The sequence below is a fragment of the Ictidomys tridecemlineatus genome, chromosome 3, assembly GCF_052094955.1.
Source record: "Ictidomys tridecemlineatus isolate mIctTri1 chromosome 3, mIctTri1.hap1, whole genome shotgun sequence".
NCBI classification, from domain to species: domain Eukaryota; kingdom Metazoa; phylum Chordata; class Mammalia; order Rodentia; family Sciuridae; genus Ictidomys; species Ictidomys tridecemlineatus.
This window is the reverse complement of record NC_135479.1, coordinates 30,159,888-30,223,676: the sequence shown is the minus strand read 5'-3', so window position 1 is coordinate 30,223,676 and position 63,789 is coordinate 30,159,888. Positions and strand designations below refer to the sequence as shown.

General features: G+C 42.2%; 2 protein-coding genes across 6 annotated transcripts in view; one reads left to right on the top strand and one right to left on the bottom strand.

The window, feature by feature from the left end:
• Window positions 1–6,013: 6,013 nt before the first annotated feature.
• Pctp (phosphatidylcholine transfer protein) lies at window positions 6,014–32,133 on the bottom strand. 3 transcript variants are annotated; one of them, XM_040269000.2, is made up of 6 exons: window positions 31,926–32,133; window positions 15,082–15,199; window positions 12,418–12,497; window positions 10,790–10,886; window positions 8,305–8,372; window positions 7,040–7,243 (listed from the first exon to the last, which is right to left on the bottom strand). In XM_040269000.2, exons 1-6 carry the CDS (start codon window positions 32,061–32,063, stop codon window positions 7,178–7,180), a joined length of 567 nt encoding a protein of 188 aa, XP_040124934.2. In that variant the 5' UTR covers window positions 32,064–32,133; the 3' UTR covers window positions 7,040–7,177. The 3 variants fall into 3 exon arrangements, with proteins under 3 accessions (XP_077898405.1, XP_040124934.2, XP_005321656.2); XM_005321599.5 differs by lacking the exon at window positions 10,790–10,886 and adding an exon at window positions 9,413–9,584; XM_078042279.1 differs by lacking the exons at window positions 8,305–8,372; window positions 10,790–10,886 and adding an exon at window positions 9,413–9,584 and having other exon boundaries at window positions 6,014–7,243.
• Window positions 32,134–60,906: 28,773 nt separating this feature from the next.
• Tmem100 (transmembrane protein 100) overlaps window positions 60,907–63,789 on the top strand; it is a 6,671-nt gene continuing 3,788 nt past the window's right edge. The window contains exons 1-2 of one of the 3 annotated variants that reach the window (XM_040268996.2): window positions 60,907–61,113; window positions 61,780–61,859. The gene's annotated coding sequence lies outside the window, so the exon portion shown is untranslated. Of the gene's footprint in view, window positions 61,114–61,779; window positions 61,860–63,527 lie in introns of those variants that run through there. The other 2 variants (XM_005321600.5, XM_040268997.2) reach the window with 2 other exon arrangements.

Below are 63,789 nucleotides of genomic sequence, written 5' to 3'. Positions count from 1 at the left end.
CAGGTCATTCAATGAGGAATAACTCTTCATCTTTTCCCTGGTTCCTCTGACTGTAAGACTTCTCCAAGGAGATGCCATTTCAACAGTGGTTGGTTTGTAGATTTCAAGCTCACGTGGATCAGAGAGCAGGCCCTTCCAGGCACGGAGGATGATGGGTACAGTGACTGATGCAGGATTGAGCTCAGCACATTGATGGAACAGTGGGGTTGGGATGTGAAGTCGGGGGTAGAGGGAGCACACAGGCCAGCATGCACAGGACTTCCTAACTCAGGGGAGGTATTTCTTGGGTTAAATGTTTCAGTTATGGAGGAATTTAGGAGAGGTAGTGAGTGATATGATATGAAGGTATTTTTAGAAATAACAGGGGTGCAACAAAGGAGATGAGTTCAAACCCTTTCCAAGTAGTCCAGAGGCCAGCAGGGAGAGGTGGGACCAAAATGGTGACAACAGAGATGGAAAGAAGTGGTTCTATCAGGAACAAGTTTTGGAGGTCACATTTGTGTCATCTGATAATGGATTAGACTTGAGGTTGCTTGGCCAGTTTACCTTGGGAAAGTTACTTAACATGGGTAAGACTTCAACATATGCCTATGGAGAAAAGGACATCACAAGAAGAGGTACCCTCTGAACAAAGGGACAAAGGTAGGTTGTCATTTAATGTTGACAATCAGCTCAATAATAAATGGAGGCATCCGGACCCAGAGAAGAGCAAGAGGAAAGAGAAGATCTTGTGACCTTCAAGTTCGCAGTCTATCACTTACCGGGCTGTTACTTTAAGCACATTATTTAGCTTCTCTGAGCCTCATATTCCTCATTAGTAAGTTGGAAATTGTTCATTCCTATTTTCCCAAAGGCAAAACTGTAAGAGAAGCATCCAATCTAGTGTCCAGCATACAGTAAGAGCTTCATAATGTTAAATTCTTTTTCTTATCTGAGAACGTGAGGTTTTCAACAAGTGTAATGTTTAATGTTATGGGTCAACTTGACCTAGCTGAGATGTACCTAGAAATGTGGTCAAATAGACTTCTAGGTGGATCTATGAGGATATTGGGAAATAAGATTAATGTTCAAATTGCAAGCCTGAGGTAGAGCTTACCCCCTTTCATTTGAAAAGCCCTCACCCAATCAGATGGGGATCTCAATAGAACAGAAAGACTGATGCCCAGAGAGCAGCGGGGGATCTCCCCTTGCCTTTATGCTTTAAGCAGACACCTGGGTCTTTGCTGACTTTCACCCTCCAGTCTGCAGCCTGCTACCCGGGAACCAGGACTGCACTGTGGTTCCGCTGGCTTGCCAGCTGCAGCTCCTGGGACTTCGTATCTAGCCTGTTAGTTTTGTCTGTCTGGAGGTCTTGGGCCAATGTAGCAAATCTACCAAAGATAATGTCTGGAAGTCAGAGCCATTCTAATCTGAAGGTACTGGATCCCCTTTATTTAATACCACCACACATTAGGGTTCTCTAAAACTAGTGAATATTTAATGAAAACAAAAATAGATTGATAGTGAGCCTTGAATTTGAACAGAAACTTGACAAAATTTTGGGAAAGATTTCCTTCATAAACCTAAAGAATAGCCTGAGGTCCAGCATGGAGGTAGGAGGGGAAGGCAGACAGTTATGTCCAATTGGAGGGTTAATAGCTATAATATGCAATGTTCATTGGCCACTTATTAAATGAAACCGGAACAAATCAGAGATGGTCAACCGCTTATGAAATGCCAGATATAGGTCGGATCAGAGGTCTATAGATGAGGAGTCACTTGATACGGCTTCTGATCTGGGAACAAAGACACGCTCTTCTTTGACTATTCATTAGTTGGTATGGACAAAGAAGCTATTTAAAAAGAAAAATGCTGTGACTTGAGTCTGATGCAGTGGTATATGCCTCTAATCCCAGCAGCTTCCGAGGCTGGGCAGGAGGATTGCAAGTTCAAAGTCACCCTCAGCAACTTAGGGAGGCCCTAAGCAACTCAGCAAGACTCTAACTCAAAATAAAAAAAAAATGAAAAGGGCTGGGGATGTGGCCTCATGGTTAAGCACCCCTGGATTCAATCCCTGATACCAGGAAAAAAAAAAAAATCCTGCGACTTAAATGAAAAGGAAGTCTATTCTTCTCTCCATCCATTGCCCAAAAGCAACTTGTAACAGTCCAGGAAGTATTTTGTCATTCTTTATATTTGTAGACCTTGTAGTCTCTGAATACACAGTGTTTATTATCTAGGTATCATGTTTCCTTAGTGAAGGAGACTAGACCAGGTGAGGTCATACCTTTTCCTTTTAAGATCCTGACCAGGAAATGGCACAGGTCAACCAACATGATACTGGTCAGAATTTTGTCCCATGGCCACACTTCTCTGCAGGGACATGTGCTGTGCTAAAACTCAACGACTTTGGCATTAGTAGACAGCAGAGCCTGTGAGATATTTAGCAGTTTGTTACAAGCTCCTAAATATAACGTGGACCTTCCACATGGAGGAGATCACACCCTTTGTCATAAGACACACACATTTCATCCGTGGCCTCTGTAGACTGCTGATTCCTATCTGTGTGTACTCCATGGCCTAACACTGGACCTGGCACATCACACAGAGGAAGTGAAAAGCCACCCACATGGCATGTTGCTTAGGTGCTGGGCCATTGTGTATGAAATGGAGCACATGCTATGAGTGTTCAAATACATACACACACACACACACACACACACACACACACACACACACATTTTTTCCTTATAGTTGGGGATGAATATAGAAAAAGACACTTGGAGAAAGTGGAGCTGCTTATGTTTTTTTTGTTTGTTTGTTTGCTTTTTTTTTTTTTTGTTCTGCTTTCTTTTCTTTTTGTGCCTCTCTTTTTTCTCTCCCTCTGGTTCTTGAAATGGCTGCGCTCTGATGGGTGGCATGACCCAGTCCCTGAGGATCTGCGGATCACCAACATGGATTAGGACAGACAGAGGGATGGGCCTGGATGCCTCCTCCATCTTTTTTAACTAGTTAATCTTGAAAGGACCGTGCTGTCCTTTGAGAACTCCATGTACCTTGGACCACTCTGAAGGCTGCTGGTCTGTAGACAGGATGCACAGTAGCAAGGCTTAGAGCTCCTTGGAGGGTCTCCAAGACCATACTGGAGGGACCACTCAAGATGCTGGGACCATAGAGAAGAAATGAGCCGCCAGGGGTGGAGGCCCACACCTGCAATTCAAGTGGCTTCGGGGGCGGCTTCAGAACCAACCTCAGTAGCAGTGAGCCACTAAGCAACTCAGTGAGACCCTGTCTAAATAAAATGCAAAATAGGGCTGGGGATGTGGCTCTGTGGCAGAGTGTCCCTGAGTTCAATCTCTGTACCACATGCACCCCCCCAAAAAAAAAAGAAAAGAGAAGAAATGAGCAGCTAATAGGAATGAATAAATCTTGTCAGGTTCTCAACCCAAAACCCTGGGAAGCTTACTGGTGCTCTTGGTCTAAGGTCCAAAGCCCTTGCCTGGCTCCCAGTCTCCTCCATAGCCTGCATGGCTACTTTTTTCAGCCATATGCAAGATTTCTTTCCCCAGGCCTTTGGGAATGTCCACACTGGCCTTCTGTAGTCCTTCAGATGTGACTGACTCTCCTGCCCGAGGAATTTTGTGCAAATGGTTCTTCCATCTGGGGCAGCTTTCTTCCTCCACCTTTTCTCCTAGTTGGCTCCAGAATTTTCTTCCCTGCCCCTCAACATTAGCCAGAGCCCCATGACCGCACCCTTCTGCCGCAGTCTGGCTTGGCACAATTCAGGAGCCACTTGTCAAAAGAAGAGAACTTCATTTTTAGAACACACACACCACACCACACAGCTCCTCAGGAAAACCCTCAGAGCCCAACTGCCACCACCGGCTTCCCACAAGCCTCTCAACCTCCCCCACTCCTCCTGCTCTTGAGGCTGACTGGCTGGGTCGCGTGGGCGGAGCCAAAAAAAGTCCCCCAATGAGCAGCTCCGTGGTCTGAAAGGGCGGGGAAACAACCCAATGAGCATCACTGCAGAGAAGCCAATCAGTTGGCAGCTAGAAGTTTGCTGGGGCCGCTGTGAGCCAATCATCAGCTGGCAGCTGGAAGTTTGCTGGCAGCTGGAAGTTTGCTGGGGCCCCTTTGGCTGTGGCTCTCAACACCCTTCATTTGCCTTTGGTGTTTACCACCTTCAACCGCTTGCACCCTGCATTTTCTTCATTGGACTATATGTTCCTTTAAGGCAAGCCCCCAATCTGTCTCATTCATCCTGGGAACCACCATCCTGTTCTTCTGACAGATGACACCAGCCCTTTGAGAAATGTCTCCATGCTTTTGAAGATAATTCTCTGAGCTGGTTGGGTGGTGCTACCAAAAAAATATGAGAATCCAATGTGCTCTTCCTGCTTGGTCTCTTCCAAATCCATTTGGGAAGCCAGAGGTGTGAAGGGCAGACAGACATCATTGATGGGGATCCTGGGGGGAGGAATCAGCTAGGGAGCCAGGCCAGGACTCTTGCTGTGAAATAGGAACATTTTCAAGGGAAATGACCCTCTGTTGGAACTCCTCAGTTCCAAGGTGGTCATCCACTCTGATTGTTATGTGGTGACCATAATTCGCCTGTGGAAAAAATGTAGTCCCCCGAGGTAGCACTACTCTTGCAATTAAATTCCAACTGAAAACCTGACAATGCTCAGCTGGACTCAAACCAGAGCGCGACACTTCCCCAGCCTTACACTGGAACCTGCAGTCACACCAGCAAAGCCACCAGAATGGCGACAAGACGTCAGTACTTTCTGAGAAAGACGGATTGGGAATTTAGAACCCCCCGAGACTGTAGACTTGGGGGAAATCATTCTGTTGAAATCAGCCTGTATATGTCAAGTTGGGTTTAGTCTTCAGGGTTCTGTCATTTATTCAATTTTCTCTAAGTCATTTATTCACTCAGTTACTATATGCTGCCTTTGGGGCCAGTCATCAAAGTGTGAAATTCTTTCTACTCACAAGAAGTCTGACTACTTTGACAGACAGACATGGGAAAATAAATACCACCATGTGCTGACAGAATAGCAGTGTATTTACAGTTTCCAAATGCAAATGATTTAGAAAACGTATCTATCGCTGAGGGGAAAACGTATCCTGAACAGTCGGGTGCAACCCTGGAAGAACCAATCCTGCTCTTACTGTACCTCTGGCATCTACTATAGCTGGAGACTCTCAGTTTCTCACATGTTCCATATTTCAGTGCTGCAAGGAACCATCCTCTACCCTAAACTAGCAAGCCCAAAAGGCATCATTCCACTAATCTTAGCAAATCTGTTACTTTTTTTTAAGTGCTTTACCTAAAACCTTGGTATTATTAGTGTTTTCAGAGTCCTTAGCAAAGTATCAAATGATGCTCAAGGAAATGGTTTGCATTGCACCACTTTATGGGAATATTCTATTCAGTCTGTAACTTTAGTGCTTGCATATCAAAGAATCTATACATAAAGTTTCAACTTATCCTCCATAACATGAGGCATTCAGGTTTAGTTGATTAAAAATTAAATTCTGGCTACATTACTAGGAATTACATTATAATAATAAATTTAGGAAGCATTAGCTCATTTGCATAATCCTATCCATATGACCACATGACTGGGGCATGGATAAACACATGTGTTAGGGAGAAACCTATATTATGGAATAGTGCAGGAGCTTTTGGAAAGATGTTCTGTCTTTTGAGGGGCTGCAGGGCTTGATATGATGTTGGAAAGACATAGGCCTATCTATTATTGTAAGCAGAATTCCTACACCACATGCAGATCAATGGCAAAGACAAACTGAAGAAGAAAGTTAATTTTTAATGTAAATTTGAGCACCTATAGCAATCCCTACCTAAAGCTACCTGCCACTGGTCTTCCATAAAAGTGAGTCCCAAATTATTTTTTTGTGTCCAAGTCTACAAGTTAGGTTGTATGTCAATTGCAAACAAGAAACTTAACCAGTTCATTATCACAAAAGGGAGAAAGTAGGAAGAAAGCTGACCAGAAGACAAGTATAAGCAACTCCATATTTATTCATACACTTTTCTTCCCAGAGAGAAAGCATACAAACTGAGGAATTCCATTTTAACAAATTCCGTCCTCTGGCTTTATATCCTGAATTTCTATGTCCAAGGTTTGGACCATCACACCTAGTAATTAATTTTTTTTTCCCCGAGAATATCAGTGCTGTGTCTTTAGCCACAGCATATCTTACCCTACCAAAATTCCAGAGAATACAGGACTCTGAGAGTCCCTTTGGTGGTAAAAGAGGCAGAAAACTTAGATAGAATTCCTGAGAAAAAAGTTACAGAGTCAACCAGGCTGCTAATTCATTTTTACCTGGTTGTAAACTATTATTGTCACTTCAAAGTCTCCAGACATTCTAGAAGGGAAATTTATTTTATTGCACAGCAAGGTAAATTAGCAGAGTGCTAGGAACGAAGCATATTTGCTTTTGCTCACTGCCATCTTGATATCTCTATTTCCAGAAAAATGCAGAGCTAAAAGGTAAAAGCAGCCTATTCCCAGCGGCGTATGGGAAAGAAGGAGGGAAACTCAAATAGGAACAATGAGGGGGGAAAGTGGTCATCACATTATGTGTCTTGCAAATGCTTCTCAAAGTGCTGTGATATCACAACAGCCATGGCCACTCACAAGTAGGGGCAGGGAAAGACTTAGAGGATTATCACCAAGAACCCCACGTCAATCAAAGTCAACAAAGCATAGGACCCATGCCTATCAGTGTATCCAGTCTGGCACAGAGGAAAAGATCAGCTCGGAACAGAGGGTGACTTCCAGCTGCCCCTCCTGGGTTGTAAGACAAGCAGTTCTGGGAAAGGGCCAGCTTGCCAAGAAGGATCATTCTGACGTTCTGTTGTCTTTACCCACCCATCCCCCCTACAATGGCACAATGGAATGCTGTGTTCCCTACGGAGGACTTCCCTTTTTTAAAAAAAAATAAACAAGCAAAGGTTTCCCTAATCAGTCCCCATTTCGGTGGTAGAAGGAGGCAGCGGCCTGAGCTGGGAGGAGTGGGAAAGGAAGCAGGCCAGGGAGCCAGACGTCAGGCAGGGCTTGCTGACCACTGAAGGCGGAAATTGGACAGGAAGGCTGAGCATCAGAAGGTGGTGGCATCCGCAGAGACGTCAATCTGCATGCGTAAGGGTCCCAATTCTCTCTTATTTTTTCTTGGGGTACTTGTGGTAGGCTTCTTCCAGGTCTTTCAAGAAGCTGGGAACTCCATTCTGCAAGGGAGAAGAGATGGTCATTTCCACGTCTTTCTGGTGATGGAGCAGGGTTCTTTGAGATGTGGCAAAAGGTGAACTAAGGCGGCAAAGAGCCTAACAAAAGACAATCAGGCCCCCGCTCCGGTGTGAGCCCAGCGTTGTCACGGATAATGACGAAAGGCCAGACCCAGAGCACAGATATGATATATCAAGAACGATGTAATGTTTTGAACAACCAATAAAAAAAAGAAAAAAAAACTAGATGATAGAAACCACTGTTAGAAGACACAGCCTTACATTTGGACTTTTGCTAATAAAAAAAAAAAAATCATCCATCATTTCCTGAAAAGAAGAAGGAAAACCCAGGAAATGGAATTGGGCGAGGCCATCAGACTCTTCCAAAGGAGTCAGGGAAAGGACTTGCGTCACAGCCTTCGAAAACAGTAAGGCTCTGGGGTCTGAGGGCAGGACGTGCTGTTTTGTTAGTGTTGGGAATTGTGCAAGACTTTTCTCGACCATCATCTGCTCCGTGGGTAAGGAATATGCATCTCCAGTTTTAAAAAAAGGGAGCAAATTCACAGATTTTTATAAATAAAATAAGACAGTCAATAGCAAAGCCAAGATTCAAAATCACAACTATTGGCCTCCAAAGTAGACAGGTGGCTTTTCTCCCTCCCCTCACAGAAAAAAAAAAAAAAATTACAAAACAGCACCAATAGACCAAACTGCTGGCGTCTTTCAGGCCTGGTCACCTCTGGTCATCTCCAAGACTTGTCTACCCTTCATAAGCAGATACTAGGTCCCAAAGCACCATCGTTCCTAGAGGCGGCAGTCTTTGTCCAGAGGTTCCAGAATGGTCTGGGGCCACACAGCATTCCAAGCTCCCAGTTCTTTGTCTTCTGTCCCAGCCTGTGTCCCGGTTGTTGGCAATTTCAGGCCTATCCGGAGTCACTGAACCAAGGTCTTCATAAAAGAGCCTCATTACGCCTGAGACAATGTGTCTCTTCAGCCTGACAGCTCCGTGCGCTGAGTCAACATCTGTCAAACACACTTCCCCCTCCAGTCTCCTGGGAACTCACCCTGGCTACCCAGTTAATGAGCCAAGACGGAATTAGGCCTCCTGGGTTATCGAAGTAGTACATGAAAACTAGAGGGGGAAAAGAAAGCACAATTCAGAAAGTGAGGGAGACACTGGAAAAATACAGCAAGGAGACCCTGCAGAGCTCACATCTTCGTATCCAGGCCCAGAGAGAGCAGACGTGGCATCAAATTGCCATGGACTTCTCTCCACCAACCTGCCTTGAGGCATTTCTATATAAAATCACTTTTTTTGGGGGGGGCGTGGTTGGGGGTGAGGGGGTGGGGGTCATTCCTGGGGATTGAATTCAGGGTCACTCAACCACTGAGCCACATCCCCAGCCCAATTTTGTATTTTATTTAGAGACAGGGTCTCACTGAGTTGCTTAGTGTCTCGCTTTTGCTGAGGCTGGCTTTGAACTTGCGATCCTCCTGCCTCAGCCTCCAGAGCCGCTGGGATTATAGGCTCCTGGCTAGAAGCATTTTTGAAAACGTTTTTGAAAACAGGCATGTTTTGCTTCTATTTATTAAACATCCAGCAAGTGACAGACATTTGGATATAATCTCTTGTTTAATTACCCTAACAGCCCCAAGAAACTGACAAAATCAACCCCATTTCAGAAATGATGAAATGAAGATTCAGGAAAGTTAGGTGACACATCAAACAAGCATCAGGAGCACTGCTCAGATTTTGCCGGAGACACAGGCCATGTTCATTCAGGTACGGCAGGTGCCACGTGACCCTCTCTGTGGGCTCTTCCCTGCGGGTGGTGGGTGGGGGGCAGGTCCTGAGTTGCTGGGCTTGTGCTGAGCAGGAGTCACATTCTCCAACACCTTTCTGTCAGTCCTCTTGCTCAGTCCCGGGCCTAGCATATGCATTCCCAGGATCAGCCTATGGAGAATTTCTGAACCTTCTGGTTTATTTTAGTGTTCTGATCTCATAGGGACAGCGAAGAATGAGTCGGGTCAGGTCTCAACACCCACCACATGCTCTAGCCAAGCCTTGGCCCTGGTCTGCTCTGCTCCTGGGCCCATCCTCTGACCTCTGGGGACAAGTTTCATGCACCTGTCCACCACCCAGCCTTCATGAGGGCCGTCCGGGGGCTTTACCTCTGCTCCCCCCTTTGCCATCGCTCTCAATTGCTAGGCTCTGGTGGTACTGCCTCACCCGGATCACACCAGACCTTTCCGGAAACTGACTGCTGGAGGTGCTCTTGGCCAGGATCACGTAGATCTTCCGCCCTTCCAAATCCAGCTCCCTGAGCTGCCGGATGTAGACATACTGCATCCACCGTCAAGGCACCACATCAACGCCAGGGTTCAGACAGGCAGGAGGGGAGCTCCCCAACCTGCCTTCCACCGGGTGCTCACTCCCTTCCGGTTCCTCACTTACCTGCCCTGTCTCCCTACCTGTGCTGCAAGATTGTATCTCATGCCACATTCGATTCCCATTTGAGAGCATGCATTGCCTTCCTGTGAATAACTCCATGGTGCTTTTAAAGACACCAGGAATCAATTTCTCCTTTCTCCTAGAAGGCACTAGGAGAGGGCAGAGGATGGGTCACTTATCAGCTGTGTGCTCCCAGGTAAGTTATTCAACCTCTCTGAAACTTAATTTCTGTGTTTAGGGGGAAAAAAAAGGGGAGTGGTATTGCCCACCAGTTAGGCTTGGTGGGGGCATCAGAGAAAACCTGGAGCAGAATAAGCACTCTATAAACAATGGTATCATTCCTTTTTCTGTTCTCACCCAAGCTCTAATTACAGGTCTCTATGCATAGAAGACCTCAAGTAGTGTTAAAAATAGTGGCCATAAGAAGACACTAGAATACGTGATATTTAATGGGTAGATGTTCTCCCTGGGTTAACATGGTTCACCAAGAATATCTAATGCATTCATCCCCATAAACACTGGTAGAACAACCACTCGGTCTCTGGCCCTATTCCAGGGAAGGTAATTACATCCTAAGAAACGAACCTCACCGCTTCCTGTAATAAACATCACGTAGTCCACGTATATGGTAGAATGTCACAAACATCACGTATTCTACATATGCCACATAAAGGGTGACCTTGCAAAGACTCTGGGAGTATGCGGCATGAGGATCCCTGTATTATAGTTTACAAAACTGAGTCTCAGAGAGGTGAAGGCATGTGTCCAAGGTCCCACAGTCTAGCTGGAGTGACAGGATCTGAACCTGCTCTCAGATCTTGCTCCAGCACCTCTTCAGAATCTCAACACCGGATGGGCCTCCGATCTTGAATGAGTTAACTCTACTTTGAAATAACGGAATTTGGGGTGTCAAACCAGAAAGAATTATAAGTCTCCGGCAATCAGCACTATTGCATTTACTAAGCACACCTGCCGTGCCCCATGCCACCTCCGCACCTCTGTGGCACCCAGGCCCTCGCGTTGGACCATGCATGGTCCCCACTCCCTAGGTACCAAGCAGCGATGCACATTAGTGTTTCCAGGAGAGATGGCTGTACCTGGCTCTGGCTTTCTTCCAAGCCTTTTATTTTTTTCCTCCCAACAAATATTGTTTTGCTCTCTCCACGACTTTCTCAACTGTGGAACAGATGGCATCTGACACCTCATTGAGAAAAACCACCTTGATAAGATTGATTGAAATGCAGCTCCAGCATGTTCACTGAGGCCCAGAGAAGTAAAGGGCTTTTCCTAAGCTCACACAGCAAACCAGGGAATGCTCTCCACAGCACAATTCTCTGTTCTCGAAAAATTTAACAACCCAAACCAGGGAAACATATAGACATCTACAAAGTCTCATTGTGGGGTTATGTGGCATTGGAAAGTCACTGGAAAAAGACTTCTTCCAGGAGCTCCACGTGTCCACTGCTGAGAATACTATCTAAAGTGTCACTGGGAGGTCAGAGAGGTAAGATCATAGGCAAGATTACCGCCCCAGCGTACAGATGATCCTACACACCAAGCTTGCCTCTGCCACAAACTAGTTGTATGAACCTGGCAAAGTTCTGAACTTCTCTTTCCTCAGTTTTCTTGACTGTGAAATGGGGATGATGACTCATCTTGCACTTCCTTCACCAGGATTATAGGAAACCGTGTAAAATCTGAAGGATCAAGTAACAATTTACTGAAATGTGAACCATGTGACTACAAACCAGCAGTACAGGGATACGGTGCCAAGACAGAAACTCCTAAGGTGTCTTATCTACTCGGGGCGGGGGTGGGGGGGGCAGGGTCAACACACAGGCTTAAGACACACACACACACACACACACACACACACACACACACACACACACACACACCCTCCTCCCCATCTCTACAGAACAATGATTTAGGAATACACAGACTTACAAGATGTCAGAACTGGGAAAGGTTCCTGTGACCACCTAGTTCATGGCTTCCCATCTTTTTTTTTTTATTCCACAAGACTTTTGGTTAAAAGATCTTCTATGGAAATACAGCGTGAGAGACGCTGAGCTGTGGTGACTGAAGAGGGCAGTGAAGGGGGTCAACTCCTCGCCTGTCCATCATCCCACGGCCATCCTACTCGCCAGGAGAATCTCCATCCAACCCCTCCCAGGCTGGCCCTCGAGATGCCAGACAAACTCCCCTCATTTCACAATTGCTGCATTTCATAAACAAGGATATTTAGGGGAAGAATCACGTCCCTAAGTGTCCAGAGCCAACAGCCAGAGGCGGTGTCACGGTGGGGTCAACTGAGCAGGACAACAGAACAGGGAGAGTTGGAAATGCAGAGCCTGAGTCCCAGCACCTCCTCCTCCATTAAATCCAGGGGGCTGGGTTAGCACTCTTTATACAGCGTTCCTTCCAGACCCCCCAGTCCTGTGGCTCAGCAATGTCCAGCCCTCTACAACATCCCTGGAAAGCATAAGCTGCCCTCCCATGCCCACAGTTACAGACGTGTAATTGTGCGGTCAGGCCTAGAAATCACACCCTGAGGTCTCTGAAAGCCACAAGAAAAAGCAGCAGCTCCAGCAGATGTACCCGTGAGACTCAAAGACGATGCTGTTTGCACTGAATGGAAAAATCAGCCCCGGTCCCCAGCACACAAGCCAAGGGCACAGACACGAAGGGGGGGTAAGGAACCGAGCGCTCTGTAAAAGGATACGTCTCTGTTGTACATGGGGAAGGGGTACGCCACTTGCCAGTACACCAAGGTCTCTCCATCGCATTCCTTTTCATAGAGTTCTAAGGGAGAACAGAAGACGTTAATGCATCTGGAAACTTCTTTGGCTTCAAGTAACAAAATGCTTAGGTGGCTTTGTCGTGCAGATGCACCACTAACTCCTAAGGTGTAGAATTAAAAAAAAAAAAAAAAAGAGGAGATTCATTCCCACTGAAAGCTTGCTGCCCAGGCACAGTCTAGAGGGTTAAAAAAAAATCAGTAACACAGAAAGAGACCCACACACCTCATCCACCCTACAGCACCAACGACCTTCTGGCAGAGGGAACGATGGAACAGAATCAGGTATCCAGAAAGGAAATGGGATCGGTTTTCAGATCGGGGTAACCACCAGATGTCACTAGAGCACCAAGATTTTCGCCTTGGAGTCCTTTCTTCCTCTTTAAGCTAGCTTGACAACAGCTTGGCTGGGACTGAGGGGTCACCCAATGCAGCATGCGCAGGTGGGACATGAAAGTTCCACAGTGTCACCCTAAACAGCCAGAAAGTGGCCGAACAGTGTTTATTCTAGGTTTTCCGCTTCTCCCCCATATTTCTTTACACTCTGCTGCAGCAACCTAATTCTCTCCTCCTGCTACTGTGGGAGGGAGAAAGCACAGAGCAGATGGCACACGCCCCTCCACCCAGGCTGTGCAGGGGGTTCTAGCTCCCCACCTAGAGAAAGAGCCCCTGAGGCTGAGGAAGAGCCCAAGACAGCCCTGGAGGAGACGCTGAGCGGGCAGGGTGAGCTGGTGAAAGGAACCTATTAGAAGCACACCCTGGATTCTGGGGCTTGCCAGCTCACTAATGCCGCAGGAAGTGGCAGGGGATCCTGGAAGGAAAGGAGGGGTGTTGTTTTTGCACACTCAGCCTTGGTTCTCTTTCTCAAACCTGCATCTCCACCATCTTCCGGGGTTTCAATCACCTGTCCTGCTCCTCTACTGTGGGTTTTAAGCAGGATTTATTCTGTAGTAGCTTCAGGGCTGGGAACTTGGATAAGAGGCAGCCCCAGGGCGTACCTGGCCAGGGTCTTAGTTCCGGCAGGTTCAGTACCTTGCCACTGGAGCAAGTTTAGGCCCTAAGGGGTTCAGTAAGACTTTCAGGTGCTCATACAATATCCAGGAGGACCAGAGTGGCATTTAGGACCCCAGGATTATTCAGTCAAGGCCAACTGCTCCTTCTACTGGACCCACCACTATCGCACAGGCTGTGATGCTAGGTGGGTAGCAGGTGTCAGAGGCTCTTAGGTGTCAGGTGTCTAGGCTGTCACTGAAAAGGCATAGATTTTTTTCCTGCTGCCTGCTTCCTCACTTAGTTCCTTTCCAAACTAAATCAACAAGTACGTCTCGTTGGCAGAGTCTGTATCACATGGCTGCATCGTGGCTGCTGGGAGGCGGGACCCCTAGGGCAGAGTGTCAACGTGCTGACTAGGATAGGGGGATCACAATGCCCCTGAAATAGGAAGGCGGTCTGAAAACACTGAGTTTTCGTTTTATGATGAATGTCCACAGGACATGAGCTTGACGCTCAGCTGCTGATGGCCAGTGCTGGCACTGTGGCTTCTGTCCTAAGAGAGTGGAATTCTCTCTCCTCTGGGGTTATTACACCACAAGGAGAGAAGCCTAGACCTCTGGAGGCCATTTTCACCATGACCAGAGAATCTGCCTGAGAACTAGGATCAACACACAGGCAAACATGAACTAGAGGGAGAAGGAAACATTCTGATAAAATGTCTGAAGGACTCCAAAGCAGCCGTCCTCGAAGCTGCAAAGCCCGGAGCTTTTTAACACCATAAACCAAAAACTTCCTCTCTCTTTTTTTACACTGTCTGTAGTTGGCCTTTTTGATACTTGCCACCAGGAGTCCTGGCTGGAGACTTCATGCTCTTGGCTAGCTCTGTAGGCCTATTCCACTGCGACCAAGACAGCAAAGGCCTCTCCTGGCTCTGAGTGGCAGGTGGATCCCATGGTTAATGCTTTTCATAACTCTGCATCTCAACAGGGCAAAAATCTCAGCAATGTGGCCCTGTAGTCCTGCTGGGCCCTTGGGGATCTGGACCCTCTACTGGCCCAGGGTGCTGGGAGCCATCCTATACTCAGCAGTAGTAGCAGAGTCTGGGCAGGGTCTGCTGTTCTAATGAACCCACAGCACATCAAGTGCTGGCTGCTTCATGCTATTCTGACCTGACATGTGCTCTTCCTGGACCTAAAATGCCTCACACCTCTCCACCCCTTGCTCTCTGACCTCCTCAGGTGTACACATTCTCACCTGTGTAGAAATCTTCTATTCAACTGCTCTAACAAAACCAGGACCCCATGCCCTCCAAGGCGCCTCTCTGGGCACTTAGATACATGGGACAGTTACACAACCTAACAGGCAGAGCAAAGCAGCCCAGGGAGTCAACCACAGAGTGAACCCCAAACTCTGTCAGGAGCAAGGGCAAGGGATAGAAAGAGCAGCTTTCTGGCCCTCCTTTAAAAGACTTTTGTGCCAAAATTTAAAAGGAAACAAAACACAGTAGAAATCAAACCTGTTCCTTTCTACAAGCCAGGAAAAAAAAAATGAGAATAGATTCTACATTCTAATAACTTAAAGTAGGCTTTCACTCACCGTGAACATACTGGTCCCACTGTTTTCTGTAGCCTAAGTCCATAAAGACTTCTGTGAGTAGAGCTGGGGAGCAATCCTTCAGAACACCAAAGATTTTATACTTATAAAGCCAAGTACTCTGCAAGAACAGATCAGGTAGAAACAAGCTGTTGGTACCAATGTTGAGAAAAGGCTGGATTCCAGCGGTGGATGGGCTTCATGCCACATCAGGCACCAACCTCCTCTGGGGTCTTGGTGACACATGATGAGCACTATTGGTGGGAATCCGTGTCATTGCTAGCCAGGACATTTAAGCAGGATATACAAAGGCTATGTGGTAAGTGGGGCCCTGGTGCTCAGTCTGTTGTCAGGTGGCCGAGCAAGGCCTTGTGAGGGGGTTATGTAAACTGCACATCTTGCTCTCAATGTTAGAAGTAGCTGGCCATGGGGGAAGGGGCCCATTCCTGGTGGGAGGAAGGCCTTCAAATTGATGGGTTGGCAGGCTTACAGAGCTTAGGGTCTGAAGAACTCTAGGAAAAGAGTGATAGAAGCTAAGGTTAGAAAAGTTGTGAGGGAACCGCAGCTTCTTGGAGGTTGAGGCAACAGGGTTGCAAGTTCAAGGCCAACCTGGGCAATTTAAGATCCTGTCTCAAAATGAAAAACAAAAAGGGCTGGGGATATGGTCCAGTGGTGGAGAACCCATGGGTTCAATCCCCAGTACCAGGAAAAAGAGAAAGAAGAAAGAAAGTGAAGAGGAAATGAGGGGAGAGGAGGAAAGGGGAGGGGAGGGATAGGAGGAAAGGAGATGGAGAGGGAAAGGGAAAAGTAGAGGGAAGGGGAGGAGAGGAAAGGGGAGAAGAGTGGAGGGGAGTTGTGGGGTGTACTCCAAAGGACTTCGTAAGGGGTGTAGAAAATGAATGGTTACCTTTAGACAGGGGAATGACCAGATCTAATTAGAAATACAGGTTAGAAATGACCATATCTAATTACTGTTCTAAATTCTTGCTAATTAAGAGAAAATAGAACATAAAAGAACAATGAGATTGCTTTAAAGACCAGTAAATACGCTCCAGGTAAGAGATGAGGGCAATTTGAACTGGGAGGTAACAGCAGTGATGGAGCGAGCCATCAGGGACTTGGGGATGTATTTTGGAGGTTGCTGACAGATTGACTGTGGGGGAAGGGAAACAAGCCGTGATCAACTGAGACCCTCTGCTCCATTTTCCAAGGTGGAGAAAACCTGGAGACAGATGATCTGTGGGCTTATGGAGACAGTTGAATTGTACCTCAGGCAGGTTGATTTGATGCTTATCAGATGTCATGTCATGCAGACACCTAGAGTTCCAGGCAGGGGCCACCTGGATAAGTACCATGGGGCACAATAAAACCTAGCACATTTTTTAAGCCATTAATGGACTATTTATTTATTTATTTATATGTGGTGCTGAGGATTGAATCCAGGGCATCACACATGCCAGACAAGTGCTCTACCACTGAGCCACAACCCCAGTCCCAAACCTAGCACAATTTCAAAATCAATCCCAAGACATAATTTTTCAACAACTGCTTCTTTTTGATTGTATATAAAGGACTGAAAAGGGGAAGAAACATCTACTTCAAATCTTACTCGTTCCTTTTGTTAAAAAAAAAAAAAAGACCATTTCTAAGGCTGGGTATATAGTTTAGTTAGTAGGGTGCTTGCCTCTCATGTATAAGGCCCTAGGTTTGATCCCCAGCACCAAAAAAAAAAAAAAAAATTCTAAATTCCAAATAAAACATAAGTGTTCCCTAATTTTCACTTTAAGTCGCATCTTCCTCTGTGAGAGTTCTGGGCTCGAGTTGACACATTTCACTCTGAACAACAGCAGCTTACAATTCTTGACCTTCATCTGACCGTCAGGCTCACTTGTTAATAGTTCAGAAATGGTTCAGATTAATTTCGACACAATCACAGGCAAAGAAATGAGTCAAAAATGAAGCTCTAAGGTAAGCTCTTATTTCCAAGTGCTAAGGACATGCTAAGGATTCATGCATGCAGCCATCTCCTTAACACAATACCAGGGGCTTATATGAAGTCAAGGGATAAATACAGCAAATCTTCTAGAGATCCTAAAGCTTTACAGATTTCCAGCTCAGGTGGCCTAACCCAGAGCTAAACACCTCCCAGTTTCGAAATCTCAGATATATGTGAAAGTACCTGGCAAGACATGCAAAGTAAAATTCAAGAAGAATCCCAAAGAACCTTACAGCTCTGTGAGTTTATGGCTTTATACCAACAATTTCCATCAAGAAAAGGACAACCACAAATATCTGAAGCCCTTACATCCCACAGCGACAATGCCCTGACTCAAGGAACAGTCCGATGAAAGGCCTCAGGAGAAACGTCTTCTCCCATCTTCTCCTCTACGCAACACGCATGCACATCCACCCATCCGTGCCCCTCCCCGCACACACACACACACACATAATGGTGAGGGTCAACACCTACTCACACACAGACACCCATCTGCATGTTTTATCCAGAGGCTTTGACAAAACACAGGTCAAGAATACCAGGGTCTCAGCAGGGTGCATTGGCGCACGCCTGGAGCTCTGGAGGCTGAGGCAGGAGGATTGAGTTTCAAAGTCAGCCTTAGCAAGACCCTCAGCAACTCAGTGAGACCCTGTCTCTGATAAAATACAAAAAGGGGGCTGGGGATGTGGCTCAGCGGTTGAGTGCCCCTGAGTTCAATTCCTCCAGCCCCGTACAAAAAGGGGACACTGGAGCCTCATTGTCTACACCATCTGAGAGCAAGAGGGACTCTTACAGGTCAAGACACCAAACTGGGCAGGCTGACACGACTCCGCTCTGATATCTGCAGGCATGGAGACAGACCTTTTCCTTCAACGGGTCCCTTCCCTTCCTGTGTGTGCGGCAGGCTCCACGACCTCAGTCCCCGCCCGCTATGTCACCAAAGGGAACAGAAAGCCCCCGAGGAAGAGAAAAATGGAGCGAACGTGACTTCTGAGAACACAGAAAAATGAACTATTGTGACAGCTTCCTCTTAAGGCTCCCTTCATGGCAAACTGAGGAATGACAGAACGGCAGAGGAACAATATGCTGCGTGACACCTTTCCCGGTCCATCAATGCAACATTCTCCTCCCGGCCAGCAGCCAGCCGCCACCTCCCTGGGCCCCAGCACTTTCTCGCTTATCATTTTTCCTAAATGACATCTCAACCAACATCCTCATTTTTATTTCGTCTTTTGAAAAATAAAGTGGATTTTTAAATTATTATAAAATAATTCATGAGAGGAAAATTTGAAGATCCCATAAAGATTTTTTTGGAAAGTGACACATAACCCCAGAAGCCAGAAATGCCTACTGATGCTATTGAACCTACAATATTTTTAAAAGTGAATAAATACTTTTCTAAGTGACCAAATACAAATCACATGATACAAACAGTGGGTTTTTTTTATTATTTGTGATTTGATATTATGTGGAGGCTATGGACCGTTCGCACAAAAATCAATTATTCTCTAAAGATACTTCGGTTGCCGTATATTTTTACGCAAATAAATGTTTCCAGAATAATCGAGCTTACGGAAAATAGTTGGCTCGTGTTTCTAATTTTTTCCATTAGGAAAGTTTTCTTGAGGTGAAAATATTTCAGGGTGAGTTAATATTTCCAGGGTGTTTATACTTTTTTTCTAACTTTTAAAAACATCTCTATCGAGAATGTCCTTTCAACAGGAGCAAAGCAGCCTCTCCTCAGGTTTGGGGACCACTGTTTGTACAAATGATCTGAGATGCAAAAGCATAAGTGTTAGCTTTATTTAGGCAAAGTCTGTGTTACTGATGTGTAAGAGTCCTCTAAAATTACAGGTATAAATCTTTTACAATATTTGTTTTAGATATTTTTCCAAGCTAATTATCTTTTCAATATATGATTCCATATAACCTTACCCGAAAGACCCTGTTTATCCTGAAGCCCCTCCCCAAACCATTGTTATCTGGAGCAAAACATACTGGATACTTTTTTTTAACACCCTATTTATAAGCCATTTGGTATCTTACACTTCAAATAATAAGAGGTTTTTTGGGGTGGTAAAGTACTAAGAGAACTTCTATGACAATGTGCACAACTTCCCTAGTTTCTTGTGCAGGTAGTGGTAACCATGTGACACCTTCTTCCTGTTTTGAACATGGACACGATGTTTGGAACTGCAGCGACTCTTCTGTGACCAAGAGGCAATAAACATAAGAAAGCAGAGTAGACAGACTCAAAGAATCAATGGCATCACTGATTGGCTAAACCAAAAGCAGCAAGATAGACCTCTGAACTGTTTGTGAGGTGAGCAAACAAAAACCTCTCTTTGTCTAAATTATTGTTTGCCTAGTTTTTCATTGTTTACAACTTAAAGCAATCCTAATTGATACAAATGATCCTTACTGGCAATGTGGAATTTTATTTGAAGTTTGTGAATTTGAATGACAGTGAAGGTTAAGAGATCACCCTATTCTTTTTGGTCTGCAAAAACAGTTTACTTCAGAGTACTCTCTTTCCCCACATGATTTAGATCAGGCTCACAGATGCCCCGCCTGTTGACCTATGAGAAGTTCAAAACAGACCCTCCAAATTCCCATTATTTGCCTCATAAATGATTAGCTAAGTTACCTGTCCCCGCTGATCAATATGAACAGAATGATTGTCAATCAAACTGGCTGCACTTTTCTGCTTTCCCCAGGTTCCTGAAGTTCGACCCATCCTAAGCTTGAGCCAGCAAGCAGCCCCTCCTGAGTAGAGGCTGGCCTCAAGGCAGAGCTTCTCCAGTCCTACCCATCTCGCCACCCTTCCATCCCACTGCCCCACACACGGCTCTTTCCAGCCTTTGCTCTTCTTTATAAGAGCCATCTGTCTAATTTCAGAGGTGCTTGCAGATCTTCCCATCACAAGACTTCCTTCCGCCACTCCTTGAACTCATCCTTTGGAATAAAAGTCTAAGTCCAGACTGGGTTTTATTCAACATTGCTCTAGTGCAGAGTGACAGAACAGTGCTGTTAAGTCTTATGAATATCTACAAGGAAATATGATCATAGACACATTCATTAAGACAGTGCAGAAGCACATGAGCACTGCTAAAAGGCAAAGTCAAGGAAGGGAAGCAGGAGATAATGGACACGGTAGTAGACACAGAAGAGCACATGTCCAGGAAATACCATCTCCCTCCACTAAGGAACTCAGAAAGAAAAAAAAAAAAACACTCCAACTTGTAGGGATCCAGTATATTCTTGACTCTGTGAAGTCAGGCACAGGATTCCTTCCTTGACCTTGCAGCAGCTCAGAATGTGTTTCTCTTGGTGGTTTGTCAGCAATCATTATATAAGTCATGAAATGAATATATATATTGATTCATAAACACACACATACACACACACACACACACACACACACACACACACACACACCTGGGAATTTAACCCAGGAGCAGTACCATTGAGCAACATCCCAAGCTCTGTTTACTTTTTCTTTTGAGACAGGGTCTAACTGAGTTGCTTAGAGCCTCACTAAATTGCTGAGGCTGGCCTTGAACGTGCAATCCTTCTGCCTCAGCCTCCCGAGCCACTAGGATTATAGGGGTGCACCACCACCCCCAGCACAGTTACAGTATTTTATATTTGAAGTTTTTCAATCACGTTCACATGCCAAGAATTCCTTCAATGATCCTAGTAAATTTTTTTTAAAGCCAGGTTCTGTTTCCAAACGATTTCATATTCATTATCTCACATAATCGTTGACATAGACGTAGAAGCTAGGTTGTCTCCACCTTTATGAGAGGAAATGAAGCTCAGAGAAGCTCAATTTTTGCCTTGAGTCCAACAGCTGGCACTGGGACAGACTGAAAGAGAAAGTGAGTCTGACACCGGCCCCCTTCCACTCTTCACCATGTCTCCTGATTCATCTCTACTGGCTCTGCATGTTTCCTCCAAATCACTCACTGAGGATTAAGGTGACAAGGACCATCACTTAGGCTCATGGAGAAGGAAGGGGCCATGGATCACTTAGTCAAAGATGTCATTGACTGGCCAAGAGTCAGCGGTCCCTTTGCTTCCGGAAGCTGCTCTCCAGCTCCAGATCACCCAGAATGGCCCTGCATGGAGACACACCCCTCAGCCTGGTGCACTTGTGCAGAAGAGATACCCAGATGCTGCTTCTGGAGGCTCCAACAAAGTCCTGAGGAAGGGCAGCCGTGGAGTCAGGGTGAATACGGACGAGGTCCTATGCCAAGTTTTTCCATCTATTATTTCTAAGAGTCTTCTCATAAACCCTGTAGCCCCAGAAGAGAACCTGATGGTTACAACAGGCTTGAAGTCAGTCCAGGTAGGGTCCAAGTTCTCCCTACTTACCTAAAAATGAGTCTTAACAAGAATCTTAGGCACATCAATGTATAGCAGCTCAATGCACAATAGCTAAACTATGAAATCAACCCAGGTGCCCATCAACAGACGAATGGATAAAGAAAGTGTGATATATATATATACACACACACACACACAATGGAATATTACTCAGCTTTAAAGAACTAGGAAATAATGGCATTTGCCAGTAAATGAATGGAGCTGGAGAATATTAAGCTAAGTGAAATAAGCCAATCCCAAAGAACCCAAGGCTGAATGTTTTCCCTTTGGTTAGGGAAGAACAGAGTTACTAGGGAAAAATAGAGTTATTTTAGATTAGGTAGAGGGGAATGAAGGGAGGGGAAAGAGTATGGGGTAGGCAGGATAGTAAAATGAATCAGACATTATTATACTCCATATACATATATAACTGTATGATTGGTTGGATTCTACATCATGTACAACCAGAAGAATGAGAAATTATACTCCATCTATATATGATGTCTCAAAATGCTTTCTACTATCATGTCTAACAAATTAGAACAAATAAAATATTTTTAAAAATTTAAAAAGAAATTTCCCTTTCGTGAAATGATGAGACTAGATACATCTAAAGATACGGAATGGGGAACATATAGAGATGATGATCTCCTTTTTCCAGATTAAAGAACTGAGCATTCAGAACCATAACATAATTCACATTTTTAGGGAAATAAACATCTATGATGTACCTGCTCTAAGCCAGGCACTGTGCATGGTAATGAAGAAGACTCAAAGTAATCCTGTGAAGTGAACATCGTTAGCTCCACTTTATAAATTAAAAAAATGGAGGCCAGGGATGGGGCACTTGACTAGAAAGTTTGCTACTGATATCATTTTTTTTTGTTTTGTTTTTATAATGGGATTGAATCTAAGGTCACTTAATAACTGAGCCACATCCCAGCACCCCTGCCCCCGCCGACTTTTTAATGTTTTTTATTTTGAGACAGGGTCTCATAAAGTCCTTAGGGACTTGCTAAATTGCTGAGGCTGCAATTTAGGCTACAAAAACTTGCAATCCTCCTGAGGCCTTAGCCTCTGAAGTCACTGAAATTATAGGTATGTGCCACCGCTAATTTTTAAGTTGTGTGATTCTGGCTATCTGGTCTAAATATCAAGCCATTGTTTTCCTTAGCAATGGTGATTCTAATACATTTTGTAAGTTGTGCAATTTATTGTCAACTGCACTCATAAAGTATTTTGAAAAACATTGGTGCTAGTACACTTATTTGTCCTAAAGAGAATAAATTCTGAAAAAAAGCTGTCAGGTCTTAACAAAATTTTTGCAAGTGACCTTTGCAATCCCCACTTGGGAGAATCTCCTGTGAGTGCTGGCTCCCCATCACATCCGTCCTGACCTGACCTGCAGAAGGGTGCCCTTCGTGCCATTCAATTCATGGTGTCCACCCATATTTACAGGAGTCTTGAGGACCCCTGAGGAGTCACATTTCTTTAAGCCTGTGAGTGTGCCCTTGAGTGTGCATGGACTTTGCTTTGTGCAAAGGAGCACTTTTTGGAAGTGCTCCTTTGCACTCCTCGGGGAGACAGGAAGTCTCCCGGGTGCACTCTGGAAGCTGGCCACCTGTGGCACTTAAAAGACGCAGATGGTGTGAAAACCATCTAAGAAAATTGAGAGGTTAAACCTAGAGAGCTGCGTATGCATATAGTTAGTGGAATAATAATGATAGCTGATATTGATCAAGTACTTATGAATGCCAGGCACTGACCTGAGTGCTTTATGTAAATTATTATTCCACTTAATTAACATGATAATTTGAAGTAGGGACCATACTTCACATTATTGTGTGAAATGTTTCCTTACTTTTCTGACAAAGCTTAAAGATATTCTGGGAAATGTCCAGAAATGGCAAATTTACAGAGATAAGAACCTCTATGTGACCATTGTTAGATCCTCAGGCCAAACTAACCCCATTTTGAAAATCAGCACCCACCCAGGCCTGATCTTCCCATTAGACCTGCCCCCCACCCAAAAGTCCCTAACTACCAAAACCACATCAAAGACATCAAATATAATCACAAGACCAGATGGGTTATTTTTTTTAACTACTCCATTGTACGACTATATGTTAAGGAGTTTTTTTTTTTTTTTTTTTTTTTTCCATCAGGCTGCTGAGCCTTGCAGAAGGGCAGCCTGGCAGATATTCTGTCAATAAACCTCTGCTTGAATTCAGAGCTGTGTCTCTCATGGATATTCGTGCCAGCTACCTTAACAGGCATTGATTGCCCCAATTCACCCTTGGTTCATCTCAGGTATGGGTATGGTGCTATCCCAGGATCCAGAATGTCCAAATCCTTCACTACTACTCATATCTCTTCTCCACATTTTCTAAGCCTGCGTGAAAATTCAGTTTCACATTATTATTCGCTAATGATAAAATCTCCAGGCAGGGATCTAGTGAAAGGTGCGGTAAGCGAGCAAAGCTTGACCTGCCCCTAGAGACAGAGCACTCTCTGCCCTGCATTCTTGTGCTCACACCCATGTGATCACCCTGACAGGGAAGTGAGGAGATGAGAACCCAACTGCTTGCATGTCTACACAGGGGTATGCTCATGGGAGACAGAAGAGAAGGGAGAATTTACCTTGGTCTCCTGCAGGACGTAGAATAAAGCCACAGTGGATATCTAGCTTTCAGACATGGTGGCCCTGCCCACTGGTAAAATACGGTTCAATAAGTGTCCTGAGTTTAGTCTTTGTCCTTTCAATCACACTGGTAACCAGAAAGGTAGAAGGGAACAGAATAGGTCTGTTAATCCTGAAGTAAAAGAAGTTCATAATGCAAACTAGATTCTCCTCCGTGGGGGGGCAAAGATGGTGGGGGACACTCGTAGAAGCTTCTTCTCTGTTCTCAGTGAGTTGAATCTATGGTCCCCTCCTACTGTCAGAGTGTCCTCATCCCTCCTGAATGAATGCAGCTTTTTCCCAATTAGACTGGACTTCGAGTAGGCTAACAGGTCAACAGCACAAGAGAGAACAGTTCCTGGGAAAGTTCTGTTGGCTACTCACCCAGATTTTCAATGAGAGCCCTATCCAAGGACCAAGGCACAAGGAACACATTTAGAACTAATTAAATTAATTAATTAAATGACTGTGCTAGGAATTTAAACACTTACTAAGTCAGCCATCAGCTAGATCTTTGCAGCCCAATATTTAGTTATCTAAATGGAAGCTGGGACCCTTGACATGCCTATGCACATTCTATGGGCATTTGGCCTGGCTGTGGCCATCATGATGCAGCCCAAAACTCCTGTAGATCACAGGGAAAGCATTCCTAAATGGCCCATGGCACTCTTCCAGGACAGTTTCTCCTCTTTGCTTTGAGGATCATGTTTACTTCCAAGGGACCATTCATGTAAAAATCAGGGAGCGCCTCTGAGTCTTACAATGGACATTGACACTGTCTAAGCTATTCTTTTTTATTATTATTATTATTAGTTCTAATCAGTTCTGCATGACAGTAGAAAGCTCTTTGATTTATTGTACACAAATGGAGCAGAATTTTTTCACTCCTCTGGTTGTGCATGAGGTAGAGTCACATCATTCGTGCAATCATACATGTACCTAGGGTAATGATGTCAGTCTCATTCCACCAACTTTCCTACCTCTTTCCCCCTTCCCACCTCCCTTTTGCTCCATCCAAAGTTCCTCCACTTATCCCATGCCTCACCCCCCCCCATATGTATCCACTTATCAGAGAAAACATTTGGCCCCTGGTTTTTTGAGATTGGCTTACTTCGCTTAGCATGATATTCTCCAACTCCATCCATTTACCTGCGAATGCCATAATCTTTTTTCTCTTTTAGTACTGAGTAATATTCCATTGTGATATGTTCCACAATTTCTTTATTATTTATTCATTTATTGAAGAGCATCTGGGTTGCTTCCACAGTTTAGCAATTGTGAATTGTGCTGCTACAAACATTGAAGTGGTTGAGTCACTGTAGTATGGTGTTTTTATTTAATAAATGGAATGGATTTAAACTAAAAAGCTTCTTCTCTCTCTCTCTCTCACACACACACACACACACAAAAACAACTCAATAAATGGACTAAGGAGCTGAACAGTCACTTCTCAGAAGAAATATACGTTTGATCAACAAATATATGAAAAAATGTTCAACATCTCTAGTAATTAGAGAAACGCAAATCAAAACTGATTTCATCACATTCCAGTCAAAATGGCAGTTATCAAGAATACAATAAGTGTTAGGGAGGGTGTGGGATAAAAGACACACTCATACATTGCTGGTGGGACTGCAAATTAGTGCGACCTCTCTGGAAAGCAGTGTGGAGAATCCTCAGAAACCCTGGAATGGAGGAGCTACCATTTGACCCAGCTATCCCACTCCTCCTCGGTCTATACTCAAAAGAATTAAAAGCTATTCTTTTGTTTCTCACTCCCCCCTTTCTGTTTCCTTGGCTTCTGACTCTAGGGGGCTCTTCTGCTTTACCTCTCAGTCAGAACCCCCTCAGGTACCATGATAGATGCTCCCCATTCATCAGGGGTTCTCAAAGTATGGTCCGTGGACCAGCTGCTTCAGCATCCTTCATAAACTGGTTAGAAATACAGTGCAAAAAAGAGAAGAGAGAGAGAGAGAGAGAGAGAGAGAGAGAGAGAGAGAGAGAGAGAGAGAGAGAGAGGAGAGAGAGAGAGAAGCAACTCTCATGCTCCCATACCATTAACAGAATCAGAAACTCTGGGAGTGAGATCTTAACTATGAATATTAACAGACTGTAGGTGATTCAGATGGACACTCAGGTTTTGGGAACCACGTCATTGCATTTAGTCCTCGCAACAATCCTGAAGGGTATTAGCCTCATTTTACAAATGAGGAGCTTAGATTAAAAAAAAAAAGTAATAGACCCCTCCTAGGGAGCAAGTGGGGCCTGTGTCCTGGCCACTGTCAGCCTTAGCCACCATCAGTTCTGTCAAGCTTCTGGTTCTTTGCGGAGAATTCAATCAGAGCCTGGCTCAGAAGCCAGCACTCAGTGTTCCCTCTGCTCCAGGGATCTACAAGCCAGTGTGCTAGTCTGAGTTGCCTGGGAAACCTTTAACATTTTCTTATAATAACATTTTACTATGAAGAATCTCAAGCATACACAAAGAACAGATAACCAGCCCTTATATGAAAGGGGAGATTTTCAAAAGGACCACCCAAGCCCCGGCCCAGGACAGTTAAATCTGAGTCCCTGGTGTCATTTTTTAAAGCTCCCCAAGTAATGCTAATGGACTCGAGCTTTAAAACACACTCTTGTAGGTTTCTCCCCCAGATATTTGCATGATTTAATCTCTTGCTCCCCTTCCGTCTCCACCCGAATGTGGCACCCCGGAGAAGTTTTCCAGACTCCACTATCTGAAGGGTGTCACATCACCCCTGGCTGCCCCTGCCATGCTCCTCTCCACCCTTTTATCCCACTTGATTTGCTTCTTAGCATCTTTGTGAACCAACATTTTGCTTTCTCCTATGAGAGTTATCACCAATGAGTATGATTCGTGTTCACGAGGCCTAATTCATTGAAGCAGCATGCCTGTCTCCCTTGTTCACCCCTCACCCGTGTCTGCTGAGGTTCCAGCCCTTGGGAAGCAGTGGATGATTATCTCCTGAATGAGCCAATGAACAGAGTGGAGTTGAGATTTCAGACCAGAGCCATCTGACTCCAAAAATCCATGTTCTTTCCCTGAAACCACATGGCTTGGTTCTGGACTGGTTCTGCTTATCAAAGTAGACTGGCACATGCTAGTTACTAGCTAGGAAGGCTTTGGGGGCTCACCTAACAACTTTGGGGTCTTATTTCCATTTTCAAAATAAGAAACCTCTGTCGCGGCGCATGCCTGTGATCTCAGCGGCTTAGGAGGCTGAGGCAGAAAGATAATGAGTTCAAAGCCAGCCTCAGCAACTTAGTGAGATGCTAAGCAACTCAGTGAGACCCTGTCTGTAAATAAAATACAAAATAGAGCTGGGGATGTGGCTCAGTGGTTGAGTGCCCCTGAGTTCAATCCCCAGTACCAAAAAAAAAAAGAAAAGAAAGAAAGAAAGAAAGATACCAAGTCATCCTTGCCTAACTTCCAGATCTAGGTATCCAGGGATAAATGACATGTGGCTGGGTTTATAAACTGCTATATCATGTCAAGGTACGTTATCACCCTTACAACATGGGGAAGAAAGAAGAGGTAAAAGGAAGAAATTGAGTAAGAAAAGAAGGGTAAAAGAAAAGGATGGTGATGTTAAACTGAATGGTCTAGAAGAAACTAAGTCTAAATGTTGGGATTTAATAGGAGAAAAAAAAAATACATCAAAAGTACTCATTTGTCCAGGAACAAGATTTAGATTCATTTGTGTCTGCTACAAAAAGGACACAACCTTGTTTTTTAAATTAATAATATGATTTGTTTGTTACACTGAAAACTCTTTCAAGTGCCTTTGTGTTTATTTCAGTCTTTTTCAAACACATCGGTGGAACGTGGTTACAGCCTCGTTTAGGCATGGTCAGTTTTGGTTTTCTTCTTCCTTGTTTCAAGACCTGTTATAAAGAGCTCCAAGGAACTACTTGGCCTGTCTTGGGGTAGTCACCTCTGATACTGATAAAATACAAAATAGGGCTGGGAATGTGACTCAGTGGTTAAGTGCCCCTGAGGCCAAACGAGTAGATAGCAATAGCCACCTTCCTGTCACACATGCTGAGCACAACCAGGTCTTGTTTCCGTCAGCTTTTCAACACTGTGACTAAAATACCCAACAAGAACAATTTAGATGAGGAGAAGTTAATTTGGGCTCCTAGTTTTAGAATCTCAGTACATGATCAGCTGACTTCATAGCTCTGGGCCCAAGTGAGGCAGAACATCATGGCAGAGGGGTGTGACAGAGAAAAGTAGCTCAGCACACAGCAACTAGGAAGCAGAGACAAAGCTCAATTTATACCAGGGACAAAATACAAGGCCCAAAGGCCCCCCAGAGACCTACTTTTCTTCAGCTACACCCTATCAGGCTACAGCTACCACCCAGTTAATCTACAGGAGTGGATTAATCCACCAATTGGGTTAAGTTCTCACAACTTGATCATTTTGCTTCTGAATTATTCTTGCATTGTCTCATTTCGGGGGAACAACACATATCCAGCCGGTAACAGGTTCATAAAGATCCATTGGTGCAACCAATGCTTCTAACTTCCCCATAACTGAGACACTAGATTCTTCAGGGAAGCAATCTTATCTTAACTCCATAGTGTTCCATTTAATCTACTGCAGTCCTGCCACAAAGACTGAATGAATTATGTAAACAAATGGTCTTCAGACTCTCTTGAATGCCTCTAATAATGAGGAACCTACTTCTCCTAGCCCATTCCACACACTGGGAAGCTTTTTACTGGGCAAAGAGTGTGTGTGGCATAGGGGTGGGGGTGGGGGTATAGTGGCTTCATGGGCAGAAGGACTTGATCTAAGTTCCTGGTCTACCACTTCTCGGACATATCCCTGGAAGTGCCACTGATGTTCCTTTAGCCTTAATTTCCTGTGTGTATAAACAGAGGTTGGTGCAAGTGCATGGAATGAGATGGAGCTGGAAAGGTGAGTTGAGACAACACGAGTTTAGTATACATACCCCCAGGCATCTTTAGTATACACACCCCCAGGCATCTTTTGCCCTCTGTTCAGAGAAGCACAGTATTTAAGACACAAATCTAAAGTCAGATAGATTGATTCTGATCCCAGTTCAAGTCTTGACTAATCAATGTGAGTCTTGACTAATCAATCCATGTACTCATTTCCATATGGGTAAAGATGTGACAATCACTGTGCCTGATCATAGAGTTGATGTGTAAGGATGAAGTAAGTCAGTACCTGCAAAGCATTCAGTGCTTGGATTGGCCATTATAATGGCAAAGGTGAATAGTGCAATCATGAGTGCCATTGAAGAGGTGGAGTTAAGATCATAGCCTTTCGGTCAGGTGCTTGCTGTGTAGGATCCAGGGTAGGAACTGTGTCATTGCAATTCTAGGTGACAGGTGCTAAGAACCCAGAGTGTCAAAGGTAAAGAGAAGAAAATGGGTCAGATGCCAGGTATGTCTGAAAGTTGAACAAAATTTGGCAAATGTCTTGATCTGGCTGGTAGGGGAAATGGAATCATCAGGGAGAAACTAGAGGGATTTATTCTGAAAACATGTTCATTTGCACACTGAGGTGTTTAAGTTTCATTAGAAAATAATTTTTCCTGCTCTAGACTGAAATCTTCTCATTCAAATTTTTACAACCAATGGCCCTGGTCACAGTGGGCTTTCAGAGTTTGTTGAATGAGTCGCTGCCATCCTCATGGAGACACAAATGCAGCACAGGGACAGGTCTTCCCCTGGATGCCTTTGAGAACAGGTTGGGAAAATACAAAAGACCTGGTAGGAATGCTTTACACCTACCAAAGTTTTAACTGAAAATATTGAAAGAGGGATCCACTTCATGCTTTTAACATAACACTTGCTGTTTATTTGTAAATAAACACTTTTTTCCCTTTATCTTCTCCTCTCTCCCTCCCTAACCATGGCAGAGCAAGATAAATCTTCTTCCCACCCCAGACTGAGTTATCTGTCCTTAAGCACACACACCACAGGAATGAATTCATTCAGACCTTGGGGATGGTGCAGAAAACCTAAGAAACTGCTATCTTTCAGGGTTACAAGTGAATTATGACCCCTGACAGAACACACCTAGAACATAGCCCTTGATACACCTCTTTAATAACCCTCTATTCACCACAACAGTCAGAATCCCAGCCTCTAGGACGGGAGTCTCTTGTGTTTCTCCTTTGCTAGCAAAGCAATGAAACTTCTTTTGCCTTTTTCTCAAAACCATGTCTTCACTATTGGATTGACATAGGGCTGCAGGACTAAGCTTTTAGTAACCATATAAACAAAGCCACCACCAGGCTGATAAGGATCACCAGGAGATTAATGTCCCTAAAATGTCAGGGACCTAGAGTAGAATTTCACATTAGAATTTCATCAGGTCAGTGATGCTCACCAAAATATAACATATTCAAAAAAATTACATGTGACGGCTCACCCACTTCCAGTATCTAATTTGTTCAGAAGGATGAAAGGTCCTTATCAATTAATTTGTAAGTGCTCTAGTTAGCATATTCTACTGTCCCGATAACTGGGGAGGGATGAATTATCTTCAAAGGAAATATGTATGTTTTAAGAGAGGGAATGTCTTCATAATACCAATATTCTCTGTTATTTTTATAATTTCTCAGACTTGGCAATATATTATAATTTGGGGCTCGTTAATCTTGCAGTCGGAGGTTTGCCTCTGCATTGTAGTGTTATATATAGCTCTCAAAGATTTTCACACATCTGATAAATTTGAACCTCTTAATTCCTGTCCAACAGATGAGCAAATTCTAACTACTGCTAATGTCTGCTTTCTGTTTCAAATGTGAAAATGTTAAATTTACCGTACACTAAAATATAAATATTTCATAAATATAATATTGCTTTAAAAGCTACCACAGGTTCAATAGTGCCAACATCAGGAACCCTCCAATCCCATTTCTGCCATGAACTTGGCTGGTCCCCTTGGGAAGCTGCCCCACTCATAACCCAGGTCTATTTCTTTTACCTGTGAGCCTAAGATTGACCCAGGGGAGAGTTAGAGATCCTCCCTGCTCAAGCCCTATAATATCCTGGTTCTCTCCCAGGAATATTTCGTTTCTACTGAAGACACCTTGCGGTGACTTTTAACCTGCATGGCATACAGCTCCCATCACATAAAGCCTAAGAGGACATTCTTGGTTATAATACCTCCCTCTCCCGAAAAAACCCAAGAATTTCTTAATAACCAACGGTATCCCTTCTATACTTTTGGTTCATCTTTCTGCCTCAATCAAGTTATTAGGTGCAATTTCACAATCAATTTATGAGGTACAACTTGAAGAAAGGCCAAAAGAAGCAGGTCACTAATGTGACTGGAGATATATATATAGTAGGTTCCTTCTCTGCACTCTGCACATGTGGTCCCTGAAAGTCCTGTCCCTTTTCCACCTTATCCAAGCTCTGGGATACTCCCCTGGCCACCCCCCCACACACACACACACACCAGGGCACCCATTAAGCAGCGGGGATCCTTGTCCTTTACAAGTATGTGCTTGGCCGGGTAACCAGCCCACCCACGGTTTAACTCTGTTGTTACCTTCTAACAAACTGCTTCCTGAGTGGGGCCTGACCTGAGGCTGAACTTGATGACCTCCCAATTCCCCAAGTGCTGTATAGATCAAAGTCACTTGCAGGCAGCACCGCCCTGCACTCGCCCCAGAGCTCCTCCTGGAGCTCCAGAGGACCCGCAGGGACCTGTCCGCGGTGGCAACGCCCAACTCCCGCGGGGTGCATGGCCCTGGCTCTCCGGGGTCCCTGTGATACCCCCAGGGGGCTGGCCTTTACCTCTTCCAGCAGCCGGTAGACGCTGATCCCCGAGGTCTCCAGCAGCAGCTCCCATTTCCCAGCCACTGCCGGCTGCTGGAGCTCGGCGCAAGCCTTCCAGAACTCCTCGTCGGAGAAGCTGCCCCCAGCAGCTGCCATCGTTAGGCAGCCAGACCAGCTAGGCCTGCAGCTCAAGCAGGGGGGACAGGCTAGGTTTGTGCTGGGGGGGGGGGGGAGGGTGTGACAAGGTGGCCACAGCGTGATTGGCAGGGAACAGAAAAGGAGGGACTTAGGTAGGAGGTGGGGTCGAAAGGGGCAGGACCCGAGAGGGTGGCCCTTAAAGTGGGCGGGACTGGGTAAGGTGTGGGAAGGCTAGAAAAAGTCAAACTAGAGAAAAGTTGGAATTGATCTTGAGAAAGAGGGAGGAGCTAAAGAACTGGGGCGGGATGGGGGGGCGGGGCGGCGGCGACTTTAGAGTTAAAGGACAAGTGAGAGAAAGGAAGACACTGATGTCAATGCAAAAACACTTCACCAGGAGCCCAACCCATACTCTTCTGCCATATCCTTCAAACCTGCGTGGTGGTAGTGGGGGGGGGGGTCCCTAACCTCCTTGAAGAACACCGAAAAAGTCCCTCTGGTAGACTTGGGAAGCAAGAAAGCAGACCTGAAATGCTTAAGAATCTTAGGGGCCAGATGCTAAACCGTATTACAATATTACTTCACTTTTCTGTTTTGCATTTTAGAGCATTATTCCAAGAAGGGATCCATGGGATTCAACAAAAAGCCAGAAAGAATTTATGGCACAAAACAGTTAAGAAATCTAATCCACAGTGGATGTACAAAGTTACTTGCCAACCCAAAGGGTAAAACTTTATCTGAAAGGCTTCATGGCATTCACCCAAGATTTCTGCAGCTTGCATAATTTAGATCTTTGTGCATCTCAAAGATCTTTTGCTGCTTTGAAGTCCCTTGGGTATTACTATATTACCCATCAAAAGGTTCTACCTGGCTTGGAATACAGTAGGTAGCTTAAACATCAAAATGATGTAACAGCCACACGAGTGCCAACACATTGTAGAAACCAGGTTTCCTAATCTCAAAAATGGGTCAATAATTGTACTACCAGCTAGCATTGACATAACCGGACGCAGAATGTATTTGTACAGTGCCTGTCATAGCAAATGTTCAGTGAAATCTTCCACTTTTTTTTACATTGCTATATTGAAATGTCATTCTTTCTGTACTTGAAAGAAAGTTAATGGGAAATGCTGTTTATAACAATTTACACGAAGGGAAACAAGATCACATTTGACAGGCTGCTTCGACACAGATAAGTTACTGCTCAATTGAGTGTCATTTATGTTTTCTTGTAGAGGGGTGGAAGAAGGGAAGTGGTATTTTCCTAGACTAAATACCCAAAAGATTAGAGACATACTTTCTTACTGTTTTTATAATGACTTGCAAGTTTTCTCTTATTTGTAAAAACTATATTTTATTTAAATGAAATATATTGCTTTAAAAAGCAATTGCATCAAAATCCATTGGCTATAAAGCTTTGTTTTTGGTACCATGGATTGAACCCAGGGGTGTTTAACCACTAAGCCACATCCCCAGCCCATTTTATTTTTTATTTTGAAACCAGGTTTCACTTAGGTTTTTCAGGCCCTCGCTAATTTACTGAGAATGGCTTTGAATTTCCAATCCTCCTGCCTCAGGCTCCTGAGTATCTGGGATTACAGGAGTGCACCACTATGTCCAGATTATTATGAAGCATTTTGAATTCACTATAAAGGTGTCACTCTGATGAAGCTTCAGTGCTATCATCCTACAGCAACTGATGGATGATTACAAGGCCAAGAGTATAAATGGCTTGATACAAGATATAAGAAATAAGGCATGGAACGCAAATTTCATTTACTACATATCTTTAAAAGTTTGTTATCATGAAACTCAGGATAAAAATACATATACATTTGAATATGTTGAGATTTGCACACATATTATTTTATTAAACGCAGGACAGAAGAATGTTAGGATTGTATTTTATGCAGTCTGAAAGATTTAGAAAAGACTTAGGAAAGGATCTAGAAAAGCCTGTTGTCCTTGAACATTTGCCTTAATAGGCCAGCCAGTTTCCAGGAGCCGGGCGGTGGTGGGGCAGAAACTCTCTGGAGGAACTTCTGTCCACATGTACTAAAACCCTGGCATCAAACATAGAAATGATGGCCACACCTGGTGGCACACACCTGTAATCCCAGCAGCTGGGGAGGCTGAGGCAGGAGGATCGCAACTTCAAAGGCAGCCTTATCAATGGCTGCTAAACAATTTAATAAGATCCTGTTTTTCAATAAAATACAAAAAAAGGCTGGGGATGTGGCTCAATGGTTGAGTGCCCCTGAGTTCAATCCCTGGTACCCTCCACCAAAAAAAAAAGACATAGAAATGCTGGATAAAATATATCCAGAATAGTTTTGAATACAGATCTTAGCTGAAAATAAAGAAAAAGTACCTTCCAGATTTCAGAAACGGAAGAGGGAATGAAACCCAGTGACACACACACACACACTAGATATTCTTAGCATGGATGAGCCCGGCTCCCCACCCCATGTCCTCCTATGGAGGAACTTCCAGCAAGGCAAGTAGTGCTTTTGGCTTCCCTCATTCACTGAACTCCTCAGAACAGGGGTGATTTAAATGGCTGATGGGTTTAGGAGAAGGGATAGAGGCCAGGCTGAATCAACACTTTCTGGTTCCTTTCTGGCAGCTTTGTACTGACTTTTCATGTGACTCTGTTGGGTCAAGGGGCGGGCTGTCATCTTATTGTTGCCAAAGAGCCAAGGCCTGTTCTCTAAACAGGTTTATAGTAATCAAGGTGAAAGTCGGCTCCGCTTCAGCATCCCAGGTAGGGGAGACAGACTGTTATTATAAATCCAAACAGACAGAAGCACTAGGGGTTGCAGGTTGAGGGTCCATGATTCACACATGAACAGAGGACAGGAAGCTGGGCACAATGATGCACACTTGAAATCCCAGCCTCTTGGGAGGCTGAGGCAGGAGGGCAACAAGTTCAAGGGCAGCCTGGGCAATTTGCCAAGACTCTGTGTAAAACAAAAATTAAAAGCATCAGGGACATATATACCTCAGTGGTAAAGCACCCCTGAATTCAACCTCTAACACTAAAAGAAGAAGAAGAAGAAGAAGAAGAAGAAGAGGAGGAGGAGGAGGAGGAGGAGGAGGAGAGGAAGGAAGGAAAGAAGGAAGGAAGGAAGGAAGGAAGGAAGGAAGGAAGGAAGGAAGGAAGGAAGGAAGGAAAGAAAGAAAGAAAGAAAGAAAGAAAGAAAGAAAGAAAGAAAGAAAGAAAGAAAGAAAGAAAGAAAGAAAGAAAATACATGGATCTGTGCCTCTCATAGATCCTGAATCCTCCAAGATCTGTCCTTGTCTTTCAAATGAAATCCCAACACTCCCATCCTCTAGGCCATGGAATCTTCAGGGAAGCTCATGTTCTTTCTACAGCCTTAGGTGAAATAAATAAAAAGGCACTGAGAAAAATTAGACTGTAAGTCTTTGTCAGAGGTGGGATTCAAATCTATATCACCTGCACTTTACCTGTTACTGTTCGGGAGACACAGGATGTCCCATTAACACAATATCTGGATCAGGACCGTTGAACCCCTTGGATCCTGCTAGAATCAAAACCAGGACAGTTTCACAATCAGGACACATGGAATTACTACAGAGAAGACAACACCCACAGAAGGTGAATGTGCAAGTCACCAAGACCTGAGGAAACTAGCTGGAGATGGAGCACTAGCATGGGTGAGTCTCTGGGTTCTGCCCCAGCAAACCACCCCCCCCACAAACAAATAAATAAATAAAACCTGAGAAAACAACTCTCCGTGTGAGTTAGCAGATGTACAAACAGGACTAAAGAGAATCAAGAGGTTCGAGTCTATTGATTAGAAACAAAGAACTACAGATAATAGACCAATATAAAAGTGATCATTTAATGTCTTTTTAACGAACAAATAAAAGAAGGTCCAGAAACTATAATAAAAGAAGGGAACCTGAAGAAAAAATATAAATGACTTTGAAAAAGAACAAAATACACTTTCCACAACTGGAAAATAGAGTCATTAAAAATTGGAGAGAGAAAATAGTTTGCCTACCACAATTCAAGAGAGAGAAGGGAATCGAAAATTCTATTTTCATCTGTCTCTGTTGGGTCAGAAAAATTCCCAGAAAACCAGCAGAGAGAAAAAGAAATGGAAAATGTGAAAGAGTAATGTTGAGGGTACATTGAAGATGCCAAATATTTCTGACCAGAATTCTAAAACGAGAGAGTAGAGGGGTTACGAAATGGGATTGGTAGGTCAGTAAGCAAAAAGGAAAAAAAGAGTGGGGTGCATACAAAAACAAAGTGGAACTAAAATTCCCAACAGCAATAATCCTTAAATAGGGGATGGTAAGGTGAGAGTTTTGTTTAAGAGATAAATAAGAGATATAGATTGATTTTAGAGTACACTGTGCATATAAAAACTTAAGGGTATGAACTCTCAAATTTCAATAATAACAAAACACACTATGCAATAAAAGTGGGGAAACTATTTAAATACACATTTCATTGAAGAACCTATGGCAAATAAAAACATGAAAAGATGCTCAACATTATTGGTCCTTAGGTCATATACATTAAAATCACTATATATAACCCCATTAGAATGATTAAAATAAAAAGATTGATCAAAGCAAGTGTTGGCAAGGATGTGGAGGAACTAGAACACTTATACATCCATGATAGCAATGTAATGAGAATACTTTGGGACTATTTAACAATTTCTTAAAAAGTCAAAATACACCTACCATATAATCCAGACTTTCCATTCGTAGGTATCCACCCAAAAGAAAAATAACGCACTGTTTATACCTAGATTTGTTTCTCAGGTGTTGATAAAAGTTTTATTTGTGTTAATAAAACACTGTAAAAAAAATCCAAATGGTCTTCAGAGGGTGAACAGACAAAACAAGTTGCTATATATTCGTCAATGTAGACTAGTCATCAAAAAAATAGTAAATGATTAAAGTATGGATATATAACTGTTCTGGGTGTGTAGCTGTCTCTGTTCATTAAAAAATGGTGTAGTAGCCAGATTCGGCGGCACACACCTGTGATCCCAGCTTCTCAGGAGGCTGAGGCAGGAGAATTGCATGTTTCAGGTCACCTTTAGCAAATTAGCAAGACAAAATTAAAAAAAAATAAAATAAAAGGGGCTGGAGATATAGTTCACTGGGTTCAATCACCTACATCAAATAATAATAACAACAATAATAATGTAAATAAATAAGGCATAATAACCTAGAAGAATTGTCCCCCTCCATGATCTCTGTCCTCAATAAACACACCCAGATCTTGATTTATAAATCTTGGCTTCTGCATATCATTCTCTAATAAAAGTTTCTCAGAAAACAATGCATTCAAGGTCTGAGGCAGGGAACTTACCGGTAAGCCTTAGACATGTTGTGACTGAGAGTAAGAGATGCTCACAGACTATCTGAGTCATGTCAAAAGATACAGGAGTGGACTTGAAAGAGTTTCCACTGGCAAAATTCTGAGAAAGATGAGATTGAAATTGAATGTTGGCAGTAATGGATCACAGAGTGCTTTAAAATGAAATCCTCACGTCCAAAGTAATACTCATTAAGGAAAAAAATTAAGGCAGAAAAACGAATGAAGGCAAGGAGGAAAAAAGCTCCTTCTTTGGATAAGAATGCCAAATAATTCAGGCAGAAAGAAAGAAAAAAAACCCTCAACTTTCCACCCCCAATGTAGTAATTGATGGATTCGGGCAAGGATCACCAGTGGAGGCTACACTCATTGGAACAAAGGTTGTCGGAGATTCACCTGGTCTCAAAGTGTCTTCCACAGATTACTTACTGCTTATGGACAGGAAAGTGTCCCTTAATAGTAAGCTGTGGTGTTTACCACCTGAACTAAGAGATCAATAGCTCCACAAATACTGGTGCACCTGACATTGCAGCCTTCCTGAAATGATGGAAGAAGTTTACAACATCAACCAAAACATTTTTGCGGAACTGTTTGACTTGTAACTCACTATATGACACCAATCAGACAAATAGAGAAAGTGGACAATTTTTTAAGATCTGAAAAAATTCTTCAGTCAATGAAAAAGAAACTATTCTAAAACTCAAGAGAAATAGCAACTACACATGATGCATAAATCTTAGTTGCATCATGAACACGTGAAAACTATTAAAGGACATTTCTGAGATAATTAGGGATATTGGATATGCCATTTTTAGATGATATTGTAGTATTAAAAATGGTATTGTATGTGAGTGGAAGAATGTTTTTACTGTTAAGAAATGTATGCTGAATTACTTGGGAGTGAAATAGCATGATGCACACGTGATTTACATTCAACCACTTCAGACCAAAAAAAAAAAAAAGTGTGAATAATATGTAGATTGAAAGAGAAGGAGAAATGACAACATATGAAGAACTGATGGGTTTAGAGAAAGGGTAACCAGGTTTTTATTGTTCTATTCAACTTATCTGTATATTTGAAAGTATTCAAAATAAAAATTTAGGGAAAATTCAGCTATATGTGTTCACAGTGCACTTAATTACATAATTACATAGAAATGTGAAGGTAAAGGGTTGTAAACCACACACAAGAACACCCAAACTGGTGTGGCTCTAAAAAATATCACACAAAACAGACCTTAATGACAGGGGAAAACATAATAGAAGTTCATGAATTAATGATTAAGAGGACAATACTTTAGAGATCCTGGGTGGTTAAATTTGAATCCATTTCACAACATAATCTCAAATATGTGAGGCAAAAATTGGCATCAGCCCAAGGAGAAACCAGCAAATTCACGACCATAGTGTAACATTTTAAGGCTTTTCCCCCTGCTCCCCACCCCTAGGAAATTGATCAATCAAGCAAAGAACAAAAAAATGGGTAAAGATATAGTAGATTTGAGCACATAATTTATACGTTTGATCTTAAGAGCATTATATAGAACCCTCAAGAACTAGAACAAGCAAATTATTTGCAAGTTCTTATAAAATATTCATTACATTTTTCACAAATATTTGCAAGTTCTTATAAAATATTCATTATGTTTTTCACAAATTGAAACTCAGTTGTTAAAATTGACAGTCTTATAAGCCACAAAGAAAATACTAGTCATTCCCATTTCTCTGATGACAGTGCCGAAAACCAAAAAGAATTTAACAAAAGTTGAAGACTAAAAACCAAACACACAGGGATGAGAATATAGCTCAGTTTGTAGAGTACGTGCCTCACATACACAAGGCCCTGGGTTCAATCCTAGCACCACACACACACACACACACACACACACACACACACACATAAAAAACAAACAAAAAAAACACTTATTCCAGGAGCTAGAACAACCATCAACTCCCTGTATCAATTTCTTTCTGCTTAGATACTACAGAGTTTTTGCTTTCTGCATTGACATCTGACTGATATTTTATTTATGGATTAGTATATTTAATATTTTAAAATTACCATTTTGATCAATTCAAAATACAAATCCAATGAGATTTGAATAAAAATTCATAAAGAATGTGCAAGTCACTTGGCACACCAATTCTGAGATTCAGAGGAAAGATTTAAAGGTCAAAAAATTTGAAAAAGTAGGAAATCAACTTCTATAAGTAGAGAGAGGGGAAAAAAAAGAGGAAACCTGCTTTATCACATATTAGAATTTATCATAAAGAAGACAGTGTGATATTGATTCAAGACTAGAAAAAAATAATTATGAAACAACTAAACAGCTTTCTAATCCAGAAACAAATCCTTGCACATGAAAGAAGATGGCCTATTGGAAAAATGGTATTAAAACAATTGTCCTTATTTGTAAAAATGATATTTTCATATCAATCACATATAAATGTAAATTTTATAAAGTCATTAATTATATAAAGCATGATGTTGAAACTTTTAGTTGATAATAAAGGAATCAATCTTTATGACTGTTATGGTTTAGATATGAGGTATCCACCATAAAAGCTCACGTTAGATAATACAGAAATGTTTACAGGTGAAATAATTAGATTATGAGAATTAAAATCTAATCAGTGGATTAATTCACTTGATTGATTAATTATTTGAATGGATTATTGGGCAGTAACTCTAGGAAGATGGGGCATGACTAGAAGAAGTAGGTAACTAGGAACATATACTTAGGAATTATAGTCTCTCTCTCTCTCTCTCTCTCTCTCTCTCTCTCTCTCTCTCTCTCTCTCTCTCTCTCTCTCTCCCCTGTTGCCATGAGCAGAGAAGATTTCTTCCATCAGAATGTTCTGCCTCACCTGAGGCCTAGAGTGAGCTGACCATGGATTAAGTCTCTGAAACCATAAGCCAAAATAAACTTTTCCTCCATGAAGTTGTTTTTTTGTCAGGTATTTTGGTCACAGGGATGAAAAGCTGACTAACACAATGACCCGAGAGTTTAAAAGATTTAAAAACATTTCAAACCATAAAGGAAAACATGAGCTGTTGTCTACATTAAAAAACAAATTATACACCATATATAAACTAAAATTCAATAGGTAGCTTGATAGAAGACTTTTGTTGATAGAAGACATTTTATGTATATGTGAAAATATACATAAAACTCCAAGAAATCAGTGAAGAAAACCCAACCAATGCAATTGAAAATATCAACAGTGAAAAAATCCAGATGGCACATAAATAGTTAAGTATTTGGTTCTACTCGAAAAATAGTTGGGAAAATGCAAAATAAATTAACCAATTTATTTATATAAATTTGACAAAATCTTAAGAATATGACATTAACTATTAGAAAATATATAGGGAAATAAAAAGCTCTGACATAAAACATCTGATTAAAGTACAGTTTGAAAATCAATTTGACAAGACCTATTAAGTTTGAAGATGCACACATTATCAGCCCCTGAACATGGTATCTACTTCTGATTACTCCTGACATAACTGTGGAATATTGTATACAGGTGTAGCTGGTTTAGTGGAAAAAATTGTAAACAACAGCAGTATCCAACCACAAAATAAACAGGTTAATTGTGGTATATTCATTCCATATCTTTCGAAATGAAGGAAAAAAAGAAAAATCTACTAGTATATCATGGTTTAACCTTGAAACACAGTTGAATGAAGAAAAAAAGTTACAGGAGGATGCATAGAGTAAAATAACTCATAGTGTCTATGAACTATTCATATGCTTCAAAACATCTAGATGCTTATGGGTAGGATTCCCATGAACATCAACAGTAGCTGTAACATTTTATTTCTTTAAAAAATTATGAAGTAGTTTCTCTCTTCACATTCTTAATTCCTTTGCTGTGCAAAATATTTGTAGCTTGATGTCATCTCATTTATTAACTCTGGGCATTATTTCCCAAGTTTTAGGGGTCCTATTGAGAAAGTCATTGCCTGTGCCTGTACACTGAAGTGTTGATCCTATGTTTTCTTCTATGAGTTTCATGTGAAGAGAGGACATACAGAATGGGAGAAGAATCTTCACTAGGTATGCTTTTGACAGAGGATTAATATCTAGAGTATGTACAGAACTCAAAAAAACAACACCAAAGAAACTACCCAATTAATAAATGGGCAAATGAATTAAATAGACACTTCTCAAAAGAAGAAATACAAATGTCCAAATATGTGAAAAAAAATGTTCAACATCATTAACAATTAGGGAAATGCAAATCAAAATTACACTGAGATTTCATCTCATGCTTAATTGGCTCCCTGACTCCTGAGCTGCAGAGACAGCCCAATAATTCCCAGGGAGAAGCAGTGCAGGGCAGTGGAGCACATGAGCAGCATGTATGGGCCACAGCAGTGTGGAGCCCGCCATGCCAGCACAGGCCTGAGGCGTAGAGGGCAAGCACCAAGGTGAACCGAGGTGTGCCAACCTGTCACTCCATGGTGGCCTGATCCAGGCTAGTGCAGATGCCCATCATAAAAGCCCAGATACCACTGCAGCCCCAAATCCTGGGCATGCACAATCCACTTTATCCACCCACTTTAACCTCCTGGAAAGCTCTGATTGAAAATGAGCAATGAGAAAATGGAAGTGGAAAAGACCTGAAATGAAGTTTAGACTCAAGAGCTAACCAATAGCATTATTACTTTCCCAAACCCTTATTATCCTAAATTTGGACCAATAGCATGAGTACTTTTCCACTTCCTGATTGGCATGAGGTTGGACCAATAACATTGACCCAAGTGCTGTGTAAACCCCTAGACTAGCACACTCAGACAGCAACCCCTGTCGAGTCCCCTCTTGCCCTATTGGAGTTCTGTTTCTACACGTGCTTGAATTAATCCTACTCTGACACTCACTCATCTTTGTCTGTTGATTGCATTCTTCGAACTCACCAGACAAGAACCCAGAAAGAAGAAATGGACAGAGAGCTACTGGGGTCTGCTGCAACACTGGAAGCCATAGCCTTCTGTTAAAGGGGGCAACGCCATTTCTTGGCTGCTGAGTCCTGCAGCTTTGTGCAGATCCCACCTGCCAGCAGAAGCAGAGAAATCCCAGTTTCAACACCATTCAGAATGGCAGTCATCAAGACTGCAAACAATAGTAAATGGAGGCAAAGGAACACTTTCACACGGCTGGTGGGACTGTAAATTAGTGCAACCACTATGGGAATCAATACGGAGGGACCTCAAAAGACTAGGAATGGAACCACCATATGGCTCAGTTACACCACTCCTCAGTATTTTTCCTAAAGAATTAAAGTCATCATACTGTAAGGACACATGCATACCCATGTTTATAGCAGCACAATTTACAATACCCAAACTATGGGCTCAGCCTAGTGTCCATCAACAGAAAATGTGGCATATATAGACAATGGAGTTTTATTCAGCCATAAAGAAAAATGAAATCATGTCATTTGAAGGAAAATGGATGGAACTTGAAACCATTATATTAAGTGAAATAAGCCAAATGCAGAAGGTCAAGGGTCATATGTTTTCTCTCATGTGGAAGCTAGAGAGGAAAAACAAAAAGAAAGGTGTTTCTGTGTGTGGAGGAGGGGGAGAATCCCATGAAACTCAAAAGGAAATCAGTAGAGGAAAGACCAGGGAGCGAAAGGAGAGGAGGGAGGGGGAAGTGCTAGGGAGTGATACTGGGCAAATCATATGGTTATATTTTGTGAAGGTATGAACATGTAACAACAAATCCCATTATTGTATACAACTATAATATACCAATAAAAATGTGGAAAGAAAAAAATTACGAAGTAAGTAAGATATAACATTAAGGAATATGCTGGGTTGTGGATTGTGAATGTTTTATTATCCTCTTTGTCAGTAAGCCTGAAATATGCATGATTTCAACAAATACACAAAACAATTATGATAAAGGTGTCCTGTTATTGCCATTTAAAATAGCAGAAGAAAAAGAAAAGCAAGCACTTTTCTGGAATTTCATGAAAAATGCATCAGTGAGTGAATGCTCACAAATGCCTAACTTTGCACAGAGCACATACATAGATCACCTTTTTGTGTGTGATTTATCAGTGTTTATTTAAAAATTGGAGGGCAAAAATATGTCTGTTCTTATTTACTAGTAAAAAATGATTATGCACCAAGCAACAAGTGCATGAAATGTATGGTATCATGAAGAAAACATCTGGTAAAGGTCAGAACTTCTCACTTTCCCTGGGGATATAGAAATCTGGGTTCCAGACACTTGTAAACACCAGGAAAGCCATTTTTTTTCATTTTTAAAACCTGTTTGCTCAATAGACATATAAAAATAATCATATGTACTCCAAGGGTTTGCTGAATTGATTAAGCATATAGTATAAATAAAAGCACCCTGTAAAGTGAAAATCAACCCTTTCCAATGGGAATTTCTGAATTTTAGGAGAGTTTATTTGAACCTGCTTCAATTGTTATCTCAAACACTTTTAATCCATTCTATTCTATTTGTAGCATTGTGTTATGGTTTGGATCTTAAATGTCCCCACAAAGTCCACATGCTGAAGGCTTGGTCACCGGCCTATGGTGCTATGGAGGGCGGTAGGGGGTGGAGCCATTAGGAGGTGGAGCCTAATGCAAGGATGTTAGGTCATTAGGGGCGCTCGCCCTGGAGACCCTGTCACAGTTCTCTCTTTCTTTGTTTCCCAGACACCATGAGGTGGACAGGGTCCTCCATTGTGTGCTTCTGTCATGACCACAGACTCAAAGATAGTGGGACAAACAGACAATGGAACCAAAACCTCTAAAACAATGTGCCAAAAGAAACATTTTCCTCCCTAGAAGTTGATTTTCTCAGGTATTCTGTCACAATGATGTAAAGCTGACTAACACATGTCACCCTGTTTGCTCCTGTTAAAATGCTCACAGATTTTCTCATGTTAGAAACTAGAGAAACACGGGAGGCCTGGCACATTGTTGTGGGCATCCAAGGTTTATAACATAACTCATAATCAGTTAATGACAGTTGAGACTTGCAGAGAACTCAGTATGAATGAACGCAGGGTTTTCATTTAATCCCCATAATGACATCTAAAATCATTATATTATAATCTCTGGATTTTACATGAAGAAGCTGAGGTTTATAGAAACAAAGCTTCTCGTCTAAGGTCTCATGGTGGGTCAAAGCTACAGCTGGAGTTTGGAGGCAGGTCTGTTGGACTCTAGAGCTCACTTTTCCAGATTTATTCACCTATGATGGGTGTAGGATCTAGGGCCTCAAACGCAACTTCTAACCAGATTATCTTTCTTTTTTTTTAAGTTCATTTTAGTTATACATAATTTGGGGGTTCATTTTGACATAATTATACAAGAATGCTACATCACTTGTTCTAATCCAGTTCCCAGTACTTCTCCGTTCCCTGCCTTCCTCCCTCCCCCTTTCCTCTACTCTACTGATCTCTTATTTGGTTTTCAATTAGCACCTTGTGGATATACATGAAGATGAGATCACTGTGGTTATATTCACATATGTACAAAGTTAGGTCAGATTCATTTCATTGTTCTTCCGTTTCCCCATCCCTTCTCCCTCCCCCTTAATCCTCTTCCTCTATTCCACTGATCTGTTTTCTGTTTTCATGGAACTCTTCCCCCAATTTTCTTTTCTCTCCCACACCCCCACTTATTTTGGACTAGTTTTCACTTATCACAGGAAACACTTGACCTATGACTTTCTGGGTCTGGCTGATTTCATTTAGCGTGATAGTCTCTAGTTCAATCCATTTATCAGCAAATGCCATAACGTCGTTCTTCTTTATGGCCGAGTAAAACTCCGCATGTGTGTATAAATGCCACATTTTCACTATTTGTTTATCTGTTGATGGGAACCTAGTTTGGTCTCATAGCTTGGCTATTGTGAATTGTGTTGATATAAACAGAGCTGTGGCTATCCCTTAGTATGCTTAATTTAGATCTTTTGGATATGCACCAAGGAGTGGGGTAGCTGGGTCACAGGGTGGTTCCATTCCTAGTTTTCTGAGGAATCTCCATATTGCTTTCCAGAGTGGTTGTACTAATCAGATTACATTTCTAAAGGTCTTCGTTCCTAAAACGTTCTTAGAGCAAAATAATAAAATTATTAACTTTCAAACTGATAAAGGTTTCAAATATCGCATTCAATTTATTTGTTTATTTATATATTCATAGACCCATCCATGCATTAATAAAAGTGAGCACCTTTAATTGACAAAAGAATAAATAAATGGCAGTATCTGAAATCTCCTTCAATATGAAATTTTGTTAACTTAGGTCCATAAAAACAAATCGGCATCAGGTGTAAATCCCATCCTTAGCCAGTAGACCCTATGAACACATGAACACAATGATTATTAGAGAAATTATTTTATGTATGTGTTATATATTGTCTAGTCCTCTACTTTTCTTTTATAGACAAGGGAATTGAGACACAAGAATCTTGGATAACTGTATTATTCCATTGGTCAACCTGTGTTGTCGTAGATTCCTAAAAAAAGACTGAGCATTCCAAGAACATGTGAATCAGGTGTCAGGAAAGATTAGTTTACAGTTTTTCCTGGCGATACAGATACACTCTGAGAAACATTAACTGAAATTGACAGTTCTGAACACTAAGTTTCTTTGAATCCTGGAAGGGATCAGAGATTAAGTCATCATCTCCCTTTGACCCCGTAAGGGGGTTCCAGAGACCACCTGGACGTATTGCATCGCCCAGTCCCATGCACAGGGGATCCGAGGTCAGCCTCAGCATGTTTCAACCCAAAGTCTAGAGTTCCACTGGGGCTCTGGTCTCCAAACTGCAGAACGACACTCTTACATTAATCCTCTTTAGTATCAGGCCTTTCCTCCTGCACCCTTAACTCCTTTATAGTGAATTCCCTCAGTCTGGGTCAGAAGCCAGGCCATCTTCTTCCAGAAATAAAGACTAGTCTCTGGGTGACTTCAGCAGAAGGGAAGTCATGAGGGTCCCTTCTACTGGATGTTTGGAGGTTTGGAAACTGTACAGTGATATTTCTCTCTTTCCTGCAAATCCCATATTTATCTCATAAACAAATTTTCCCATTTGTGTCATAGGTTTCAAACCTGCTACATAGTTTTGAGGTTGTTCACTCTTTTCTTCTATGTGTCCTCTGTACCTAAGCTGAGCCACCATCACTGTGTCCCTGACTCTGTGTTATTCAATGACCTGCTAACCATCTCCGAGTCCACTCCTCATGCAGAGGCAGAGGGAGCTGCTGTGTTAAGACGCTAAGTAGATCAGGCCTTCTTTCCCCTCTCCTTACAACCCTCTGATGGGTGGCTTCCCATGGAATTAGGTGCAAATGGAACTCTCATTCGTCTCCTCAGACTGGTCCCTGCCTGTATCTCCATCCTTACCTTCTCTGCCCTCCCATCACTCTTGAGGCTGTAGCTGCTGTTATTTAGGTTCTGGGTCAAGTCCAGTGTTTCTTCACCTTGAGAATATGGCCTGTGCTGTTTGCTCGGCCTCACCTGCTCACCCCACATTCTTCTCCCATCCTCCTCCTTCAGGCATCAGCTGGGCACAGTCCTACCATCCTTGCTGCCCCTCCCCCACCCCACTCTCCTTTTCTTTTTCTATCTCAGCCTTTTCTTTCTTATGCACAATTTGTCTGTGTTTGTAGTTGGACCCGTATCCCAGTGGAGGCAGGAAAACAATAAAAAGTAAATAAATGACTGCTGAGAGCTTTGCAGCATGGACCTCAGTCTGTAATTAATTGAGCATCTGTCTCCTCCCTCAGATAATAAGCAGGAACCTGTGTGTCCCACTTAGCATTGTAACTCCTGTTGCTAGCATACACCTGGTATTTAATAATTCACCAAACACTTGTTAGGTGAATTTATATAAGAATTCTGTATTTATAAATACACGTGCATATATACATATATAGAGATCTAGATCAAGATAGATAGATATTTCATATATGTATGAATGAATTGGCCACTTTAATGAATGCTTTTGTGTGTGTGGTTGTTGTACATATCATTGGCTTTCTACACTGGAACTCTGAAAAAGACTTTATGAAGGGCAAATTGTTCTGCTGAAAGCAAACTTGAAAATCACAGGGCTAGAATTTCTACAACAGTATAAATAGATGAATCATAGCCCTACTTGTTTTAGAAAGGCTAACATATCCACATAAACATAGGAAGAAAATGTTACAAATAGGATTCAAATCTAGATCTTTCTAATTCTCACCACTTCTCCTCATAACGATTAAGCTACTTTTGGCGACTTTAAAATGCCTGCATTTTTCGTTTTCTCATTTAGTAAATTCAGAGGTGCACTAATTGATTTTATGAAAATGGCACTAGCAAATCTCTCACCCCATATAACCTCTTATTGTATGACTCTAACACTCCTTCCCTTAAGAAGTAGAGACTTGGTCCCCATCACCTCTGGTTCTATCAGGAGTGGTGTTCTGTGACCTCCAAGACTGAGTCATGAAAAATGGCACGCTTCCTGTTCCTGTTGGCACTCACTCTCAGAACCCAACACCATGACATGAGGAAACCCAAGCAGCCCATCACTGGGGTACCTAGGGCCTTTGGGTACCTAGGGCCTCCAGGCTCCCCATCAGCAGTTAGTACCAACTTACCAGCCATTCAAAAGAGACATCTTGAAGAAGAGCCCTCCAGCCCACCCACCTCTCTAAACTCTCTAGAACTTTTCTAGTTAGTGCTGCCTGAAGCAATTCTCCATTGTGTTCCCCATAATTTATACATTCACAGCAAAACAAGTAACTATTATTCTTTTAAGCCACTAAGATTTGGAGTGGTTTGTTATGTTGCAGTAGATAACTAAAATAGAACACGTGCATCCTACATATCTGAATTTCAAAAGAAGTAAAAGTAGAAAAGAAGAAAACAATTAAAAAGAAAGAAAGTCTACTAAAGATAAGCTTTAAATTTTTGAATACACACTTGTTGGTAGAAAGAAAAAAACAATTATTACAGACTTCTTCTGCATAACATAAATGAAGTGCATTTACACTTTATCTTATGAATATCTGCCACTTCTCCCCAGATTTGCTTATATTGTTTTTGTAATAAAAACCTGGATAAGTATCAATGTGGCTTAAAGTAGGCATCTTTTCTTTAAAAAATTACATTTTTACATTTGAAAAATGTTTTAAAAGCATGATTTCATAGTTTGCTTTACTATTTTTTACTTCATCTTCTCTATTCTGCAGTACTTAATTTGGATTCGTGCTCAAAATTTTGTAAACATTGCATGGCATTTAGCGTTGGGTAAAATGGATTGACTTTTGTTCCTATCAAGGATACTTGATTTGTTTTCTTTCAACAGCCTCAATTCTCATAGAAGGCCTGATTTGCATTTAATTTTTGTTGTTGTTACTGGAAATTGAACCCAGGGGTGCTTAACCACTGAACCACCTCCCTAGACCTTTGTTTATGTTTTATTTTGAGACAAGGTCTTGATAAGTCCTTAGAGCCTTGCTAAATTCCCAAGTTTGGTCTCAAACTTGTGATTCTCCTGCCTCAGCCTCCTAAATTGCTGGGATTACAGGTGTGCATTACCCCACCCAGCTTGATTTGCCTTTTATATTCACGAGTTTTGCCTGGATATGCTAGGTAGATGTTCATTTCTTTTCAAACTTGAATATTTCTTTACCTTAATTTTTTTTTGCTTTCATTTTTGCATATGCTAAGTTTCATTTTCTTCTCCAAAATTCTTAGTTTGAGAGACTCACCTCTTGGATTAGGACTTCTTATTTCTTATCTTTTTAAAATTATTTTCATATATTTGAATTATTCCTTCTTCATGACTAAAAGTAGTTTGAGTCTTATAAAATATTTTATCTTTCTTAAAATGTTCACTCTTTATTTATTATAATTATTTTAATGCAATTTAGCAGAAAATGATAAGCAGGGCAGGAATGGAACATGGCCAAAGGAATATTTGATAATACAGTATATATATTGAGATCTGAGTAGTAGTGTATACTAATTATCAAGTGTTGTTAGTGTTGGTTCTAGCTTTTAACATATCTTCATGGAGCTGAGACATGAGAGGGAAATAAAAAAAAAAAGAAAGAAAGAAAACCTGGAAGCAGATTGAATGAGCACCATAAACCTATTATGGGACATCTCTGCAATGAAACACTATGTAGCCATTCCTGATCATTCCTTTCTTGACATGGAAAGAGTTTGCTATATGTAAGTATATGTAATGCTAAAAAATTGTATACAGCATATACTTCTAAATAAGTACTAAAAAAAACTTTGTGAAAACTGTATACAGCATAAGCTTTTAAATAAATATAACAAGGATGTAATGAAAATACATTAAATGTTGACAGTTTATCGAAGGTAGAGTTAATAGTGATATTTATTTCCTTTTTTACATTCTGACTAGGTTTTTCTGGTGCCATTCAAACCAAAAAGGATGACACCATGATTTATTAAAATGATTATCTATGTCATTTTGATTTTTGGTCCGAGGCTGGTAGTAAGGTGATCATGTTTAAAAGTTCAATTTGCTAATTCAATATCTGCTTTCGACCGGTAGAGGGCGCAGAGAAACAGAAGGACTGGGGCAGGCTGGTGAAAGCTGGGTTGAAAGGTTTCATAACACTGAAAAATTATTTTGCTTTCCTTTTAACTCATCCATCCAGGAAATTTTCTAAAAGATCGTAGAAGCATAATTTTAGTTTGGCTTTCACTTATGCTGCAAAATGTTTGGCTTCATATTATTTGGAGAGTCAAAACATTTTTAGTGGGTAAAAGGAAATTTAAAAAATCGAATACCTATTTTATGCCAGACACTGAGACATATATTTTCATTTTATGTATTGTTATCTCTTGTGTAAAATTTATTTTGTTAAATTTAGCCAGTCATTATAAACAAATTAACACAACCTTGATGGGGAATATTTTTAAAGCATAGTTAATGCATTAAAAAGGAAATACTCAAATAGAAGTTAACATGTCTTTTTTAAAAAGCACAACAAAATACATATATTTCCCAAGTGAACATGTTTTACTGAATTATATGGTGAATGGATTTAATTCTAGTCAACAATAATGTAAATAACACTTAAAGTTTTCTAAGTAGATGCCTTATTAAATACTGACCACAATAAAATTTATAATTTATAAATAAATAGAAATTTATAAATAAATATATTTATAAATGAATAATCAAGCAAGTCATAGTTAATTCAATATATATATACATATATATGTATATATATTCTTCAAAAGCTATATTTACAAAGAATCTATGATAACTTGCCCTTAATTTATTTCCAGATGTCTCAGAAATACTCAAAATACTTTATTTACTTTTTTTTACTTAATATCCTTCCAAAGTGAAATTCAAGAAGGCATAGAAAATAGAAGTGGAAACCCCAGATAATCTTCCAAATCCTTGAAAGTAGGAGCTACTCCCATTTTCCTAAATTAAAATCAATGAATAATAATCAATAAGCCTTTCTCGCAGGCATTGGTCCAAGTGCCCATTCTGTAACAGCCGTCTTCAGAAAGATGCTTATATGAATAAACGGTTGACTTAGCTCACATTTTAAAACCTGTCTGGAATATAGTAAGGTTTTCATTTTTGAAAAACCCATTGGTTTTTAGAGGCACTGACACAACATCAGTCACATACAACTTTTAGGTGTATTCAGTTTTTAAATGTATTATTTTTTTAATTTTAGACCATACTCTATTAAAATACAGCCTTTTATTAAAGATGAAGAAGCAAGTAACTAAGAGGATTATTAAGGAGTTCAGCAAAGTGAGAGATTCTCATGGCCAGGCCTGTGTGTCTGGGTAAACGGGTTTCATTATATTGTTTCTTTAATAAACTAGGAATCTTCCTATGTAAATAGCATCTGGTCTCCTCAAAAAAAAACCGCGCAGTAGGAGAAACATTTACTGTTAATACCAAATAAAGAACTTTGGCCCTCTGTTGTTATGTTTTTATAAAAAAACAGGATTTGATTTTATATTTCAGGATTATAGTTTTTGGATTCATTGTTCTAGATACGGTGATTTCCAAATGCCAATTGGGAAATAGTCACTCCAAAGGAAGACGTGAAAGCAAGGAGTGAGGTTCCAGGCTGCTGGTTGTTTTTACCCTGGAGTACTCTTTTCAAGAAACTCTTCTGGTGTGGAGAAGAAATGCCTTCTCTCTCTTTTTTTTTTTTTTTTTTTTTGAGTACATGTTTAGCAAAACAAAAATTTGAAATACTGTCAGTCTCTAAGACCACCACAACCCCCTTCACTGCACTTCTTTACTTCCCACTGATTTCAGTCCTTTGGGAACTATCTGCTTGGGTCAGCAATGTGTGATCCGAGACTCTTGGGCTGCAGCAGCTGCCAACCCTCACAATGAAGCCCTTGATGAGCAATTCAGGTAAAGGGACAAACAAGGGCATCCCTGCTGCATGCTCCCCAAAATTCTCCAGTGGAAAAATTTTAGTGGTTAATGAGAGGGGCATATTTTCTCCATGGTTGCCTTTTCATAAACAAATCTAGGGGTTCTGCAAAATAATAATAATAAAAATAAATAGATAATAAATAAATAGATTTTTTTTAATGTAAGAAAAATTAGAATAGAATAAAGCTATTTTCAAATTGCATGAAATAAAAAAAAAATTTTCTTTGGGGGTGTAGAAACAAAAAATAAAATAAAATAAAAACCTGCCCATCACTCTAAACCTGTGATACTATTTAAAAAATAGAGACACAAAACTCACTATTAAAACAAACAAACAAAAAATCACCTCTCAGGAAATGTTGCTAGCTCTATGCTGAAAAAACAAAAACAAACAAAAAACACATTATTTTAAGCATGAAGAGAGAATCCCAAAGTGTAGTCAAGGAAAGGGTGAAAAATAATGATTAGCCATGAGGCACTAAAAGGAAACCAGAATGATTCCCACTGGCTTGTTGAGATGGTCAGAAACTGGAAAGAAAGGAGCAATGAGTGAGTCACTTAACAGAGGCCTTTAGGCATCGATATTCCCAGGCTCAAAATAAAAGAACCAGATGAGATGATTTCCAGGCTCCCCTTGCAGCCCTAAAAGCATATGTGGCTGGGACTTTTGACCTGCTGCTACAGAATTTTATAATTCGTTAGTGCTTTTGCAGTCCACGTGTTCAGGGCAGGAAGTGGTTAAGGGGAAAGCCCTGAGCAGCTGCAGCTGGAGCAGGATCAGGGTGGCACTTGGGGTATCAAGTCCACATTTCCACGCCACGGGCTCTTAGCAGAACTCAGTCCGAAACAAATTCTGCTAAAAAGAGGGCAAGAGATCTATAAATCAGCTACCACAGTGCGGGGAGAACAGGCAACACTGACGGAGTGCCCAGAGTGTGAAATGTGAAAGGAAGTCATAAAATAGGTAAACAGAGCCAGAGCAAAGGTGAGGAGCCCTTCTCACAGGCCATAAATAACCGGAGAGGCCATTCCATGGAGGAACCACCTAGGAGAGTCGCTACTAACTGAATTCTGAGCAGTTGCAACTGCAAAATCTGCTCATTTACTGTCACCAATATTAGGGCTCAGAAATCAAGCGAGTCGCCGGCTGTCCCAGCAACAGATCAAAAAGGAACCAGAACAGAATAGGGTGCAAGGAATGGGATGCAGGACCCCTGAGGACACAGTCAATCAGACAGGTCTAGAGCAGAAATGACTCCTTTGGCCTGGCTGAGTCTTTCTCAGGAGGCATTGCTGAGATGGGAGCGTAATGCAAAGCATTATGACCGGAACTGTTCAGGAATTATGTCAGTCTGGTCCCCTATTAGAGATTCAATTGCTTTTTAGTTTTTCTTGTATTTATGATGGTCTTTTTGCAGGGGGTAAAAGGGTCCTTCTGGGGATTGAACCCAGGACCACTTTGCCTGCCATTGAGCTAGGACTCCAGCCCTTTTATTTTTATACTGACACAGGTTCTATCCAAGTTGCTTAGGGCCTCCCAAATTCACTGAGGTTGGCCTTGAACTTGGAACCCTTCTGCTTCAGCCTCTGGAATCTTTGGAATTACATGTGTGTGCCATTGTGTCTGGTGTGTTTATGATGTTCTGCAGGAAAGGAATTCTCCAGATGTTTTTATAAAGTATGATACTGTCTGGGTGGACCCGAGTTTGTAGTGTTATCCAAACTTTGTGCCCTGAGAATGTAAACACGAGAGCAGAATCCCTTAGGACCTGCTGCCTTGACCAGGCTGCTTCCTCCACTTCACCCTTCAAAGCACCCGCTCTGGTTATATCCACTTAATAGCCCAAAGCAGCAAGACTGGTGTTATTATCCCCCTTTCCTGAATGAGGGAAACTGAGGCACAGACATGTTAACTAATGTATCCCCAGTCACATTTTAAGCTGATTAATAAAACATGCTAGAGTTTCTGATGCCCAGAACCAATAAGAGTTTTCTCAAGGAACACCTATTAGCAGTTTCACCATATACCCGGTGCTATCTTTGCACAGGAGACATGAAGGGAAGGTTTGTATGCAGCCCACTCTTGAGAAGCTCTCAGTCTCTCGGATAAGAGATAAACAAAAAGCTACTTTCTGCCTTATTTGATGAGAGTCAGGGTATGGTTAAGCACAGGACAGGGTTCTCAGCTCAGGGCAGTTTTGCTCCCCAGGAGCTATTTAGTAATGTCTGAAGTTCACTCTGGGTTGTCACAGCCGACGGGGGTGTTTACTACTGGCGTCTAATGAGTAGAGGCCAAGGATACTGCTAATTATTCTGCAAGAACAGAACAGCCTTTCACAATAAAAGAATTGTCCAGTGCAGAAAGTCAAAAGTGCCCAAATTGAGAAAGACTGGCAGGGAGTATTGTGGGAAGATCAGGGAAGAAGCTCAGGCTGACCTAGTCTGGAGATGAAGACTTCCTAGTGAAGACTTCTAGCAGCAGGGGATGCTTGAGCTGGTCAGGAAAAGATGGATAGATTCCGAGGGTAAGGGCCAGAGAGGCAGGAGGATCCTGAACCAGTCTGTTGTTTGTGATTTGTCATTTGACCCAAGCTGGAGCTGAGGCTGGAAAAAAATGGGGAGGCCAGCTCCTGTGTGTCATGCTGAAGGCGAACCATTGATGGGTCTTCACCAGAGGAGTGGTCTCGTTAGGTTTATACCTCATAGTAATACTATATCAGTATGGAACAGAGGATCTCAAACTTTATCAGGGATATAAACATAAAAATGCAGATTCCTGACCTACACACACAAACACACACACACACACACACACACACACACACAAGTACCATGGAACAAATATCCTGGTGCCATCATGCCATCACATAGTAATGCAATGGGATGGATTCCAGGAACCTGTATTTTTTTTTCCCCCAGCACCCTGTGCAATTCAGGTGGTCCCAAGTCTTTGCTGGTTTATGGATCATATTGATTGTGGTAAGTTTAGAATCGCACCAGGAGGGAAATAAAAAGAAATTCTAGAGAGAGAGGAGTCAGCCTTTTCACTGCTTCAGTCCATCATGTGAGAGTCCAAACTGGGAGCTCCTAAAGAGATCCGCTGCCTGGAGGAGAGTCCCGCCAGAGCACAGCTGCTTTTGGATTCTGGGGGCTGGGAGAGGAGAAGCTCTTAGGAAGTGCATGCTTCTTGTGACCAGAGCACCCCGTCTTGGCAGCTTGCAGGGAGCCCAATTGCTTCTACAAAGCCTGTCAAACTCCTCCGTCCAAAAGCCTTGTTGGTACAGCGGGGAACCTGCTTCCTGTTCCCAGAGAGAGATTCACCCTTGGGCTTTCCTCTCCCTCTTCCCTAAAGTTGGCTTGTCCTGTGTCCTGTCCCATAAAACTGTGAACTGAGGTCTCGGACTTACGTCACGTCAGTCACAGCAGAGGGAGGCTCGGCAAGTGTCTCTTCTGGCCCCTGCTGCTTTACTTTCAAATGGGATTGGCACTTTATTGCGTGCCCGGACACACCCCAGTGTTTCTCCACTGCGTTGGATTTTAGTCAACAAGAGTGGAAATCAGTGTGCCAACCCTTGCAAACCTCAAAATTTCTGTTCAGAATTGGAGAAGATTTTGCACTGTAGTCTGTCCCCGAGCCAGCCGCCTGTGATTCTTCACAGGGAAATAGATGGATATCCACAGTGCAAGGTCAATGGCTTTGCTGACAGATGCTGCACCAGGGATTTTTTTTTTTTTTTCATTTTTAAAGAAGAAGCTTCCTACAGCTGTCCTTGCCTGAGTAGCAGGGCTAGCTATTTCCCCAAGTTGTCTTGTCTCAGTTCTCTGATATTCGGAGCTCACAGAGGATTAAAACGAATAGAATAAAAGGAAATGTAAGTAATGGATCTTCAGACAGAGAACCCTATCCGATGGGACACTCAGAAGTTGGTGGGCTTGCCCGCGCCACAAAGAGGAAAGAAGATTCCAACCCAAGTTTCCTGACTTTCAGTTCATGGCTATTTTCATTGCACAACAGACGTGGAGAGGCAGAAATGTTCATTTGATTGTGGAAGTGATCCAAATGCTGATGCTGTGACCCTAGGGGGAAAAAATGAGCAAGTCCTATCAACACTGTAAGGAAAGTTTTCCAAACTAAGCTGCACTTAGAAAAATGAAGAGCAAGAAATAAAGCAGGGGAGAGAGGTGCCCTGGGGCTCCCGAGTCCATCAAATTGGAATTCCTCCAAAGTTTATCAATGGCAGATTTACTGACTGGGTCCAAGTGGCCAACTGGAGTTCAAAGAAGACTTGGTGCCCTCCCTGTGCCCCGATGGAAGAAACATCATGTTCTCATGCCGTGGCCACACGCTCTCCTGGGATCCTTGGTTTTACTAAGTTCTACGTTGCTTTTACAAAGACAATAATGCCTCTTTCCTGTGTAGTTTATTTAAGTAAACAAGAAGGAGACAGCACGCTGCTGTCTCCTTTGCGAAACAAGACTTTACAGTTTTTATCTAAAGAAAGAAAGCAAAAGATCTGTTCTCCGCCCTGTTCCATAAGATAAGTTTATAAGATAAACAGTTCTATTTTGACCTCAGTTCAGCTGGGCAAATTGTTCTGTTTCCCACTACCCACCCACGTTGTGGACATCAAAGACTTCCTAAGTGGATCGAAATGCTTTCAAAAGCTTTCTTGAGCTGGTCCTACCCTTGAGCGGTGTACCACTGCAAAGGATCTGTGGCAAGGCAATTGCATGTGTTTTTTTTTTTTTTTTTCTTGCAACATGATCATTTTCAAATTCAGAAAGTTTATTTTGGGTTCAGTATTTACTCCTTATGAGCCACAGAGAGTATACACATTGTCTGAACACAGAAACCATATTCCACAAGGGTCAGGAGGACATGCTTGGGTCAATCGGTTCGAGTCTTGGGTCCAACCACTTTCCAACATACCACGGCCCAGGGTAGGTCCCTTAACCTAGTCACTGTTGTCATGGGACTACTTCTGGCACCTACCTCTTGGGTTATTTGCATAAAATGAAATGATCGATCTGTAAAAGTTGTTGAGCATGAAGTAAGGACACAATAAATATTGACGCTTCTTATTAGGTCAAGCTTAAGGGTTTTTCTATGTGGATGGCAGATGTTATGGATGACAAGAAATGGGACAAATGCCAATAATAACAGGATAATTGAAATGGAATTATAATTATAATAAAGTTCTATAATTATGTATTATGTAATATACTATAAATTATTGTAATAATCACAGAATTGGAATTATAAGGTATAACTAATGTACTTAGCACTAAATATCTGGATCCCTCAAATAATCTCTTTGAGTCATTATCTGAGTATTCAAGTTGACATTTGGTTTCAACATAAAGTCTTCTATTTGAGAAACTTCTGGAATATTTTCCATTCAACCTGACCATGATGAACCCAAATATGAAGCATCCTTACATTTCATATACCTCAAAACATTACATTTCTTAAAAAAAAAAAAGAGTGACTTGAAAACATTTTAATTACCAGAAAACATATATGGGATTATGGGATGCTTTTTCCAGGACTGGCATTATAGAAAAAGAATTGCATAGATATATTTTTTTCTGAGATATTTGCTATTGAACATATATTTAATACATTCTTTGCATAGAGTCTGTACAAGTAAAGGTACAAATTGGAATTCTTAAAATATTTTCTTGTTTTTGCAGAAAGTTAGCTATCTTGAATCATGTATATGAGTGTCAGCAATTGTGTGTGTGCAATAAAATGAGATACAAAGCCATTCATAATTTTAGTGGAAAATTCACCAGTGAGCCTGGTGATAAGATTATCTAACAAATCGGAAAATAGAGAATAAATCAGTACTCAAGTAGCAAAGTCAACTTTCTTTAGCATTTGCCTCTGCAGTGGAGAAATGAACAGTTGTGCTGATAAAATTAAGTCTCTGTCCCTATGCCCCACAGATACTCATTATTCTGACCCCTCTATTTCTGTTGACAGTGCCACCAAGTTATTACTTACCCAGGACTTAAAACCTTCCACACTGTTTTCTCTTGATAGCCTCCCCCAAAGGAAGTTCATTGCCAAGTTTGGCTGATTCTAACCATTGGAGTAAGTTCCCACCTGTCCATATTCCTCAGTACCAAGTTCCCAGTGCCTCTCACCTGGTTAGTCACAAAGGTTTCCTAGCTAGTGTCCCAGCCCCCCCCCAGCCCCCTTCCCTGTATTGACTTTCTCCAGAACATTCTAACAATCCAATGCCAGGCCCCTGTTTACAATGCACAGAGCTGAGTACAACATCCTGCTGAAAACCACATTGCTCTCAGAATAAAGTCCAAACTCATCATCTGACCATAAACTATTTCCAGTTTTACTTTGACTGCACTCTGCTGCCCTGGGCTTTCTAAAATTCAGCCAAATCAGCTATTCAACACTCCACATAGAAGACTTGGACTTTTTAAAGCTCTGTTTGTGTATAGGCTATGCCTTCCACCTAGTATCCCCTTCTCTGCCCCTCTACTTATAATGACAAATATCTGTCCACCTGGCAGCATCCAAACCCCACCTCCATTCACACCCATACACACCTAGACCAGAACTGATTATAGTCCTCCCTAGCCCTCTCATAGCAAGTTCACTCTTCATCCACTAGTACAAAGATGACCTACATGACCACGGCTTTCCTGTTCTGTGCTGTAAGGTCTTGGTTTTGGCCACTGATTTTTATCTGCTCAGCTAGAGCATTTGGCAAGTGCCTGGCCTCCAAAAGGAGTGCAGGACATGTTGGTGGAACTGAAATGCTTCTGAAGGCAGAAGAACGGGCTGGGTGTCCCCTGAAAAGCCCCCCCCTCCACCATGTCGTCTCCCATAGACTCTGCACATGCCATCCTGCATCTGTCCTAGACTCACACCTACCCAAATCTGCTGAGTAGCAAAACTCCATTTCTCAATACTCAGATAAATACTTGGCCAAACACATAGCTTACTCATTAAGTTGAAGTAAGTAGACCTTTTTTTGGAGTATGTTTCCGAGATTAAATTCAATGAGACCATGTCACCCTGTACACAAGAAAATGAGACTAAAGCTAAATCAGGAATATGCACATAATCTAATAGAAATCAATAAGCGATGGTGTCCTCATGGCATTCCATAGAATGAAAGGCACCTCTGTGGGAACCCTGGCTCTGTCTCTTTCCCTCATAGTAGACTCTAGGAAATTACTTCACCCTGCTGAGTTTTAGTGCCTTCATCAGTACAATAAAAACAAAGTCCTGAGATAGGGTCTGTGTGGTGCATAATAGATGCTTGGTAAGCATCTGCTCCTTTCCTCTTCAAACTGAGCACGCATGTGTGTATCCACCCAGAATGAGGGAACCCTGCACCTAAACCCAGCAACAATGCCATTCTCTGGATTTCCATTTCTTTTTCCACAAAATGGAAATGACAGAACTGCTTAATGGAAGTATGCTTGACACTTGTCTGAGCCAAGCATAAAGCTCACAGTCTATGGTTTAAACTGGATTTTTCATTATTTGGGGGAAGGGCCAGTCCTGATGGCCCATCTTCAGCCATTCATTTTAAGGCCACGGCTGCATGATATGGCATATAGAGACAAATGTATTCTGCTCTACGAATGTGGAACTGAGACAAGCTAACTGACTTACAGGGAGACCATGGCTGATTACTTTTTAAAAATCTTTACACATGGCAGGATGGTTTCAAATCCCAGCACTAGATTGAAACCTAAAAACTCTGTGCTAGTTAGGGGTGAACTGGTGACATGTAATGTTTGTATTCAGCATTTTATGGACAGGACAAGTGGCATTTGTCACCAAGGATTGGAGGATTGCTTCCGTAAATAGGGCAGAAGTTACCAGGAATAGAAAAGAGTGAAAAGGTTATTGTGGTCTTATCCCATTCCTTCCCTGGGAAAAGGCAAGTGTGAGTTCCTACAAGTTTCAGCAATGGGTGACCTACAGCTCCCTACAGGAGGCTGAGACTAGAGGTATGCACTTGTCATAGCAAAGTGTCCTCCCAATTGGCTATAACTCTTTTTTGTGTGTGTGCTTTCTCATCATAGGCCTCCAAAGAATAATGTCTGTAAATATAAAGGATTGTACAAAACGCATGAGGATATCTCAGAAGCTCAGAAATTTCAACATATATTTTGATTTCGTGTAGGGGGAGGTACCAGGGATTGAACCCAAGGGTGCTCTTCCACTGAACCACATCTCCAAGCCCTTTTTATTTTTTTTATTTTAAGACAGGGTCTCACTAAGTTGCTGAGGGTCTCCATAAGTTACTGAAGCTGGCCTCAAACTCTTATCCTCCTGCATCAGCCTCCCAGGTCACTGGGATTATATGTGTGCACTTTATGATTTTCAAATAAGAAAATCATTTCTTCTCATCTTCAGCCAGAATAACAATTAGTCCCTATTGAAGTGAGAGATGATTTACTCAGCACTCCCTAAAGTCTGTTGTGTCATTTTATTTCAGTGAATCTGGGGTTGTTGGGTTTTTTTTTTTTTTTTTGATGGTTATGTGTTTTTTGTTTTTGTTTATTTATTTATTTTTTTAGTTTCTCACAATAAAATGAGTTCAATCAGGGGCTGGGAGGTGCATTTTAAAAGATCTTTGCTGGCCTTTCTATACCCACATGGGTCTTATCGATTTCCAGTGACTGGGAAAGGATCAGCAAATAGTAAATTTTTCTTTCTATCTAAACCATATCCCTTGTTCTTATTGTTACTACCAAATCTTTCTTTTTAATAATGCTAGGCCTCAAAGAAAAGTGCCTTGGGGGAAAAAGTGGGGGTGGGGGAGATGATGACATGACCTGCTATCCAAAAGGAATACAAAAGCACAGATGGCTTTCTAAAATGTCCCTGATTTCAGAACATAACTGTGCACACGCCCTTAAAAGAAGTGGTGGGAAGGAGAAAACCCGGCCAGCTTCCTGCATCTCGCCGATCCAACTGGACAGGGATGATGACCAAAATCAAAGGCGTGTGGTGATTGGACAGAGGGCCTGGAGGAGCTGGCATCTCCCAGGCTGCTGGAAAGGAGCCAACTCAGCCACACCAAGCAAAAGCAAGCTGAGAGCACACAGGGGCAGGTAATTGAATGCACATGGGGCGCTCGTCCCCAAACGCAAAGCTCCTGTGTTCCCAAAGGAGGAGACTTCAGGTCCTCAACCTCCCTCCCTTCCTTCACTGGCCTCCAAGAGGAGTGCAGGACATGTTGGTGGAACTGAAGTGCTTTTGAAGGCAGAAGACCGGGCTGTAAGTCACTTTGTCTTATTTCTAAGAAAAATGATTTTTTTTTTTTTAATTGGAAGGGAATTCTCTCCACAACACAAAGTTCCTAGCTCTGTTATTTCTGATGCCTTGGGCAACCTCAGTTCCCAGGAGATGTGACTTTCCAGTATGTCCTTTATGTCCTTTCCGTGGTGGTGCCTTGGCATCCTCTGATGAACAGTTCCAAGTAGACCCCTCCCCTGGCCTTAGGGAGAGGACTTTCACAGGCACCCAAAATCATTTTACTATGAGCCTTATCTTCCTCCTCTTCTTTTTATTTTTGGTATGATATGATATGGTCCTGTTTCCCACCCCCCACACACACACTCCCCAAACCCTATACCCCATTAAGAGTGCAGAACAAAGATTACAAATTCTTTTCTGCTGGTTCACAGAACTTTAGAGGGATGCATCAGAATGGGAACTTTGGAGAGGGAAAACCTTGGAAATGAATGTGAATTAGGATATAAAAAAAAAACGGAGGCAATGTTGTTTCAACTTAGTGCTTTAAAAAAAAAGTATGAATTACATTCTGATAGAGGAAAGGCAGAGTAAAATACAACAGGGTTTAAGGGATTTCCTCTCACCAAATTGTCTCCGGTCCCTTAATGGTGTTTAAGCCTCACTGAGTACTTTGTGTACGATCCCTAGCGTGGTGATTTGCATCCCCCTCTCCCGGTTGCTCCAGGCTGGGGCTGGCAGCTGTCTCAGTCTGATTCTGGCTGAGAAAGGTAAGGATCTCTTCTTTGCTCTTTGAAAGAAATGTTGAATGCCTGAGGGGGAGGCAGGGGTGGGGTGGGGGGGTGAGGAGTGTTGATATAATTCATGCATTTGGAGGCTTTCAGAAAAGTTCTCCAAACTAAACTTCTAAAGCCATGTGCATTATAAAGAGCCAAGGGTCCCTCTCCCTTCTGAGTGAGGGCTTGCAGGAAGGAGCCTGCTTGCACTGTGAAAGAGATTTTGGATTTGGGGGCAGGTGTCCCCAAAGGGTTCGTCGCCAGCCTGTTTCTTGCCTTCCAGTCAAGAGTGGAGAGGGATAAGCAGTCAGGAGGACGGGGGGAAATGCTCTTTGAATTTCAGCTTGAGGGGAGAAAGTCAGGTTAAGCTGCCTGTGTCTGGTTACAAGGAGAGGTACCTGTTCTGATACCAATTGCATTTTGTCCTGAAGCTTTCTCCTTATTTATCAGTATAAATCGTCCGTGTGGAGCGGTGTATTTGCGCGCACACACACACACACACACACCACAGAGTGCAGGAGAATGGGGTGAATGAGTCACCTGAAGCCTGAGAGGGTGTGAAAACTTTGGTGTCAGAGATAGACAAAGCTTCCGTCCTCCCTCCTGGGAACAGCTACCTCACCTTGTTTTGGGCTGAGGAAAGGTGCTGCTGGCCTCTCTAGAAATTCAGAGCATGGACCTTTGGCTTGATAACAGGAAAACATGATCTTCAATAGGAAAAGTGGTACCCAGAGTTTCCGTGCTTTTGCATTGTGTGTGTGTGTGTGTGTGTGTGTGTGTGTGTGTGTGAGAGAGAGAGAGAGAGAGAGAGAGAGAGAGAGAGAGAGAGAGAGAGGATGACTTGCACCAAGCAATAGACAGGAATTGCCCTCTAAGGTGGCAGCTCTCAGGTGGGGAAGATCGCTGCTCTGTTAGAAACCTCTGGTTAATGTAACCAGGTGCCCCACTTCACCATTTCCTGGGGCAACTTAGGCAAGTTCTGAAATACCCTGGTTCTACATATCCCTGATCTTCATCACCAAGTGACAACACCCCTGTGCATAGTACTTGTTTCTTTAGGTCCATCTTTATTTAAAACTGAGGATGTTGTGGCCAGGGTCTCCAGGTGGCCCCCAGGTATCTGTAGCCCTTTGCGTGTGAGCTCCCCCACTCAACCAAGTCTCAAGAAGTTTTCAACTGTTTTTGGAAGTGAAAAAGTCTCTCTGTGGCCTCCATTCTAGAAAAAGGAGGAGGGGCTTCTGTTTCCTCTGTGACAATAGCATCAAGATTTTCTTTCCAGAGGAGGCTGGAAAGAGCAGGGTACCTTAGAACAGGTGAGATCTGGAAAGGACCCAGACCCTCTGCCTGCTGCTAGAGAAGTCTAACAATCCCACAGGAAGGAGGGAAGGAGGAAAGCAAATCTCTGCCAGGAGTTAATGGGGATTTGCAGATTCGCTGTATTAACTTAAAGGAGTCAGTAATACTTGTACAGATTTTTTAAATGGAGGACAGGTAACTCTGAGCTATAGAAGCATGGGAGATCTAGGGCTTTATGTATTTCATGTACTTTAAAATATCACATAGCTTGTCTGTAAGGAAGCATAAACCTGTAAGCGACTTTTTGATGATGGGTAGTGTGTGTGTGTGTGTGTGTGTGTGTGTGTGTGTGTGTGTGTGTGTGCGCACACACGGGGGTGCTGGGAATTGACCCCAGGTCCTTGCTCATGGTAGGCAAATGCTCCACCACTGAGCTACCCCCCGGCCTGGAAATAGACTTTTGACTTTATTGTTTGAGGATATAATGTGTCAAGTCATATATGTTTGAATGTTAAATTACCTTGCTCCTTAAAGCAGGCCTAGACGTAAGCATTGGTGAGGGGCTTGTGACAGACTTTTCTGATTCAAAATCTACAAACAAGCACCCCTGCCAGGTGATTTATCTACC

Excerpts from the sequence above, each read along its gene's own strand:
- Pctp (XM_078042279.1), bottom strand. The coding sequence starts at position 32,063 with ATGGCAGCTGCTGGGGGCAGCTTCTCCGACGAGGAGTTCTGGAAGGCT. Across the intron at positions 15,200-31,925 it reads TCTACCGGCTGCTGGAAGAG|AGTACTTGGCTTTATAAGTA; the intron begins GTAAAGGCCAGC and ends CTGTTCTTGCAG. Across the intron at positions 7,244-9,412 it reads TGGCAAAGGGGGGAGCAGAG|AATGGAGTTCCCAGCTTCTT; the intron begins GTAAAGCCCCCG and ends TCTCCCTTGCAG.